At 34.6% G+C, this 72,089-nt stretch overlaps 1 protein-coding gene across 2 annotated transcripts; it reads right to left on the reverse strand.

Annotated features, from left to right (window-relative positions):
- Positions 1-22,395: 22,395 nt before the first annotated feature.
- Positions 22,396-34,281, reverse strand: LOC110864827 (chaperone protein dnaJ 1, mitochondrial). Of its 2 annotated transcripts, none has more exons than XM_022113986.2 (19): positions 34,088-34,281; positions 33,936-34,020; positions 32,190-32,267; positions 32,004-32,095; positions 31,555-31,638; positions 31,418-31,456; positions 31,216-31,329; positions 31,098-31,139; positions 30,935-31,022; positions 30,737-30,801; positions 30,548-30,610; positions 30,397-30,469; positions 29,975-30,063; positions 29,804-29,875; positions 29,647-29,703; positions 28,626-28,674; positions 28,111-28,180; positions 27,942-28,031; positions 22,396-23,058 (listed from the first exon to the last, which is right to left on the reverse strand). In XM_022113986.2, exons 1-19 carry the CDS (start codon positions 34,142-34,144, stop codon positions 23,031-23,033), a joined length of 1,335 nt encoding a protein of 444 aa, XP_021969678.1. In that variant the 5' UTR covers positions 34,145-34,281; the 3' UTR covers positions 22,396-23,030. The 2 variants fall into 2 exon arrangements, with proteins under 2 accessions (XP_021969678.1, XP_021969676.1); XM_022113984.2 differs by having other exon boundaries at positions 22,396-23,022; positions 34,088-34,280.
- Between the last annotated feature and the right edge of the window lie 37,808 nt (positions 34,282-72,089).

Below are 72,089 nucleotides of genomic sequence, written 5' to 3' on the forward strand. Positions count from 1 at the left end.
TAATAACAACAATCTTGATAAAATACAAAGAGTAAAGTACAATTTGTCTCCCTAAGGTTTGGTCCAGGTTGCTTGTCGTCTGACTCCTTGTCTTTCACTTTTTGCCCCATGAGACCCTGACGTGGGTATTTCATTGCCAAATGTCCTCAGACGTTAGCCAAACGTCAGTTAGTTTGACTGTTAAAAACGAGAAAAAGACTATTATACCCTTTTAATTTCAAAATAATACCCTCTTCTACCACACTTTCTCTCTCTCTCTCTCTCTATCTCACACACACATACACACACAAACCAATATCTACAACCATAAATTACAAACAAAAATAAGGGCATGTTTGGCTAAGCTTTTTGAAACAACTTATTGACTTATTAGCTTTTTGGAAAAGTTAGTATGAAGTGACTTATTGACTTATTGCCTTTTTCCCCTCACATACACCCTTATTGCCCAACATCATTTTGGAGCTTATGACTTTGCAAAAATCCAAAAGTCAATAAGTTATTTCAAAAAGCTTAGCCAAACATGCCCTAATAACACATCTAAGGAGTCATCGCTTCGCCGGAATAATACCTTATTAGCTTCGATCTGAACAATCTTCTACGGAATAATTAGTTCCGACATGGTGATCTCAGGTAACGTTGATCACCACTTCGCCAGAATAATACACATCTGAGGAGCCACCGTTTCGCCAGAATAATTAGTTTCGATGAAGTTGACCAACAAAGAATGGTTATGGCTCATAACAACATGTAACCTACTGAGTCAGTTCTTCGACCAGTTGGCGTTTCTCTGGGTCGTATCTGATTAACGGTAGGGATTTATCGGAAGTTGGTTTGACGGTCTCGATTTTGACCTCGATTTTTTCTTATGTGTTGTGTATTTTCTTATGCTTGTGTTTCTTCTTTGTGTGTTCTTCCGGCACGACATCGTTTTCCAGCATTGGAGCGTCGGTTTATGTGTCGATTGTGTCTTTTTTGTGCTTCTTACTCATTGCTTTGGTTGGAAATTGATTGAAGAAGATGGAGGACATGTATATTGCCAAATGAATTATAATTGCATGTAAATTGCAGATCATAAAGTTTTTATTGTTTGGCTGGTCACTGGTGTAGTGTTTTTAATTTTTGAATCTAATGTAATATTTGGGAGTTGCATAGAGAACTACTATACTCTAATGTATATTTTAACGATATTGTTGAATCTGGTTGAGTGCATATTTTAATTGTTGAATCTAATGTATGTTTATGATGATGACAAAAGAATTGTAATATGTATATTTTGATTGTCGAGGAATGTCAAATTTCAACAAAAGAACTGTTGTGCAGGTGGTGGTGCTGATGGAGGTGGTTGGTGGTGAGTGGTAATAATAATGAAATTATAGGGGCGCATAGTGCAACAGAAAAAAATGTTTGGAATATGAGATTACTGTTTTATCCCTGGGCCAGATGGTTAACCCAGCGTTTGACTAACTGTCACACCCCAACCGATGGCGGAATCATCGGGATGTGGCATGATGGGAATAGGTTGCTCGAGAAAATCCATAACGACTAATTGTGACAATATTTAATAAGGTTCAATTTCCCATACAATCAAACAAATATCTCACAAAAACCGAAACGAAATCCAGTAGTTTCTCAAGCAACAAAACAAAACGTAACAAAACTTGCAATTAAGTTTAAGCGGGTTTCTAGAATCCTAAACCATTTCCAGCAGTAATCCATCAACGGTCACATACGTTAAGATAAAAGTCAATACAATAATGTAAAGGTGAGTACACAAATTTAGCATAAGTATAGTAATAAAGCGTTTACGCATAACCAGCATGTAACACGTAAAGGGGCGAATCAAGTAAGCTATCGACAATGATACAAGCTAACCAATATGACTGCGTGGTAGAGTATGCGCGATACGTGTTCACCGCAGTGAGCATGCACGTAAGAAAACCATAACAACCCCTGAATAAACATATGCTGAGTCCAAACTATAGTACTATCGTTGCTAAGGGTGGTAGGGCAAGTCATCACTGTGTAAACATAGCAAACAACCATTCAACTATTCACGTATAACATGCGAGAGCGGTTAGCGTTTTATAAGAGTTTAAGCGTTGTGTGCGTCGTGTTTTGATAGAGAACGAACACCCAAAAGTGCGTTAAGCGAAAAAGGGGTCGAGTATACTCACAGTGCGTGCTTAACAGTTAAACACGGTCTGGAAAGGAGTGGAGGGAGCGCCGGATCAGCCTGCGTACGGGAACAGAAGTGCATAAGTCTTCCAAAGTGCTGAAACGGTTGAATTGAAGTGTCGAGTGGGAAAACAGAACCTTCGTACGAAGGGCCGCTTCGTGCAATTTGCTGGTTTTCGTGTCCAAAATCGAGTGTTCTTCGTGTCTTTCTTCGGGAAATCGAGTGTTCATCCCTCCAGCCTTAAGCTACTGATTAAACTTAGAGCGGGAGAGGTCTTTTGAGCGATTTAGTCACATGCGGGAACATGGGCTGGGTTGTACAAAGGGTGCCTTCGTACAAGCCAGTCCTGCTCGTACAAGCGACTGTTTCAGCGTTTTCATGCATTTGGAACTGTGTTTTTGCCTGAATCGGATGTGTTTTCGAGTCCTTTTCATGCCGGTTTCGACACTGCTTCGTCCCACTATCCAGTGAACGAAACATATGTCGATTTTGGTCCGTTTTAGTGTAAAAATCGAGTTTAAAACACTTGGTGAGTGCGAGGAAAAACTGTTTTTCCCTGGATTAAACACTTGGTGAGTGTGAGATATTCAGATCTCTATCTTGGGAAGCCAAAGCTAAGCCCAATACACTTGTTTACGTGTAAATCCATTGCAAAACCAGAAGTTTTGATGAAAAAGACGAAGGTTTTCATAAAATAGAGAAGTTTTAGATGAAATCGGAGATAAACTCGTGAAAATCATTGTGGAAATCGTTGTGATACTTGTAAAAATAGTGGATCTTACTTGGAATGCAGAGAGAAGGCTAGTAGAGGGTGTTCTTGTGCGATGGCAGCAAGTTGTGAAAGTGAGAGTGAGCTAGGTATTTATAGAGAAAGAGGTTTGGTGCAGGCTGCCTTCGTACGAAGCCGCCTGTTCCGCGTGAGTGATTCCTGTTTTGTGTATCAGATGTTCGTTTGGTGCGTTTGGTTGCGTTAGTTAGTTCGAGTAGTTTAAGTGTTTTAGCGAGGTAATTAAGTGTTGTGTTGCTTTGCGTTTTAGCGTGATAAATCGAGTCGCGCGAGTGAGCGTTTGAGCGTTCTAAGCGAGTATCAAACACATATAACATATTTAACATTTAACACACAAATATTATAAATAAATCCGCGTTTTGAATTCTCTTTGAGTTTGCGTTGTGATGAGCGTTTAAGTAATAAATGTTTAAATGCGATAAACAAGCGATATAAAATGTGTTTAAAAATGTAGTTAACAAAGGAATAATCATCGAATCTCGGAGTACAAGCGTTTACGAATGAATCAACGATAGAATGGGAAACAACCGAAAGTCGAGTTGTTACACTAACGTCTGGCGGCATTTGGCAATGAAACACCCAGGTCAGGGCTTCATCAGACAAAAAATGAAAGATAGGGAGTCAGACGGCAATTTGGACCAAACCACAGAGTGGCAAATCGCACTTTACTCAAATACAAATATTCATGTAATGTAACTTATGTAAGAATTAGTTTATTATATTATAATACCTCACTAACCTTCATCTTTTTTTCGAGCTCACTAATAACTGATTATCATCAATAATGTTTGTAGTATCATACACTTCATCAAAAGTTGCCAAGTTATTATCTCTATCTTGAAAGCAAAACATCTTTCCAATCAACTTGTTTAAATCAACGTTTCATCATCCTGAAAACATTCATTTATAGAATTTCATATGAAGACATAAATAAAAAATGTAATCGTAAAAATATATATAATAACTCCATACGGTGGTTGTGTTCTCATTAAACAATTGCTTTGCAGACTAGAGAATAACTTTCTCAATAAGGCTATAGGGTGTGGGGGGCATGGTTGGGTCATTAATCGTCACGTAGGACCATTAATGGATTGCTACACCACCCCCTTGTCTCATCCACCATGATTCCCATGGATTAAACCATGGCAACCATGAGCCTACTTTCCATATTTAATATTTTCTTTCCTTTTCACAAAAATAAATTAAAGTAAAATAATAGTGGTTTGAGTCATGACCACACCCTTAGGTAGTGGATTTGGATGATGGATTAGAAGTAGGTGACATGGCGCTGATGTGGAGGCTCATGGTGATCATGAGGGTCATGACTACACCCTATAGCCTAAGTTGATTAGCCGAACGATGAAATAATATTAGTAAAACATCACCACTGATGTCTTCCACTTGAATTTTTATTTTGAATCTCGTCAAATTACGTAAAAAAAATGAAAAATATAAAATAGGATAAATTTTTAAAATCGTAGACACGTTATAAACGAATTGATTTATTATATTACCAAAAAAATTGAAAAACAGATACTAATAATGTGGGAATACCTTGGCACCGGATCTACAATGTATTCATCACAATCATTATTAGCACACATAGAATAGACGTTCATGCGTTGGATAATTTTAACCAGGATTTGTACATACAATAAAATCTGTAATAGCCTCCTTTGAACATTTAGGACATTCCATATACTCCAATCAAAGTCCTTAAATATCAACTTCAGAGTACCCATATAATAACCGATTGTGGCTTTAAAGTATGTAAAATAAAAAAACACAATTAATATTTTAAAAAAATTCCATAACAAAATCAAAATGAGTTATGTTTACCTCTATAATTTCTCAAACATCATCAAAGTTTATGAAAAGAGTATGTGTGAGAAAATCATCCATTAGCATCTACAGAGATTAAACATTTTGACTTTAATATATACACAATCTAGGATAATAAGTTCAAAGTAATCAAATAAAATGGTTTTCAAATTTAAGCATATATTCAACCAACAATACCTCTTGAAACTTGAACAGCCCAATTCTCGTTTCTTTGATGTAAAAATAGTAAAATACTATGATGAAGTTCATTATACACATATTAAACTTGCATTTTAGGAAATAGATTAATTAATGTTACTATATTAGGTATCACTCAATCAGAAAAATATATATTGTCATATATTTAAAAAATGACATAAAAAATTTAACATAAAATACATGTGTTTACTTGTAATAGTTAGATCAACAAATTATATTATTTTCTATCAATATAAATTAAATAAGTAGAACATTGGAAGTTTCAAATTTGGGTCTATTCTTTGTAATCTTCACTCAAGGCCACCGGAACATTAAGCAATTTAATTCGTATAGCAGCACAAGAAATACATATACATAATATATAACTAGGTTAAAACTCCGTGTATTACACGGGTTGCATAAATATGATTTTATATAATACATAATAAAAAATTATATTTTTTAAAAACTCGTATATTGCACATGTTAAATAAAATATAATGTCATATGTTAATACAAACAGTCATCAAAATTTATCTTTTAGAAATGAACATTGATATCTTATTTACTTATTATAACATTTTAATTTTTTTATTTTACAAAAATGTATTTTATATAATAAATAATAAAAAATATATATCTTTAAAAAGCTCGTATATTGCACGTGTTTAATAACATATAATGTTATATGTTAACACATACAATCGTCAAGATTTATCTTTTAAAAATGAACTTTATGTAATATTTACTTATTATAACAATTTAGTTTGTTAAATACGTATTCTTAACTATTTTTTTGTTTAAAATTACTATTATTATTATTATTTAATATGATCATAATAAAAATAAACGCTTATATTCTTATCTAATTTTTGTTTAAAATTATTATTATTTAATATGTTTATAATAAAAACAAATGTTTATCCTTATCTATATATTTATTCTTATCTAATATTTTTGTTTAAAATTATTATTATTATTATTATTATTATTTAATATGAGATAAATAGGAAAATAAGGTGAGAAAGTATTGTAGTAGGCTCCTCTTTTGAAGGCGACGTTACCCTCAACCCAGTAGTTTGAGTCAGCAAGGATACAATCCTAAAGGGTCGGATTATTGAAAGATAATTAATTAAGTTAGAGTTAATTACTGTTTTCGTCCCCGTGATTTGTCAAAAATCACTATTTCAATCTATTAGTTTAAAAATTGCGATTTCAGTCCCTGTGGTTTCACTTTCGTAACCATTTCAGTCCACCTCGTAACCATTTCAGTCCTTGTACTTAACAGAATAATGGATTGAAATGGTTATGAACGTGAAACCACAGGGACTGAAATGGTTACGAAAGTAAAACCACAGGGACTGAAATCGCAATTTTTAAACTAATGGACTGAAATAGTTATTTTTGACAAACCACAGGGACGAAAACAGTAATTAACTCATTAAGTTATTAATGCATAATGTGGTAGGCCCCTCTTTTGAAGGCGACGTTACCCTCAGCTAAGTAGTCTGAGTCAGCAGGGATACCGTCCTAAATAGCTGGATTAAAGTTTTAATAGTAGTTTAACTTATGAGGGGATCAAAGAGTTTGGACCCCCGCCATCCAATACCTTTGGGTATTGAAGGAGGTCCTACTAAATTTGACCCAGGTCCCTTGCAGGATCTCTAAACGCTGAACAACGCCAACATACCTCCATATAGACCGTGGAGATATGAATGGTGAAAATCTTTTATTTTATATAGACAGTAAAATAATGCCAAGACACCACGGACAAACGATAAGGAAGAATCACCTTCAACATAATAACTAGTAATTAAAGTCATTAATACAAAACCAATTAAAAAGTGCAAAAGATTAAAAATAAAAAGTATTACACTAAACACTTGTCTTCACCAAGTGATGTAAGAGACTTAGGCAAACATGGCCTTTGATTGTCAAGAACTCTTACGATTAATCTTGGATCCCGAGACGACTCACACACTCTATGATGGACAATGGATGATGGTGGTGGATGATGGTGTTATGGTGGTGGTGGATGGTGGGTGAAGTGTGAGAGAGGTGGTGTGCCAAGGGATGAGTTGAAATGTCTCCAAGCACTCCTATTTATAGGCTGAATAGAAGCTTGGGCACGGCCCCGTGTCCATCCTTGTCTCTCTCCTCATTAATTGTAATTCGCAATTACAATAAATGCGCCTGCAGGAGTCTGACCACGCCCCCGTGTCCACTGGGAACGGCCCTGTGGTGGGCAATAGAAGCTTCTAAAGGTTTGTCTTTTCTGCTGCTTCTTGGACACGGCCCCGTGCTTGCTGAGCACGGGGCGTGTTCAGTCTTCTGTGTCCTTGGTTTTGCTTGGGAAGATGCTGTTGAGGGGTCGGGCATTCCACTTTTGTTCCTTTTCTTGTATTTATGTTAGATTTTGCTGTCTTTTTACTTCTTTTGTTAATTTGAGCTCATTTAATCCTGAAAATACAAAAGGAAGACAAAAACACACTTTTTCCAACATTAGTACTAAAAAAGGGTTAGTTTTATGCCACATTTGATATAATTTATATGTTGTATTTTGCTCATATCAAATACCCCCACACTTGAATCTTTGCTTGTCCTCAAGCAAAACTCTTTATAATGTGGCTTTATTCACTCCCAAATGGAATGGGTAGAAGAGAAGGTTTTTGGGCTTGTCATAGAGTGTCGGGATTTCCAAGATTCTTTATTGAGGTTTTATTTTTATTTATTTACAATCTTATTCGGCATGATTTATTAAGAACATTCTTTAAGATAAATTACTTATTTGGGCATAACATACCTTTTTTAAAATCTCATATATATATATACAAGTTCACATACCTCACGGGAGATCACTCAACACTCGGCCGAAGGTGTATTTTTTAGTGAATCACTCGAGAGCGGCATGGAACTTACTTCTACCATAAGCTTGCCAAGCAATCAATCCTCCTCCTTTTTAACTATATACCTTTGTAAATATCAAGAGGACTTTATGGGTTTTTTGGTTTGGGCTAAAGGTGGGTGGTTGGGTTAGTGGTTAGTAAAAAGGGCGAAAGGCGTAACAAACGTTGGTTTGAAAGACTTTTTATTTTTCCTATTTTTATTTTATTTCGATGGGTTGTTCAAACAAAGATATTTGATAAACTTTGTTTTTTTAGCTTCATCGAAATATATATATTTTTTCTTTTCTTTTTTTTTTTAAGGAAGTCATAAGAGAACCGAACGTTGTTACTAAAAAAAATAAAATAAAAAGGTTTAGGTGGGTAAAAAGGGTTGTTTTGGGTTAAGAAATGAAAAGGTTTAGGCTCAAAGGGGTTAACTAGGGGGATTTTGGGTAGGTGGTAAAAAAAAAGAAAAATAATGGTGTAGAATGAAAAAGGGTTTGTTCTAATGTCTCCATCATTTACTTACTCGGTTTTAAGTTGGTAAGGACCGGGAATATATTGTTGTGGCAAGTTCTAGAGTCGTATGAACCAAGCGGCTATTCACACAAGAAACGAAAAATGAGCATTTAGTGTAAAGATATATATATTTGTATGCTCGTTAAAGGCTCAAAACTCACTTTTGTGGGAAAAGGGTTTTTATGTGATCAAGTATATATAATCGTATTTTAACTAAGTTTGTCATGTCTTTTCATAATTTTCTTATGTTGGTTCTTTTTATCACGACGCTATCGGTTGTAAATTTGTAAAAATATAACCTTATTAAGATTTGAATTCCCAACTTAAATTTAGACAAGTAAAAAAAAAATGAAAATTTTTGGAAAAAAATTGGGGTGATTAGCGGTTCCAATAGAGTTTTTTGTAAGGCTTGTTATTAGGACTTGCAAAATTCAAGGTTTTAGCACCCCCCCCCACACTTAAATTACACATTGTCCTCAATGTGTCCCAAAAATAAGTTTTTAGGTTGATTGAATGTGTAAAATGGTGTTAAAAGCATAATTTTATGTTACTGGCAGTCTGGACACGGCCCCGTGTTCAGGTGCCAGTGACAAAAATTTAAGAAAAGAAACAGAAACCTGGGCACGGGGGTGTGTTCAGTGAACACGTCCCCGTGTCCAGTTACCTGAACTGGGCGATTTGCTGCAGATTGTGCAGCACGGGGCCGTGTTGGGTGGACACGGCCCGTGCTGAGCCTACTGTAATGGGAGATTGTTGTCGGATTGCTCTGTTTTAGTGCTGGGGCTATGTTTCTCGTTTCCCTTGTTATCCTTCACCATCCAGAGTGTGTTTTATTTATTACAACACCATCCAAACCTTAAAACCATCATTTCATTCATAGAGATAATTACACAAGTTCCTAGAAAAGTAAAAAGAAATAAAAGCGAAAAATCTTAACTAGATAGGTCAGGAGGTACATAAAGTTATCATAAAGAGTTCTACTTCTTTGTTGTGAAAATTTCGGGAATAGTTTCCCGATGTAGTAGGACTCTTGGCCGATGGTTTTCTTCCTAGATGTTGTTAAAGCCATTCTTCTATCTCCCTTGGGAGGAAGAAGGCGGCTTCATTTTCCTCAACATCTCGCGGAGGAGGGGGAACACCCACCGGGACTCCTTGCACTATCCCTTGCGGAGGCTCCAGGTGTATGGCGTACCATTCGGCGGGTATGATGACTTCGGGGACCACGTTCCATGCCCTTTGGGTTATTATAGGTACCAAAGGAGGAGAGGCGAGAAGGTTTAACCTCTGGTGCAAGAGGTTTACTTCTCGGAGACACCCTTCCAGTCCCACCGTTAGATGGTTGATACGGTCGACCAATGCTTCTTCCACCCCCGTCATTTCATCAATAGCCTATCTTAGGGCGTAAACATAGTTTACAAGAGAGTCTTCTGCCGTTGATGATCTTCTCCCCTGTCGGTTATTTCTTGATGAAGACGTCCCGCTTGTCCTGCTAGCCATTTATGGGGAAATAGACTGAAAAGAGCTCAATTTTTACGAAACAGTACCTCGGACACGGCCCCGTGCTTGCTGAGCACGGCCCCGTGTCCAGTTGTCTGCAGGTTTTTAGATTAAGGAATCTTGGAGTTTTAAATTATTTTCATGGTTTTTAGTCGAGTTTTTAAGCACAAATAATTTAAAACAAAGTTGCATAACTTGTTTTGAGTAAGATCCCTTGGATAATTGTAACACCTTGAAAATTTATGTCCAATAATATATGTACACGTGTCATAAGCTCTGAACGTGAGAAAGAATACTTTAGAGGGACTAATGTTGACAAACGGGGAAACTATGTAAATATAAGGGTCCAAAGTGTCAACGATGGATAATTATATTTAAAATAGCCCCACAAGATGTTTATACCTTCAAACGAATAAATCATGGATCATACGAAGCTAAATATGAAAGAAAGTGAGGAATTACAAACTACAGGGGCTAAATGTGTCAACATGTGCAAAGTATACCTCTGAGTGACCTTTTGGCAGACCCGATGCTTTGTAACGATAAAATATACTCACTAGAATATGTGGTTAAAATTTCATAAAATTTCGTTATCGTATGAGAAAGTTATGATCAAATTCGTGTACGAGGGGTTAAAAGCGTCAACGTTGAATTCTAAGGCCTTATGAGTGGTTACAAGGTTAGTCAAGGACTTAACCAAGTTAGTAAAAGTCCCAAGGCCCTTAAAAATCAAGTTAAAAGGTGGGAAATGCAATTTAAGGGCTTAAAACCACGTTACAAAGGACCAGGGACCAAAAGTGCAAATTGTAAAACTTGTTTGGCAGGTTCTGCAGCTCCAGGCGACCCGCGTAAAGGTCCCCTATGACCTTACACGGGCCGCGTCAGGGTGCCAGCGACAGAAAATGACCTGCAGCTGCCTGTTAAGGCTGTTAACCGACTTATGGACCTATAAAATGATACCAGGGGCTGTGCAAATTGGTTTTCATGCATTAGGGACAGGTGGGATGATCTTACAACATGTGTAGAGTTGTTTGGCACCATCTTATGCAATTAAAATTGCTATATAAGGAGCATAAGGTTGTGACCAAAATTTGTTCATTCATTGCAAAGTTCACAAGTTCACTCCTGGAGCCTTCTGGACAGCAAGCAACATTCCTTAGCATCCCTAAGCATAATTAGGACTCTTGTAAGTGTCCTTAACCTTTCTAAATTCGTTTGAGCTTAGTTAATTAGCTAAAAGTCAAACCGTCGTAATTAAGGTTTGACCTCGAGATTAGTCAATAATTACTCACTAATATCTCGAATTAAAAATACCTATAAGTAGGTAATTATGTGGGTAACAAACCCTTAAAAGGGTATTTCCAGATTCCCACTCTAACTATATTAATTGTCGAGTCAAAACACATCTTAAAAAGTCAACAGAATGCTTATTTTCAAATTAATGCGTAATTAGCAATGTAGGATACATGCAACCTGTTTGATCATTAAAATAACTTGGTAATTAATGTAAGAACATGTTTCAACATGTTCAACTCGACAAATTTTCAGTATAGGCTCGGTTTGGAACCGAAAGTCGCATAGTTTGACTATTGCTTTGACTATCAGTTCTGACCCGTTTAAGCCAAGTTTAGGATTACCTTAGAGCTTCTTTTGGACCTAATTGCATGTTAGTATAACTCTCTGAGATTATACAACTTGGTTCATTAGATATCCTATTCACATGCATGTTTCCGTTAATCGCTTATATGTTGACCATTATGCCCATTTGACCTTAAAATGTGATTTTTGAAAATGTAAAAGGGTAGACACCTTAGCTACTGATTTATAAACTTGCACCTAAAATTTGAGATCAGTTTGAGGTGTAGATTAAGAGTTATGCTCAATAGCGTAATTTAAAGCTTCTTTAGTAATTAAATAGCGTAAATTACATATAGCCTATCTAAACCCGAATTTTTATACAAAACCTTATACCTACTATTATAAAATAATATTTTGGGATTTTTGAAGATTTTTATTTAATTTTAGGCTGAGCATAACTTAGTGTTCTAAGGTTAATTTGGTTAATGCCGGTTTTGCCCTTTTAAGCCATAAAAGGAGTTTTACAAATCCTTTTGACCCCAAACCTTTTTCTACTGATTCAATATGTTAAATAAATTATTTTGAGCCTTCTGGAATATTAAAAATATCAGCTTTTTGTATAAAACCCGGAAATGGCTCCAAATCGTCTTTTTAAGCGTTTTTAGCACATAAGTATGCACTAGAACCTTGTTAAGCATATGGGGTTAAAACCTACTGATGTACTCAGTAAGATTTTTATATTTTAACAGTAGGCTAATGTTTTAAACTCAGAATGTCAGTTTTGACCCTTTAAGCATATGTGAAATTACCAAAATGCCCCTACGGAGCATAGTATGGTTAAAAGTGATAAATTTCACATATATTTGATACCCTACTGTTATGAATTAATAAAATGAGTATAATTACTGATTTATTCAGATCTGTAACTCAGAATATTTATTAAACTCTTTTACACCCTTTAAAATGACCAAAATGCCCTTATAAGGCATAGTTTGGGTTTAAAACCATTTGGGGCATAATGGAAGGTATCATTCTGATATCACAACATATTTTAGGCATATTAACTTCAGAAACTTGTATTTGACTCTTATGGTTACTCATTACGCACCTTACACGTTCGGACCGGCTTTTGTAACTAGTTTACTCATTTTAGCCGAAACGGGTCAAACCATATCATTTTGGTCTCAAAATCCAGAATGTGATTATGTTACCCATATTAAACAAGCATGCAAGCTCGTTGGGTCAAAACCACATTCTAAAACGGTCTTCGCCTTATCATGCGTTTAAAACCGTAATCCTTATATAAAACTAACCGGTCTAAGCTTAAGACCCGTTAGGATTCTAATAGGTTATTAAAACCTTAATTTCCAGATCTAGGAGCCCAGTAAAACCTACGTGCACTCGCTGTATTTGATTTATACTTTGCTCAGGTAAATACGTTTAACTTATTTTCCCTATACGGGCTTGGGGTACGGTATATAAAATACCACTTGGTCGGGGAATTGACCTTAACCGGTCGGTGGTTAAGTGTTGTCAAATTAACCCGTTTAAAAATGTTGTTTTGTTTGTTTAACGCCTTTGGGGGTTTAACGACCATGTCCCGGATATCCTTGGCGTCATTCAAAGAATGGCCACGACCTTAGCACACGGGTGTAGGCGTACACCCGTAGTGCATTTCAATAAAGTATAATCGTCGGTCGAGAGAAGTCTCGCGGCGGAATTATATTAAGTGGTGTGTCTATTAATCTTTAACCCGGCACGACCGGGGCAACTGAACGCATAACAGACATGTAATTCTTTTACAAGATTATTAAGCAAATAATTATCCCAAGTTATAAAAAGTTTTGTGCCACGGACATTTAAATCAATTTTAAACATTTTCAAAATGAGTCAGTTAATTTGTATTTACCAGTGTAAACTGACGTATTTAAACATTATAAAGAACCAACATGTTTATGCATATATGAGTTGTAACATTGGTTTAGGGTGTTTTTCAAAAAAATTTTGAAATTTTTCTTTTTAACCCTAAAGTTTTAATCTTTGACAATTTAAGTTTAAAGTTTTAATATTTGTTTCCTTTTTAACCCTAAAGTTTTAATATTTGACAATTTAAGTTTAAAGTTTCAATTTTTGGTAATTTAACCCCTTTTTGATTAATTTGATTTTTCATTTCTAATTCAAAAGTTTCCATCTTATACAATTTAACCACTTTGATTAATTTGATTTTTTACTTCTATTCAAAAGTTTCCATCTTTTGCGATTTAACCATTTTGTTTTTTTTTTTTTTTTTTTTACTTATGTGTTGTAATCTTGGCTTTGAGGGTTTTTCAAAGAAAAAATGGTTATGCATATGGTTTTTGTAACCTTGGCTTTGGGTTTTTTTTTTAAATTGATTTTTTACTTTTCACCCAAAAGTATTTCATAAATCACTTTTAACCCAAAACTATTTGTTTTTTTTACTTTAACACAAAACTTTTTAATCTATCCTCACAACTTTTTTTTTATTTTCAACTTTGGTCCTTTATAGTTTTTATTTTCCGCAAAATTTTCGCTTTATGCTTCGTTCTAAATTTTGTGACTTAACACATCGCAACATGCGTCTTTGGTTTAACGTTTTTACGTTTCGTTTTAAATTTTGTGAGTTAACATGACGCAACGTGCGTGTGTGGGTAAACGTTTTTACATCGTCTATTTTTTTCCCGTTTGATAGGTTCAACATAACGTGCGCGTCCTAAATCGACTTAGTTATAACTAAAGAATCCCCGCCGCATTGCGGCGGGTTGTAATTCTAGTTTTCCAAAAAGGCTAAGTGCAGGTACTACGCGTAATAGGCTGGCCACTCCTTAGCATCCGTAGAAGTCTCGCAAGCTTAGGATGCATGAAGTCTGTTGAAATAAAGTTTCCTTTTTGTTTGGATCCGCCTGTGAAACTATTTCGACTATTTTGTGATACTTGGATATTACAATATTATTAAGTTGAAATAAATCTTTCTTTGCTTCCACTGTGCATTTATATATTGTATGTTTGACTATGATGATATCAACTACGTCACGGAACCCCCACCGGGCCCACCGGTCACACGTGGAAATTAGGGGTGTTACAATAATAACCTTACAAACTTTACACTAAAGGTTGGAATCATGGAGTTTCCAAGCTTTAATGGAGGAAATGGTTGAAAAATTGAAAGAGAAGGTAATGAACAAAAGTGGGAAAAGACAAGATGGTTCTTGGAACCTTCTTTTAGAACTTACCTAGGATAGTATGAGTGAAGATCCCAGGAATCTCTGTCTTTGAAGTGGTCAAAATGAGCAGGAATCAGGCTGCATTTAAAGAAAACGACAGCGCGTTGGACACGGCCCCGTGTTGGTTGGACACGGCCCCGTGTGTAGTTAAAATCCTGACACATTTTGTCCGTATTCTGATAAAATCAGAAGAGAATCTTTTAGGTGGAGACGGGGGCGTGCTGACCTGGACACGACCCCGTGTCTGGAAGCTGTCTTATGGTGTTTTTCTATTTACTAAGGAACTTATTTGTATCGGGTGGTTCCTTACTGGTTGGAACAACCCCAAAGTGCCTAAGATACCTTAATTGCTCTAGACTAAGACGAGAACGCAAGAGGTTGTCGGTGAGGGTAATTCCTATGTTTATTTTAGGTGGACAAGTCCAACCCTTTTCCGGGCTCTCGTTAAAGAAGGTATATGCCGAATCGCTCAGGTCTATGTATGCACCGAACGAAGTCGATGGAGAATCCTTCACGGCACAATCGGCACAGGGACGACTATCGTCCATGTCTTTGCTAGAGTTGAAGGTAAGATTGGAAACAACGAGGTTGTTTTCATGCGATCCCAACAATTCTTCTTGGTCATCGTCTTGGGATGAATCAATGAAATCCTTCCTAAGCTCTTTTAACCAATTAAGAATTAGATTTTCTAATTGAATTAACTCGTCAAGGAGCATTTCTCCTAGAATATCCGGTTGGGCGCATTCGAGTGAGAGATAGTGATTATTTTTACTTTCGCCCCTCTTAAGGTTATAGGGAGACGATGGGTCTATGTAGTGGGGCTTATAATTTAGAAAATAACATTCTAATTCTTTATGTCTGCCTCCACATAATTGACACCATGTACCATAAGAGTGCCGAAAGTAAAAAAAATCGTCATCACTCATTTTTTGTGTCAGAATTTACCAACCGTCGGGATCTTACGGTTCTGTTTTCAGCAACTGAATCTTGGGCACGGGGGCGTGTTGAGTGGACACGGCCCCGTGTTCAGCTTACTGTCTGACTTAAAACAGGATTGCCAGTTCCAAAGATTGGGCACGGTGCGTGTTCGGCGGGCACGGCCCGTGCTGAGTTCTGCAGAAGCTGAAAAATTAAGAAAATCTTAAAAATTAAAAAGAAAATAAAAAAAATGATTAGGCCGTTGATTCCTAACTTTCTTAAAATCCTTGTGTCCCCGGCAACGGCGCCAAAAACTTGATGCGCGTAAAGTGTGTTATAATTTGGATGTATATATAAAGCCATTTTTACACTTTTAGCCAAGTTTTAAATTTATAAAACACGATATTTACTAACACTAAACACACATATGGGCAAGTGCACCCATCGTGGACATAGTATAGTGTTGGTAAGATACCGAAGTCGTCCAAGGACACAAGAGCTTTTAGTACCGGTTTATCCTCAACGTCTAATCAAATCAAAATGTTAGAAAAAGATTTTAAACTAAGAAAATAAAACTAACTAAAATGCTGAAAATAAAAATAAAAACAGATAGACAAGATGAATCACTTGGATCCGACTCGTGTGTTAGTGTAACCTTTGATTATTTTCGCACTTGTTTAAGAGATTATCTTAGTTATTGTAGTAGGCCCCTCTTTTGAAGGCGACGTTACCCTCAACCCAGTAGTTTGAGTGAGCAAGGATACAATCCTAAAGGGTCGGATTATTGAAAGATAATTAATTAAGTTATTAATGCATAATGTGGTAGGCCCCTCTTTTGAAGGTGACGTTACCCTCAGCTAAGTAGTCTGAGTCAGCAGGGATACAGTCCTAAATAGCTGGGTTAAAGTTTTAATAGTAGTTTAACTTATGAGGGGATCAAAGAGTTTGGACCCCCGCCATCCAATACCTTTGGGTATTGAAGGAGGTCCTACTAAATTTGACCCAGGTCCCTTGCAGGATCTCTAAACGCTGAACAACGGCAAGACTCTTACCAAACCCTTCCCTTAACCCTCGACCAGGTAGCCAACATACCTCCATATAGACCGTGGAGATATGAATGGTGAAAATCTTTTATTTTATATAGACAGTAAAATAATGCCAAGACACCACGGACAAACGATAAGGAAGAATCACCTTCAACATAAGAAACTAGTAATTAAAGTCATTAATACAAAACCAATTAAAAAGTGCAAAAGATTAAAAATAAAAAGTATTACACTAAACATTTGTCTTCACCAAGTGATGTAAGAGACTTAGGCAAACATGACCTTTGATTGTCAAGAACTTTTACGATCAATCTTGGATCCCGAGACGACTCACACACTCTATGATGGACAATGGATGATGGTGGTGGATGATGGTGTTATGGTGGTGGTGGGTGGTGGGTGAAGTGTGAGAGAGGTGGTGTGCCAAGGGATGAGTTGAAATGTCTTCAAGCACTCCTATTTATAGGCTGAACAGAAGCTCGGGCACGGCCCCGTGCCCGCTGGGCACGTTCCCGTGTCCATCCTTGTCTCTCTCCTCATTAATTGTAATTCGCAATTACAATAAATGCGCCTGCAGGAGTCTGACCACGCCCCCGTGTCCACTGGGCACGGCCCCGTGGTGGGCAATAGAAGCTTCTAAAGGTTTGTCTTTTCTGCTGCTTCTTGGGCACGGCCCCGTGCTCGCTGAGCACGGGGCGTGTTCAGTCTTCTGTGTCCTTGGTTTTGCTTGGGAAGATGTTGTTGAGGGGTCGGGCATTCCACTTTTGTTCCTTTTCTTGTATTTATGTTAGATTTTGCTGTCTTTTTGCTTCTTTTGTTAATTTGAGCTCATTTAATCCTGAAAATACAAAAGGAAGACAAAAACACACTTTTTCCAACATTAGTACTAAAAAGGGGTTAGTTTTATGCCACATTTAATATAATTTATATGTTGCATTTTGCGCATATCAATCATAATAAAAATAAACGCTTATATTCTTATCTAATTTTTGTTTAAAATTATTATTATTTAATATGATTACAATAATAACAAATGTTTATCCTTATCTATATATTTATTCTTATCTAATATTTTTGTTTAAAATTATTATTATTATTATTATTATTATTATTATTATTTAATATGAGATAAATAGGAAAATAAGGTGAGAAAGTATCAGAACGTGACACGTGTCCAAATTTTTTATTTATTTATTAGTATAGAAAGATTTATATATATTTTGGGCCCCTAAGAAGATTGGGCCATGTGCGGTGGCCCACCGTGCACAGGGCCCAGGCCGACCATGTGGAATGGTAAGTATGTTAGTCAACACAACACGTATGTCTCCTATTATGATAATTATGAAACTTGTACAACTGCATGGTTAAATCAATATTATGAGAATCAAATATAATATTATGTGATGAATACGGTTGTTAACATTGCATATTTCTAGTGGCTTAACTTGATCTCCATAAAGTATAAAAGACATCCCTTATGGACCTCAACTCCTCAAGCATGCTCAAGTGAATGAAGATATCTTAAAGGTCCCCTACATGTACAAACATACGTTTTGGCACCTGAAAGAATGGCTTCTTGTCCATGAATGGGTTATTATTATATTTGTCTACGACTACCAAACCGTAGCCTAGTAACATGGCTAAGTCTTGCGGTCCAAATTGTTGTCTCGCCTATGCTTGATTAGGAGTATCAACTCGGACCCCCATGTGGCAAAAACATCAAACGACGACCATGACGTTCTAATAAAAGCCTACATGTTTGGTGTACACCTAACATCTTTCACAAAAACTAACATTTCTCTATGGGCTACAATGTACATGGGGCCATGTACATAATCCTGATAAAATACATTGAAAAGGAAGCACAAAATGACAAATTACTAGAACATCATAATCTATACTATATAATAAAAGAAACCTGTTTTGGGACACTTGTCATTCTCTCATTTAATTGATTAAAATTATTAATAATACTAATAATAATAATATTTAATCTAAATTAATACAAATTTTTATTATTAATAATATTTAATCAAATCTAAAATCCAATCTAATACAAATTTTTATTATCAATAATATTTTTTTATTGTAGCATATTTTTATATGTGTATCGAGATTTTGTTTGATGTGGATTATTTTTTTATTTGAATAAAATAATAAATGAAAAGAAAATCATGCGGTTCTGGTGTGTAACGGCAGACTTATGGATTTATTTATCCTTACTATTAAAACGTTTAACGATTATAAAATTATATGATTTAACGAACATGTCGAGAATAAAAAATTCTAAAACGCGTTGATTACTAATCTATCTACTATAATAAAAGAAACCAAGTTTTGGACACGTGTCAGTCATTAAAGGTATCCTCAAATCTATACTTATCTTATATTAATTAAATAAATAAATAATAAATTAATATTAAATCTTATCGTAGTTTAATAAAATATTATCCTCAAATCTAAATTGTTAATTTAATATATTTTTAAAACAAATAACATCTCTTTCCTACTTATCTTATATTAAATATATAAATAATAAACTAATATTAAATGTTATCCTATTTTATTAAAAAATATTTTTTTATTATTTGGTATACAAAATTATATTTATTCAACTCGTGTAAAACGCGGGGTTTTTAAAAAATATAATTTTTTTTATTATTTACTATAAATATAATTTTTTTATTATTTACTATACAAAGTTACATTTATATAACCCGTGTAATACACGAAGTTTTTAAAGATATAACCTTTTTTATCATTTGATATGTAAAATTAGATTTATTCAACACGTGTAATACACAAGGTTTTTTAAGGATATATATTTTTTATTATTTGGTAGATTTTCAACCCGACTATAGATGAGTTTTTTAAAGATGTGACGTTTTTAGTATTTAGTATACAAAATTACATATATTTAATCTGTGTATAGACATGGTTTTTAAAAATATAACTCTTTTTAGATCTATTCAACACATGTAATATATGGAATTTTTAAGGATGTAATTTTTTATTATTTGGTAGAATTATTCAACCTGGTTATACACGGGTTTTTTTTTAAAGATACGGCGTTTTTAGTATTTAGTATACAAAATTTCATTTATTTAATCTGTGTAATACACATGGTTTACAAAGATATAACTTTTTTTATTATTTGATATATAAAATTACATTTATTTAACCCGTACAATATACGAGGTTCATAAAGATATAACTTTTTATTATTTAGTATATAAAATTACATTTATACAACCCGTGTAATACACGGGGTTCTAACCTAGTGAAATATATACACACATGAATAGGATCAAATACAAATCACATTTTACATGCAAACTGTAAGAACCATTTAAAAAGTGTCATGTGATATCTAAACAATTATAGAGAAATGGTAATATCAATTATATTGAATTCTCTATAATTATGCTAACAAACAATTAATTCTTTATTTGTATCTTTCTTTTGTTTTCAATGTGCTGATATAATTTTTTATAAAGAAAAGTGCTATATCATTTAGATATGTTCTAGAATCAATTATCTTGATTAATTTTCATGTGCTAATATAATTCAAAAGTGCTACTTTTATGTATGTATTGTTTTAGTATGTGCTAATTTAACTTTTTTTAAGTGCTAGTTATTGTTCTCACGGTTTGTAAGATAAATATGGTTTGTACCGGAACCAACCCTCACACACACATAAATACACTAAAAGAATTAAAAATAACACAAATATAAAATTTTTAATTTCATATATATATCAAAGCAAACACACGATTTGACCATAACTCATTGGATACATGGTAATGGTACAAGGGACAAATACAACACTTGAATCACAATTAAATATATCGAGCAAATTGGTAGAAAATCATTGCAACCGCTCGTGGGGCGTGGTGTTCCCCATCGTTCTCGAGTCCATCTCAGCTCTCCTGATCCCCATACTCCTTAGCCTTATGACGGTGTGGACGTGTGGTGGTGTGCATGTGGAGGAGATGGTATGCAACCATACGTAGAGTAACATCCTTTCAAGTAAATGAATTCAGAAAAAAAGAACGAATGATCTGATTTTATTCGATTAATTATATTTGGTTCAGCCTCTAGTGATAATAGTTTTCAAGTCTTACCTGAAGTTAAACCTTTTAAACATCATCAACAATTTAAACCATAAACAAAAAGGAAAACTACAACTTATTGCTTTGAGACAAATGATCTCTATCATTAAAGCAATTTTGGCCTCATCGTTCAAGAGAACAATGTGCTTTGGGTTTGTAGAGAATCACTTCACAAGATAATACGAAGCAAAAGGTAGTGCACAGATGGTTAAACCGATTAAATTTACTGAGATTTCAAAGATTTTAAGTAAGTAAAGAATCATGTCCGGATCCTAACATGATTATTTAGCAAATTGGTATAGTAGATAAAAAGCGTTCACAATGAAATTGGTTTCTCATGACGTAACAACTTCCAAACAGTAGTTATGTTCAAAATATAACTTTTTTTTTTTGAACGGCAAATTTGGATTACTGACAGACTACTGGAGTATCATCGTGCCACCAGCAGAATCACCCGATCATATCCATCTCCACTAGGCAATAATGCCTATACACCAATTCAGGAGGAAACCCAATAAATCTGGAAAAACCCCATTTGTAGGAATCGAACTCATGACCTAATGGTCATAAGTCTTATCACACCCCCAAGATACCACTAGGCTATAATGCCATGGGTATGTTCAAAATATAACTACCAATTGAACATAATGTCTTCTTAAATAGACACATCTATAAATGGTCATGAAACCACTTGGACTCTTTAGTGGAAACCTAAGTTCAAGCCCCACTTAGGTCAACACTTTTGGTGGCCAGCCCACGGAGTTGATCAGGAATTCTAGTCAGGGTCCGAGCATAAACGCGAACATGGGGCAAGGATAACAGTTCGAACCCCACCCTTTGGCTTGGCTTTAGAACCGTAAGTCAATTGCCTCATGTGACGTTGAGGGTGAGGGTGAGGGTGCGCCATGCCAGTTAGCAAGCACGATAAACTCGTTTTTTAATGGTCTCATGATACTACTTCATTGGCAACCACCATTTAAAATATCAAAACCTTTGAACCATCCGTATTTATTAATCACAATTCTCCATCAAACCAATTCTATACATAATTCTCTTTTTTATATATTTTTCCTTAAAACATACCCAAAATAGTATAAATATTTTCTTTTTTTTAAATATTCCCAAACATAACAAGAGCAATGACGCTATCAAAACATTACGATATAACTTAGTAATTTATTATAAAAAAGTTGTTTTTGTTTTTAATAAATACGCATGCCTATGAAGATTTCCAAATAGTATTGATTGCTTAACTCGGTAAATAATAATACTTAATATAATATAAAATTAACATACAAAGCTTATAATTGACGATATACTGCTAATAATAAGATGACTATTAAGTAAAAGAATATGAATAGTGAACTCATTTACCGACAAGTTCTAATATGATTTATAATGGATCTAACAAAACTTTTATGTTTATTAATACTAATAATAAAATAATTAGCATAAGTTTCAAAAACTTACAGAAAATGTGAAAGACTTAATAATATAGGATCTGAATATATCAGACGACGAACACATCATCCTCTAATATTTATTCATAAAATCCACTTATTGCGTACTTTACAAGACTAGAACATGCACCACTATACTATGGAGCTTCACATAAATAATCTTAACAACCAACGCTTCCATAAATTAATGCCGCATTCTTTTGACCAAAGTGTAGTTTACGACTATGCGAACAGTTGCCAGCCATCAACAATCATACTCTATTAATTACAAAAGCGGTTTAAATGGTATAACTTTGTTAATAAGACTAACTATTCGGTGGCTCAAATTCTTGCTCATCACCCAAAATCAACCTCATTAATCCGTCCAAAAACCGTACCAACCAAACTGATGGACGTTATGTTTAATCAAACTAACACCTAAAAGAGAACAAATACAAAATAACCCCACCTCAAAAGTCCGTGGTACCAAATTTTGGGCTACGAACCATTTCCAATGCACAAGGTGCATGTCGGTATGACATTGTTACTTCTTGTTTTCATCGTCTAATTCCAGCAATGAGATCAAACAAAAATGTGATATGAGAAGAGGAAACTCACCATCCCTTTGTGTAGTATGTGTACAAGTCATGATGCAGCAATTTGTGTAAGGAATGCTGCAAATTTATTTTGACCACGCGGAGGATCTAGGTCAAGACTTTGTTGATGAACAGAAGAACCAGCATTAACGTCGATAATTCAAGCATGAATCTGGGGGTTGTAGCGTATTCGGTTAAACGAATCCACCTGTAAGTTCAACCAGTAGAGAGCTGCTGATAAAGCCTGTTTGACCATTTCAGAATGTTCATCACATTCATGATTATGGCTAACTAACCAAAACACAAATGCATACATAAACAAAGTAAAAATACAAGTAAATCACCTTACAATTAAAAACAAGGTTAATTAGAAGAGAAAATCACAAAAATAACCGGATTTGTGTATATTTATACCTCTATTGTCAAAAACGACAAGTAGACAACTTTTGGCTCTGTAAAAGATATTTGGCGCATCTACTTATTTTCAAACATTGTCATAAATGTCCTAAAATGTACAAGAATAGCCCTATTATTTTTTTTTAAATAAAGTAGATACGTGTATCCAAGTATTCATGTAAAAAGTAGACACTGGAAAGCAAATACGCGAGAAAAAGTAGATTCACAAAAACAGTATATAAAAAGTGGGTCAAATATTGTACTTTCGAGGGGAAATTGAGGATATGTGACAATAAAGCTTATATGCAAAAATGAAGTGGACGCATTAAAAGTAGACAAACAAAAGTAAATAGTAAAAAAAAATGGGGGCCAAATATTGTAATTCTGAAAGAAAACTGAGGATACACGAAAAAATAAGTAAAAAAATTTGTTCACGTATTTCGTTGCGGTAGAGGTTAAACTTGTCCACCATGGCTATAGAGATATTAATATACCAATTAAAATGTCTATTTTTCTGATTTCCTCTAATTTGGATAAAATTAAAGGATCTTTCTATGGATCAGTTTTCTACTGGTCCCTAGAAAACTCAGGAAATTTCTAAGACTTGCGAAAACTCCATTTAACCATTACTAAACCCAAAACCTTAAGAATACAAGCTAAACTCTGAAATATATATATATATATATATATACACACACACACACACTTAAATCAATGGTTAGATGGAGTTTCCACAATAAGGAGTTTTTTAAATGATCCTCTATACATATATATAAAATAAAGAAAAATGTTTCCTTTTTGCAACATCCACAAAAGAAAATGAGTTGCGTTCTCTTTTGTCAAGGCTCAGCGCAACCTTCTTGCTTTGCTTCCAATTATACCAACCCTAAACAAGCCTGGAATCAACCTAAAATCTCTATTGTCAAAAGCCCCAATAAAACGTTTGGTGGTGGCCAAGGCGATAAGGATCACGGTTTGTACAATACGCTCGCTTTGTTTCAAGTGCAGGCGATTCAATTAGATGGGCTTTGTCTATATTATTTTTGTTTTTTATTTGGTTTGATTTTTTTTATGATACGAACCCCAGAGCTAGGTCAAGTTGGGTCGGGCCAGACACAGTTAATGCTGGGTGCCAGGATGTGATTAAAAAATTTAGGCGGGTGAGTGATCCAAAAATTCAGTAAGTGGAGAAGTGTGAGCAAAATTGTCAATTAGATTTAGAGTTTATATATCCAAGTCTGGTTTAGATTTAGGTGTCTCTTGACATTATTATTTGTATTGTGATCTGAATTTGGAGACTAGCCCTTCTCGAATCGGGCTGACTACCTTGTTCAATTTCGAGCAGAATTTCAATTTCTATCATACGATGGCAACGACTAACCGGAGTAATCCATCTGATGGGGGCGGTGCCAAGTCTGACCACAACGCTACTTCATTGGCAGCCCTAGTGGCCCGACTTGAGTCTATGGAATTGCTAAAGGAGGAAGTTGCAGCACTCAAATCATACGCTATGTTTCTAAATAAGTCCAGCAATGGTTCCAGAAGACAGTGGGTCTCAAAATCCAGATGAGTATTTGTGTAGCATTAGACAAAACGGACAAGAGTACCAACATGAGCTTACCAAAAGTTCGTCCCGTGCCCCCGCCATGTAGCTCAGTTGGTTAAGGGGGCGTCAGATTTGCACCAAAAGCTAAAGGTCGTCGGTTCGATTCCGATCCTAAGCGCCAATCGCCTTGCCGCTGAGTGAGGCTGATTTACCTCTCACACGTTGGGCCTGGGGCGGCCTGGTGTGGGCCGGTTAGCGTGTCCGGTCATACACGTTTTGCACCAAAAGTTCGTCTCGTGTATCTAACTGGCTAGATAATTGCCTTTTGGGGGTATTTTTGAAAAAGGCTTCAAGGCTGCTGTATGACTCCACAAACCCTGGACCATTTACAACGTGATGGATCTAGCTTACGAGTTCGAGTGGAAGGTATGCCAGACCTGTCCAGGAAAGAACCTTCTCTCGACCTCCGGTATCAAAACCTTTCAAGTTTCAACCTATTTCAATTCTACCACCATAATCTACTAGCCAGCCAAAACCGCCAATTCACTTTCCCAATACTGAGAGAGGCACGTTTTATCCAATGGGAATAAGTATGATGCAAAGCAGGGACCTTCAAAGTATTAGAGGCCGTGGTGGAAACCAAAGGAAAGAAGGAAACGGAGGACGCATAACCCACTATTATCTGTAATGTTATGGTTAAGCTGTTTGTTAACCACAGGCGGATTTAAAGAAGCGCGATGTGTCCATTGATGTTGGTGATATCATCTTTCTCAGCATTCAACCTTATCGCCAGAAAAGTTTGGCAAAACTTGACGGTTCAATTCTCAGCTACCTCTCGGTCTCAGACACACAGAGGTTATCCAATTCTGGAGCTACTTCGTTACTAGGGCAATTGTGCTTTTGAGGAAAATTATGATCCTCTGTAAGAACAGTTTCCCTCGTTTCAACTTGAGGACAAGTCGTTTTTCTGCGCTAGTATTAATACAAACCCAGTTAATGCTATGTGGCAGGAAGTGATTCAAAAATTCCTGAAATGGGGAAGTGGGAGCGAAACTGCCGATTAGATTTAGAGTTTATATATCCAAGTCTTGTTTAGATTTTGGTGTGTTATATATTTGTATTGTGGTCTAAATTTAGAGACTAGGCCCTCTCAAATCGGGCCGACTTTGTTGTTTGTTCTTGTTTGAAATTGAGCAGAAACTACATCATTAATACATGATTCCTTTCTTCTTCATATTACGATACTCAACAGACAGGCAATTCAAAGTTAGTTTTTATGATTTATATCTTCTCAATTGCAGAATATCTTATTGTGTTCTAATATTCATAGTTTCTTTCTTTAATTGCACAATATCTTTCATATTGCTTTTGAACTTTTGGAATTACTTTGAACTTCTTGATTTTGAACTTTTGGTATTACTTTTGTGTTAAAATATTTAGTACTTTTGGTCCTAGCTAGAATTTTTTTTTAAATGATAACTATAATACTTTCTTAATTAAATTTAGAGTAAAATATGATTTTGGCCCCTGTGGTTATATCACTTTTACCCTTTTAGCCCAAAATTTTTTTTTTAACATCTGAGCCCCCAACGTCTTTTTTTTTCTAACCCTTTTGGCCCCTAACACTAACCCCATCCATTAAATGTTAGGGGCCAAAAGAGTTAGAAAAAAAAAAGACGTTAGGGGCCAAAAGTGTTAGAAAAAAAGACGTTGGGGGCTCAGATGTTAAAAATTCTTTTTTGGGCTAAAAGGGTAAAAGTGATATAACCACAGGAGCCAAAATCGTAATTTACTCTTATATTTATGTATTAACTTAAAAACATTCAATACATAATAATTTTTTTTTTTGTTTTTTGCCACCTTGTGCTAGGTGAGGCTTAATCACCTTAAGTGCCCCTATCTCGACTTGGACAACATAGCCTAATATAGACCTGAATAAACCTAAAACATGTCTAAAACCCCTGAAAATTGTATTTTTAAATTTTTTATACTACACGTCTCGTCTAAAAAGGTCCTTACTTTTTAAGCACCTTGCACGGAGGCTAGGCTTGGCAACAAAAACCCATACATGTCATTTTGGGCCCTTTTAAAAAAGAAACAAGTCACAATGGGCAAGAAAATAAGTCAGGATGGGTTTTAAAATATCCACTTAAGTTTATTCATGGGTCAGGATGGGTTTTTTAACCAAAACATAAGCGGGTAACTGGGAGACCCTAAAGCGCATCCCACTTCGACCGGTCTTCTAATTAACACAAAACCTCAAATCAATATTCTACTTAGGATTTGTTCTTCGATTACAGTTAATCACTCACTTAGGGTTCGGTTGATTACAGGATCAGAAACTTCGATTACGGATTGATGGATTATCACCTGATCTGCAAAGCTGATGAGAGAGAAACCGATTGATGAAACAGAAAGAACCGCCACAGTCGGTTTCGCATCAGAAAAAGGAGCCGCCAGCAGCGGCAAAAATTAGTGTTTCCCGTTTCATTTGGGTCTTTTAATTTTGGGTTGTTGGTGGTGAACAATGGTAATGGTGGTGGCGTTGAGGCGGCTGGTGGTGGCTTTGGTGATGGGGCTGGTGGTTGATATTGGTGGTGGTGGTGGTGGTGGCGATTTCAGTTCTTGCTAAGGAAGTTAATGAAAATATGAATTTTGAAGTTTTGTAAATTAAAGAGATCAAATTAGAAACTAAAGGTAAACTAACATGTCGTCATCAATTAATTTTCCCAAAAAAATATAAATGTGTTCGTATACTTATATATAATTAAAACATAAAAATATATGTAAATAGGGGTGGATGAAAATGGGAAAAAAAGGAAGTTAGTAAAGTGACCAAAATACCCGACGCGAACCTGTTTTTAATTTGTAGATTTAAATATTTTACTTTTTTAAATTCTTTGGGTTTTTTAATTATTATTTTTTTTTTTTATATTTTATTATTTTTTTGCCCATCCTGACCCTAACCCATCCTAACCCAAAACCATCCTAAACCCATGACCCAACCCACCCACTTTGCCAGGTCTAACTGAGGCCCATGGCTTACCCTTTGCGCCTTGAGCGCACCTTGCACTTTCGAAAACTATGGTTGTGTTTCATTTAGAGTGAACGATGTAAATTAAGAACACTTTGTATCCAATTTAACTACATCAACAATTTACCTAAAGTTAAAAAGAGGTACTAACCAGTTTCCATCAACTGCCATGTTCTGTGCTTGTTCAATTTCCTCCTTGGCAAACTCTTCCAGTATAGCACGTTGACGATCATTTACTACCCTGCGGTATAAGCAACTCCTTCATTTTTCTGTGTTTAAAATTATATGATCATAAAGTATGCTCGGTGTAAAATGCTTACGTGGGGAAATTAATGCGGAAACGTACATACTGGTCTCCATGATCCACAAAAAAACCTTTCCTTGGCAAGCCTGTCATAGTAACATACCAAGTATGTGTCAAGAAGAAGAAGAAGAAGAAGAATCAACTAAAGGAATAGGTGGCAACTGGCAACTCGACCCATTTACTTGGTTACCCAGTCAATTTGGGTTATGGTTTATCTCTAACCTCAAATGAGCAGAATACAAGTATTAGCTATAAGCAGAATGGGCAGGTAACGACATAAGGTTGAAACTCACCAAAAGTGTAATAAATGATGCTTACGGCCTCCTAAGTCCTAAATCGTTTTAGTTTGAAGCTAGATTATAGTAGTCGTGCTAACACAGTTTTTTTGTTATCGTATTTAGTTCATTAGATAGACATAAAGATTGGAAGAAGAAAAAAAGATTGTGGGCCCAGCCAACCTGGCCGTAAAAACAACCAATTACCAAACCCGATCGTTCTACCTATTTGGCAAAAAAGGAAGAAAATGTGTACCTTTGCCTCTTAGTATTGTTAGTTGTCCATGTTGAACCCCTTTGGGTATCTGTGGAAATATGCATGTAACCAATGCTATCAGGTTGATACTTGATATACATAAACTAATATATTAACGTACGAAACGTACGCATTGAGGGAAAAAGCAAAAAGTGGCGGTGTCATTTTGGTAATTATCAGCAACTTCAAAATTACTGGGAAAAAGCAAAAAGTGTCTCGTAGAGTAATTTTGAGCATCCGTAGAGTAATTTTGGGAAATGTAGGGTAATTATCAAATTACTCTAGTAGAGTAATTTTGACTTCTGTAGAGTAATTTTGGAAAATGTCTTGTAGAGTAATTTTGTTAGCATTTAGTTATGGGGTTTAGCTTTATGGTTTAGTTTTTAGCTTTTAGTTGTGGGGGGGGGGGGGGGGGGGGGGTTAGTGTAATTTTGATAATTACCCTACAATTTTGATAATTACCCTACACGACCAAAATTACTCTACATGAACTTTTACAAAATTACTCTACAGAAACTCAAAATTACTCTACTAGAGTAATTTTGAAGTTGCTGATAATTACCAGAATGCCACCGCCACTTTTTTTGACTTTCTTTCAATTCGTACGTTTATTTTATTTTCACGGGAACTTAACTCTATATTAATTTAAATTTAAATTTAATTTACTCAAATAAATTCTGATAATAGTAAAATTTGTAAAGTTACATCCGGATACAAATACATCATAGCTTTTAAAATACTAAAGGCATAACAAAATTAACAAGAGCCCCGGTTGCTCTCTATGTAATATATTTATAATTTTTATATAATCCTTTTTGACTATATCTTACCTCTTTTTCCAACCGGGAAATATATAAATCTAAAGAGTCTCTAAAAATGTTCTATTAAAGATATACCTAAGACTTCCGGTTCATATATAGATTAAAAAAATAAAATATAAAAAGTGCCCATGACTATTGCAGAGAAAGAGAAAATCAAATAGCAAACAAAAATTAATAGAGTTATATGAAGAGAAACTCACTTTTACTTGTGCCTTTCCATTTAAAGTCGGTACATCAACCTTACCACCAATCAATGCCTGTCAAATTTGAAAATTCTATTAAGAACCTCGCAGGCAAGCAAAGTTATATTAAAAATATTGGTATGATAAACAACAAAACTGGAAACATGCGACTCACTTGAGTAAAGCCGATATTTGAATCTACGTATAGATCTGCACCGTCTCTTTGGAAAACCAGGTCTTCAGCAACCTACATGAGAGGACAAAAAAGGAAAGATGAGCACTGCAAACATACTACACTGAATAAACAATAAAAAAAATTACGAGTTACAGTACATCTAATATTCACCTTTAGTTTTATTACTAAGGTACCAGATTGACCTCGTCTTCCAACTTTGCCAGCTCTTGGAACCGATATTATGTCACCAGAGTCTACGCCTATTTAATGCAGATTAAAAAAAAAGATTAAAAAAATCAACATTTTGACTAAACTAATAAATTAATCTCATTTTTGGGGGGTGGGGGTTGGCAGATTTAGGTTTTTCATAGTGTTGCACATGTGTAATACTATTTTTATCTGCAAAAATATTAATAAAAAATAGGTGTGGTTTTTAAGTTTCTTTTGGGAGTTTTCGAGTTTTCACAATAAAAGGAGTTTTCTCTTGAACCCTCCCCGACAAATCATAATGCCCAATTTTAATTTTAATAAGATTTTATATATAAATCACCCCACAATGATAAAAGTAGCTTAAAAAAACATTTATCATCAACCTGCTGGTATGGGAACTGTGACTTCCTTGACTACCTCAACAATCCCGGAGCCACCACATGACCTACAATATTCCTGCACCGAATAATTACAGAACATTGACGTAATTTCTGTGAGAATACAACAACTTCAATTAACTTTTAGAAAACAAACCTTAATAATATGGCCTGACCCTTTACAAGTGCTGCATCTAGCCAAGAACGGGTGAATAAAAACCTAAAAAAACAAGGTGAGAATTTAAATTATAATAGACTTAGTGACACTTTCTTAAAGATTCTAGGTTAAATCGTTCCAGTGGCTATTAATAAAGCAAAATTTAAAAGAAAAAAAAGGAAGACTCACTGTCCCTGTTCCCTCACAAGTTGGACAACGTTTTGCCTTAGCATTAACAGGGTAACCATGCCCATCTGCATCACAACATAGAAAGTTAAAGATTTACCACGTAAAGGGTAAAACCGTAAAACCATAAAAGATGTCGCATAGAAACTTCTGGAAGAAAAGATGTAAAACTGGTAAATCTGACAAAAATAAAGTACTCACCGCAAGATTCACAAAGAATATTTGAATCAAATGATAGGTGTTTTGTGCAGCCTTGAGCAGCCTCCAAAAAGGAAATTGACAGCTCAACCTAAAAATATTCAAAACAAATAAAATGTTGGAATAGCTTGAAATGTGAATATAGAAATTGGTACATGTTCTTAACCTGAATATCGCTTGTAGCATTATCTGTCTCTTCTTCAAAAATCTGTAAGATATTCAAAACTTATAGTATTATTATTAACAAAAGGTCAGAAATTTGAATAGGAAAACAAATCGAGTACCTCAGAGAATATTTTTTGAAAAGAATCAGAAAACTCAGCACTTCCATTAGCATGTCTAAATCCGCCAGTACCTCTAGAAGAAGAAGTCGTGTTTTCCCGGGATTGCTGCTTCAACTGACATTACAGAAAACATTGTGCCTATAAGTACTTAATAATTAAGTTCAAAACTAACTAGACAAAAACAAACCTAAAATAACATTACCATGTCATACTCAGCTCTTTTTTCGGAATCTTGTAGAACCTATCCACAACGGGGAAAATGTTCAGAATTCAGAAACAAAGTATGTTTATATACATAGGTGTACATAATTGAAATAAAAGACCGAAAAACAACTATACCTCATAAGCCTCTCTTATCTCTTGAAATTTTCTCTTCGCCAAAGGGTTATTTTTATTTGCATCCGGATGATACTTCTTTGCCAGCTGAAGAGCATATAGTGAAAAAGTTTAAGAAATCAGATGCCCAAGAAGTATTTATAAAACTCTGTATCTTGCATTTGAAGGTTACAACAAATAAGTCATACAGAGAACAATAATGCATAACAAAGTGGTAATTAGAAATAGTTTTCCTTGATAGCTGAATTCATTTTCATAAATGTAGCCTGCCAGGAAAGTTTCAAAAATATATGTGAAATTTGATGTTATTAAGAAGCTATGAAAATTGATGCATATCCTTACATTTGCTTAAGAATCTTGTCTCAAACAAACTGAACCTCCAAATTAACAATACAACGACGTATTTACATTTTTTTATAAAAAGATGTGATCTGAATCCAGGAAATACTTACAGCATGAAAAGCCTTTTTGATCTCGTCTTTGCTAGCATTCTGAGGAACACCTAGAAGTTGGTAGTAATCTCCTTCTCTCGAGTTATAATAACCTGGAGAGTTGAAAATTTTGTAGTTCCAGAACACATAAAGCATACCGCTAGAGAAAAAATAATATATATATATATATATATCTTGAGATAAAACCTGTGGCATGGATGCAACGCTTCAAAAGTAGCATTCTGATATTTGCAAAATCTAAAGGCTTTCCAGCGTTGTAAAAATCTGACAAAGAGATCACATAAATATTCAAACCACCATTAAAAGAGGCGTTTGTATTTCATGAGATAAGACCACCCGAACTCGTTCAGATTTGGGCGTTTTGATGCCCAACCACGCCCGGAGCACGCCACCACCTCCGCCCCCGTGGGCGTTTTTTTGGTCCAAATCAGTTGAGGCGTTCTATTTTCCACGCCCTTGCCCCCATTTGTTGGTCCAATCACCCTTCATCTTCCTATTCTTTGTCCAATCAATTTTTTTCATGGTTTTTTTTATTTATTTAATTCTTTACACCCCTATTAACATAATACCCACATCCCCACTACACCCATTTTAGAAAAACGCCCCTTTGCTGACTAGGACGACACGTGGCGGACAACGCCCAAGGGTGGGGCATTATTCAACGACTACGCATGGTCTAACATAATACTTTGAATCACCCTATTTAAGTAGTTAGACCGTCCGTAATCGTTCAAATTTGGGCATTTTGTTGGTTGAGAACGCCGGAGCACGCCCCCGAAGCCGCCCCCTGGGCGTTTTTGAACCAGATTTTGCACACAGTGTTGTTTTTAAAACGCCCAAGCCCCTTTGTGTTGGCCAATTGCTGTTTTAATTGAATATTATTTGTTTTGATAATTAAAAAAAGTAATAATTGGGTATTTATGGGAGTGCCACGTGTCGAACAACGCCTAAGGGTAAGGGTGGGGCATTATCCCACTACGCCCATTTCTTCAAAACGCCCCTTTGCTGACTAGGACGGCACGTGTCGAACAACGCCCAAGGGTTGGGGCTAGGGCTGTAAACGAACCGAACGAACACGAACATGTTCGTTCGTTTAGGAAATTAACATGTTCGCGAACTGTTCACGAACGCATACTGAACATAAGTTTATGTTCGTGTTCGTTCGTTAAGGAAATTAAATTGTTCACGAACAGTTCGAGAACACTGGTCTCGAACACAAACGAACGCAAGCAAATAAAAATGAACGCAAACGAACATTTAACTTGAAAATAAAAAAATGAAAATATTGTTATCATTAAACATTGGATATAAGTAGTTAAATACAACCATCAAATGATAAATCAAAACACAAGAAGTTTACCACACCACCAAACGATGAATAAAGTTTAACTAACTTAGACATAATTATCCCCAAAAATGTCTTAGAACGTCCAAATTTTAGCTAACTTAGAAAAAATAGGGTTTTAAGTTTTCAATATGTTTAGATAAAAGGTTTATTATTTATTATTTTTTAATATAATCAAACGAACATATTACCGAACGTTCACGAACGCAGTTGAACGAACGAGACCTGTGTTCGTGTTCGTTCACTAAGCTAACCGAACAAAATTTTTTGTTCGTGTTTGTTCGGTAAGCTAATCGAACGAACTTCCCGCCGAACGGTTCACGAACTGTTCACTGAACATTCGGTTCGTTTACAACCCTAGTGGGGGCATTATCCCACTACGCCCATTTCTTCAAAACGCCCCTTTGCTGACTAGGACGACACGTGTCGAACAACGCACAAGGGTGGGGCATTATTCACCATAACCACTACGCATGATCTTATAAGCCTAGAATCAGCCTTTTGACGGTCAAAATTAGGGTTTCCAACCATAACTATGCATGCTCCAAAACAGTATAGTAATTTCATATAAATAAATCTTCACATACCTCCTCGACGACTGTGAACAATTGGATGAAAAGCCTTTGAAGCTACACGACGACGACTGCATACTGACGCCAAATGTTGAGGATACTGAAACAGTCAATTAATTAGAATTAGAAAAACCCTAAAAAATCAAAAGGTCAAGTTGATGGTATACCAGAAACTTATGCAAGATGAAGTTTGGCCGATTTCTTAGCCAGCTAAATCCGGCCATTTGAAGAACACAGTTCAAAATTCATACAGACGATGTAATTGTTTGTGTTAAACAAGTTCACAGGACGTCGTCGTTCTGATTTCTTTCTGCTCAAGGTTTGTGTAGTAGTAGTGTTTGTTACATGACCTGATTCAATTTAGGCAAAAAATTAAATTGTAAATAGTATACACAAGGTTTGTGTAGTCTTTGATGTTGAATATTGCGGGCAATTTTGACCTAAAGCCTTCTAAATGAGTCAGTTTGTGTTGTTTTTAAAATTATATGTTTTGGTTTGAGTAAAATTTTTTAACTAAATGGGTCACAATTGGTCACTTGAAATTTCATCTTTTTATTTTCGGGTCAAAGCGGGTCGACATCATTAAAGAAATGTGTCGATGTGGGTTAGTGTCTTAAAGAAACGGGGCAGGTTTCGGATCGAAATGGGTTTCGAGCCGGCACAAGTATCCGCACGAGACGGGTTACGGCACGAAACGAGTTTTTGATCGGAACAGGTTCAATTCAAATTGAGTTTCTGGCCGAGACGGGTTTCGGCACGACACGGGTTTTGGATTGGAATAGGGTCGGTTCGGGTCGGGTTTCGGGCCGACACTGGTTTCTGCACGGGACGGGTTTCGGATCGCAACGGATTCTGGGCCGACACGAGTAGGCCTTTAAACGAACCGAACGAACACGAACATATGCATGTTCGTGTTTGTTCATTTAACTTTAACCGAACATGAACACGAACACAAAGATATAATCGAACATATTTTTTTGTTCGTGTTCGTTAATTAAGAAATCGGGCATGTTCGTGTTCGTTTATGTTCGTTCATTTAAATGCTAAACGAACAGTTCACGAACATAAACAAAAAGAAAATTTAACTGAACATATTTGAATAAACATACGTTAACATGATTGAACAAACAAAAACGAACACAAATGAACATAATTGAACAAATATAGACAAACACAGTTTAACATTAGTGAACACAAACAAGTCTAATATACAGTAGAAACTCGATAAATTAATACTCGATTATTTAATAAACTCTCTAAGATAATATTTTTTGTCGGTCCCGACTCGGGGATAGGGTGCTAAATTAATAATTCGCTAAAATTATAAGATAATCCATTTTTGATAATTTCTTTAGACCCCATATAAAATATAAATTAATAATTCCTTATATATAGCATATTATATGAATGATTTATGAAGGTTTCTTGGAAAATGACTCAATTGTCTTTTGTTTTTTGTTGAAATCAATTTCCCCTTGAATATCGTCTCTAATTTTCCTTAGCATGGTAAGAACTTCTGGTGTTGTTTTCTCATACATTGAACACAAGAAGCATAATAAAGTGGGAGATTGAAGGTTTCTTTCAAATTGGGCCGTTCATTTGATATACATGCATTATATACAATAATTAAGTGGAAGCTTGAAAGGTGTTTGTAAACTAAGTATTCTACTACAAATTAATAAAATATTAATTAATATATAAATTAATAATTATTAATTTATCGATTAAATAATAACTCTTTTAATTAATAAATTTTGGTGGTCCCAAGTGTATTATTTTATAGAGTTTCTACTGTATTACAATTCATCCGAAAACACATCTAAAATAGAGTTAATATATACTAAAATTAAGTAGCTTTTTATATAAATATTAAAATAAGTGATTAGTTACGATCTAAGAAAAATTCTAAAATTTCATTTTTTATTACTAGAAAACTCAACTGATAATTAATTATATTTATATAAGTAGTTAGAAAATCTAATATTTATTTAAATATAATTATTTATGTATTCACTAAAATTTAAACGAACATAAATGAACGTACGAACATAAACGAGTGTCCATGAACATAAATGAACGAACACAATATCTGTTCATGTTCGTTCATTTAATTAAACGAACTTCCCGCCGAACAGTTCATGAACGTTCGGTTCGTTTACAGGCCTAGACACGAGTTTCCGCACGAGATGAGTTTGGGGTCGGGACGGGTTTCGTACCGTTTCGACGCGAACCATTTCGACCCGTACCGTTTCGACGCGAACCGTTTCGACCCGTACCGTTTCGACCCGAACCGTTTCGAATCGGGCTGTTTCGACCTGTACCGTTTTGACCCGTAACGTTTCGACCAGTACCGTTTTGACCCGTAACGTTTCGACTAGTACCGTTTCGACGTGAACCATTTCGACGCGTATCGTTTTGACCCGTACCGTTTTGACCTGTACTCTTTCGACGTGAACCGTTTCGACCCGAGCTTTAGTCCGTCGGATTTCAACATTAAGAGCAAATGTTGTCGCCCTGTTTTTTTTCGACATTAATATAATGGATCTAACAAAACTTTTATCTTTATTAATATTAGAGTAAATTTTCGTTTTCGTCCCTAAGGTTTGTCCTTTTTAACTTGTATAGTCCAAAAATCTAATTTATAACAAATCTAGCCCTGATGTTTGCATTTTTTAACGTTTTTCATCCAACTAGCTAACTTGGTTTTTTTTTTTTTTTAAGTTTGGGCTAATTAACCATAATGTGATGAAATAGAATATAATTCTTATATATAATCTTTTTATATATTTAAAATTGTTTAATGTTTAATATATATGTGAATATATATATGTATGTATATATATTTTTTAAAAATATTATGCTTAAGGTAACGTAGTTGCGCAAGCCGCAACATATATATGTAATTACGCACAATAATAAATAACGACGCATAATAATTACGCACTTGTAAAATATAATTACGTATAAAAATTACGTAGTTTATAAAAAAATTGAGTATGGTATTGCCATGGTTTTTTTTTATTTTAAAAATAATACGTGATTGCAGGCTTTACATTGTCTGTGTTAGCGTGTTGTGTTTTCCGCCATATCATACAAAAATGATTAATGAGCAAATACACAAATTGAAGACACAAATATCATAACAACACATTTGAAAACCATATTTTATTTTCTTGGGATTGTTTTAGGTCATATATAGTATGCTATTTATTATTATTACTAGTAGGGTGCCAGCGCGATGCGGCGGTGGCGACACTTTGCATTGCGGCACTCGTTTCTGGTAGTTTCTTATTCGTATAATATTTATAATAACATTATTGTGGTGGATATATGTCATAAGTGTTACACATATATAAAGTTTTGTTTTTTCTGTAAAAATTAATAATCAAAAGACAAAAATATCGTTTTTTATAAAAAATAATAATCGAAAGACAAAAAATAAAAGATAAGTTGTTATAATTGTAAAGTATGTTTATTTTATTGGTTAAATTATAAAGTATAATTTTATTCTTTAAAGTTCATAACTTTTTTTAAATATCTACATAGTACCCATACAATAAACTTTAAGCTTAAATTTTTCGTTTTTACAAAAAAAATAGTATTTGACTCGTAAGTACGTTTTAGACATTTAACTTAAATTGTAAAAAGTTTTTTACAGATATAAAAAATTTATATTCCTATAAAATTTCAAGAACTGTTAAAAAATAGGATGTTAAGAGTTTATATATTTATTTGACTTTATATCATACTAAGTTCATATTTTGCGTTCCTAACAAATCTTATCTATGTGAGTCAACTTTTAACTTAAAATCCCTAAAAATATGCAACACAATCTACTTTGTATCTAGTCAAGTTGGTATAGAATTATTTTGAAACTGATTAATATTATCTATAACGATATAGTTGAACTTGTAATTCCTAAAAATTTGCAACACAATTTAGTATTTGTCTAGTAAAGATTGTAATTTTTTGGAGTATTTTATTTATATTACTTGTTAAAAAATGTTTATAAAAGAATTATGTTTTTATAAAAACAAAATGTTTTTGTTTATAAATAAAGTAAAAAAAAAACAGTTTTACACATGTAAGATTTCGTTTTTTAATAAAAAATGATAATCAAATGACAAAAAGTAAAAGATAAGTTGTTATAGTTGTAAAGTAAGTTTATTTTATTGATTAAGTGATAAAGTTTATAATTTTATTCTTTAAAGTTCATAACTTTTTTTTAAATACCCACATGGTACTCATCCAATAAACTTAAAGTTTACAATTTTTGTTTTTATAAAAATAAAAAATAGTAGTTGACTCGTAAGTACGTTTTACACCTTTAACTTTAATTGTTAAATTTCGTTTTTATATATATAAAAATTATATTTTTATAAAATTTTAAAAACAGTTGTTATAAAAAATAGAATGTTAAAAGTTTATATCTTTATTAACTTTATATCACAGTAAGTTCAGTTTTTTTAGTTTAGCTTTAAAATTTATTACTTTATTATTTTTTAATTAAGAAATCCAAACTATTAGATTGGTACGTGCGTGACTACACATATTTTTACAATGAAATTACACACGAATTGGTTTTAAATTTATAAAAGTGATTATTACTTTTACATCAAAACACACACGAAAGGGCAAGTGTACCCCGTCATATATGTAGTAAAGTATCGGTAAGAACCAAGTATCGATCCACGAAAATGGGCGGAGAAATAATACTAGACCTTTGCCAATAAATTGTCGGTAAAAACATAATTTGTTTTGGTTTTAATTAAACTAAAGTAAGCATAAATAAATACTTATAAAACATAGTAAATTGTATATAATTAGCCTTGCTTAATACACAACCAAAGCATGTCAACTAAGTCAGTTTTGGCATTAGAAGCATTCGGTCAATTTTCCATTTTGAGACAATTAGTATCCCTTTCGGGAATCCTAACATGACAATCATTCGGAAAGTTAAAACGATAAACACACTTTAACCACCTAAAATTGTTCTTTAACGTGCAATTGATAAATGTCTATGAAAATCTCCTAAAAATAAGTTAGTCATCCGTTAGGAGTTTTCTAACCTCACTTAATCAAGGAAAGCGACATCGATAAACACAATGCAACCACTGAGGCAAGCATAAACTAGATTAAATCACAACCGAGTTCATTTTACAAATCTTACGCATAAATTCACCAAGATAGCAATTTTGGCCGAAACTACTAACTAAGCTAACAAATCATGGCAAGAATTCGTAACAACACCATCTAACCCGTTAGAGTCCTTCCGTGAAGGCAAGCTTTCTTGATTAACAATAATTACATTTTATTAAACCACTAACCCGTTAGAGTATCATGGTGCCCACATTTTAACCAAGTTAAGCTAGTTAACCAAATTAAAAGTTTACTAATACATGATTAAATAAGCTTCATTTTTCAACTATCTTACCTAACCAAGCACCAATCATCCAACACAATTACTTATAATCAAGAAATCAATATCAATAACAAGGTTGCAAACTAATCATCAAAGATAATCATAGGCGTCTTGTAAGCCGTACGGAAAGCCCACAACGCTTCATCAAGCTTATCCGACCAATCCTTGCGGTTTGCACCTACCGACCGCTCAAGGATTCTTTTCAGCCCCCGGTTCGTGACTTCCACCTGCCCGCTTGTCCGTGGATGATAGGGCGTGGATAGACGGTGATGCACACCGTAACGGGACAAAGCTCTCTCGAGCTGAGTATTGCAAAAATGCGTCCCTCTGTCACTGATAAGCGCTTTCCAAGCGCCGAACCGGGCAAATAAGCTTTTCAAAAATCTCACGACCACCCTGGCATCATTGGTGGGTAAGGCTTGTGCCTCCGCCCCCTTCGATACATAGTCAACCGCGACCAGGATGTACTTATTACCTCGTGAGGGGGGAAATGGTCCCATGAAGTCTATCCCCCAGATATCAAAGACTTCACAAACCTGAATCCAGGTCTGAGGCATTTCATCACGTGCCGATATATTTGTCGCCCTCTGGCAAGCATCGCACGCTCTAACCCAACTCTGCGCATCACGAAATATAGTCGGCCAATAAAACCCGGAGTCCAACACTTTCTTGGCGGTAAAGTTGGCTCCATGGTGGCCTCCGGTAGGTCCCTCGTGACAGTGGCGCAGAATATCGGTCGCCTCTTTCCCTGAAACACATCTCCTGATCACCTGATCAGCACCAACCCGAAACAAGTAAGGGTCATCCCAAATGTAGTGCTTGACGTCCGAAAAGAATTTCCTCTTTTGCTGGTGAGTCAACCCTTTAATCAGAATCCCGCAAGCAAGGTAGTTCGCAAGGTCGGCGAACCATGGCGACTCATCGCATATCTCAACACTCATCAAAGACTCGTGTGGGAAGTTGTCATTTATGGAATCCCAACGCGCGTCCACGATGTCTCCATGCTCTAACCGAGATAGATGGTCAGCCGCTACATTCAACGCACCCTTTTTATCTTGAATTTCGATATCGAACTCTTGCAGCAACAAGATCCACCTGATCAGACGTGGCTTAGCGTCCTGTTTGCTGAAGAGATATCGGATGGCAGCGTGATCAGTATATACAACGGTTTTCGAAAGCACCAAGTACGATCTAAATTTGTCAAATGCGAAAACGACCGCCAAGAGCTCTTTTTCTGTCGTGTATAATGCTCCTGAGCGTCGTGAAGAGTTTTGCTCGCATAATAGATCGGGTGAAAGTGCTTTTCTCTCTTTTGGCCAAGAACGGCCCCTATAGCGTAATCACTCGCGTCGCACATAATCTCAAACGGCAAACTCCAGTCCGGTGCAACTAAAATAGGGGCCTCAATCAACTTTTGCTTGAGAAGGTCAAAGGCTCTCAAGCAATCATCTCCGAATATGAACGGAGCGTCTTTCTCCAACAAACGGGTCATGGGTCTGGCGATTTTTGAAAAATCTTTGATGAATCGCCGACAGAACCCGGCATGACCAAGAAAGCTCCGTATAGCTCTAACAGAGGTGGGGGCGGAAGTCGTGAAATGATATCCACTTTGGCTGGATCGACCTCCATACCAGCATGCGAAATCTTATGTCCCAGAACTATGCCCTCCTTCACCATGAAGTGGCATTTCTCCCAGTTCAGGACCAGATTCGTATCCTCACACCTCTTCAACATTTTTCTCAAATTTTCCAAGCAATGATCGAAGGAATCCCCAAATATCGAAAAATCATCCATGAAAACCTCCATGGAATCCTCGATCATGTCATGGAAAATTGCAACCATGCATCTCTGGAACGTCGCTGGTGCATTACATAACCCGAAAGGCATCCGCCGGTAGGCGAATGTGCCGAAGGGGCATGTAAAGGTAGTCTTCTCCTGATCCTCAGGAGCGATAGGAATCTGAAAGTACCCAGAGAATCCGTCTAGGAAACAGTAATACAACTTCCCCGACAGACGTTCCAACATCTGGTCGATGAATGGAAGCGGGAAGTGATCCTTGCGAGTAGCATCATTGAGCTTGCGGTAGTCAATGCAAACTCGCCACCCAGTGACGGTACGGGTAGGAATTAGCTCATTCCTATCATTTGAAACTACAGTCATACCACCTTTCTTAGGTACAACCTGCACCGGACTCACCCACACAGAGTCCGAAATAGGATAAATCATGCCGGCATCCAACAACTTAATCACCTCCTTCTTCACCACGTCCTGCATATTTGGATTTAAACGCCTCTGATGTTGTGCACATGGTTTGTACTCGTCTTCCATCAGAATCTTGTGAGTACAAAAAGAAGGATTGATGCCCTTGATATCCATGATTTTCCATGCAATGGCTCTCTTATGAAGTCTCAGAACCTCGAGAAGCTGATTTTTCTCATCCTTTTCCAATGATGCCGAAATTATGACCGGTAGGCGACGCTCCTCGTCCAGAAATGCATACTCGAGATGTGGTGGGAGTTCTTTCAACTCAAAGGCGTCGGATCTTCAACCGAAGGCTCTGCTTCCTCCTTTTTCACATGGTCAATTTCAAGAAATCTCTCCGGACTCTGGGAACCATCGTCACCAATCTGATAGACTGGCTGCTCGAAATCGTGGCCCTCCTGCGTAATGCCAATCAGGTCCCCACACGACAGACGTGTGTCCGAATCAATCTCGTCAATAGTACCTTGAAAATGAGAGCACACACATGCATCGACAATGTCGACATAGTAAAGCATGTCATCGTGACTTTGCGGATGCTGCATTGATCTTTTAATATCAAATGTCACGTGCTCGTCATTTACTCGGAGCGTGATTTGGCCAGCTGCCACATCAACAATCGTCCTCGCTGTATTGAGGAAAGGACGTCCAAGTATCAAAGGTACCCTTGAATCTTCGTCCATGTCAAGGATAACAAAGTCCACGGGGAAAACAAATTTATCGATTTTTACAAGCATGTTTTCCACAAATCCGCGCGAATACTTTATTGAGCGATCTGCCAACCGAATGCTCATCCTAGTGGGTGACGGCTCACCCAGATCCAGTTTAGTAAAAACCTTATACGGCATAAGGTTAATACTCGCTCCCAAGTCAGCCAATGCATGGCTAACAGACATGTTTCCAATCAAACACGGGAGCGTAAAGCTACCAGGATCTCCCATTTTCGTGGGCAGACGGTTTTGCAGAACGGCGGAACAAGTTTCATTCATCACCACACATGATATATCCTCGAGCTTCTGTTTATTCGAGAGGATATCCTTAAGGAATTTCGCATACTTTGGCATCTGGGCCAAGGCTTCAACAAACGGTATATTGATGTGTAGTTGCTTAAACAACTCAAGGAACTTACCGTATTGTTCTTCATTCTTCTGCTTCTTCAGCCTGCCTGGATAAGGTACTGGAGGAGTGTAATCTTTGACCGGCTCCTGGACTTGTGCTGTACTTGTTGGGCGTAGCCTGGCTCGCACCTCGTCCGGTGTGTCAGTCGGGACCGCTTCAGTGATCGGTGCTGAGTCCGATATGACGGGTCCGGTAGTTTTTCCACTCCTGGTCATGACAGCATTCACATCCCTGTGTCCGCCCGGATTTGGTTCTGTATTACCCGGAAGACCGCCTGGGGGTCTTTTGGACATCATCTGTGCCAGCTGACCAACCTGATTCTCGATATTCTGAATCGAGGCCTTCTGACTCCTCATTTCTCCCTCGTTAGCTAGAAAACGATCTTCGCTTTGTTGGTATCGTTTTTCAGAGCTATAGAGAAGCTGAGCCATCATATCCTCCAACTTGGAACTAGACTAAGGGGCCTGCTGCTGGGAGCTACTCCCAGTGCCCTGATTCTGGTACGAATATGGACGCTGCTGGTAGGGTTGGTTGTACTGCTGGTACTGCTGACCCTGCTGAGGCGCTGGAGCACGCTGAGTGAACCCCAATGGGTTCTAATTTCCTGCGTTCGCTCGCCACCCAAAATTTGGGTGATTTCTCCAACCGGGATTATAGGTGTTGCTGTACGGGTTGTTCTGCGGCCTTACCTGATTACTCACGAAATCTACTTCTTCGTGGCCCTCATATACGACTCCCTGAAAACATGCCCCAGGCTCGTGTGACACTCCGCACTAGTCACATCCCGAGCCAGCATGCGCAATCATCTGGGACCTGTCGAATCTCGATGCAAGAGCCGAGATTTGTGCAGTAATGGCCGTGTAGTCGTCTACAGCATGAACTCCTGCACGAGATGATGATGATGATGATGCCCGACCTCTATCTCCATCCCGACGCGAGCTGGATTTCAACGCAGCTTTTTCGATAATTTCATACGCTTCAGTCGGCGTCTTAGTTCCAAGATCGCCGCCCGCGTTCACGTCTAATCGCTCCTGCGTATTATAGCTGAGCCCCTGATAGAACGTCAAAACCAGTTGTCGCTTGGAGAAGTCGTGATGTGGCACATCAATCAACAAATCCTTGAATCTCTCCCAAGCCGCATGCAACGACTCGCCCTCGTCCTGGCGAAAGGAAACAATCCAGTTACGTAGCTTGTTCGTTTTCTCAGGTGGAAAATATTTCTGCATAAACTGCTCCGCCAACTGATTCCAGGTCCTGATGGACCCGACAGGAAGTGACATAAGCCAAGCTCTAGCTTTGTCACCCAACGAAAACGGAAACAACCTCAACCGAATCGCATCCTCCGAAACACCTGTCATCTAAATGTCGAACAAATAGTAAGAAAAGCAGCGATATGCCTCCCGGGATCCTCATGCTCACGTCCGTCAAACTGTACTGAATTCTGCACCATGTTAATAACACTAGATTTAATTTCAAAATTAGGTGCATCTATAGTGGGCTGAAGGATACTCGGCTCCAGGCCTGCCCTTCCGGGCTGATTCGTTTCATTCAACGGTCGGTCGTCGTCCGCCATGACGACTATCTCCTCGTCCTCTGAGCTTTCGTCTTCAGAGATAATCACCGGCTCGTCGATTGCATTTGCTATGCGTTGTGCAACGACAAGCGACCTTTCGCGCAGCCTCTTACTTCTTCTAAGATTATGCGTTGGTTCGTCAGTCGGCTCAGCAATAGCGGGCGCGGGAGTTGAGGACATCAACCATGGTTTTTTTTTATTTTAAAAATAATACGTGATTGCAGGCTTTACCTTGTCTGTGTTAGCGTGTTGTGTTTTCCGCCTTATCATACAAAAATGATTAATGAGCAAATACACAAATTGAAGACACAAATATCATAACAACACATTTGAAAACCATCTTTTATTTTCTTGGGATTGTTTTAGGTCATATATAGTATGCTATTTATTATTATTACTAGTAGGGTGCCAGCGCGATGCGGCGGTGGCGACACTTTGCATTGCGGCACTCGTTTCTGGTAGTTTCTTATTCGTATAATATTTATAATAACATTATTGTGGTGGATATATGTCATAAGTGTTACACATATATAAAGTTTTGTTTTTTCTGTAAAAATTAATAATCAAAAGACAAAAATATCGTTTTTTATAAAAAATAATAATCGAAAGACAAAAAATAAAAGATAAGTTGTTATAATTGTAAAGTATGTTTATTTTATTGGTTAAATTATAAAGTATAATTTTATTCTTTAAAGTTCATAACTTTTTTTAAATATCTACATAGTACCCATACAATAAACTTTAAGCTTAAATTTTTCGTTTTTACAAAAAAAATAGTATTTGACTCGTAAGTACGTTTTAGACATTTAACTTAAATTGTAAAAAGTTTTTTACAGATATAAAAAATTTATATTCCTATAAAATTTCAAGAACTGTTAAAAAATAGGATGTTAAGAGTTTATATATTTATTTGACTTTATATCATACTAAGTTCATATTTTGCGTTCCTAACAAATCTTATCTATGTGAGTCAACTTTTAACTTATAATCCCTAAAAATATGCAACACAATCTACTTTGTATCTAGTCAAGTTGGTATAGAATTATTTTGAAACTGATTAATATTATCTATAACGATATAGTTGAACTTGTAATTCCTAAAAATTTGCAACACAATTTAGTATTTGTCTAGTAAAGATTGTAATTTTCTGGAGTATTTTATTTATATTACTTGTTAAAAAAATGTTTATAAAAGAATTATGTTTTTATAAAAACAAAATGTTTTTGTTTATAAATAAAGTAAAAAAAAACAGTTTTACACATGTAAGATTTCGTTTTTTAATAAAAAATAATAATCAAATGACAAAAAATAAAAGATAAGTTGTTATAGTTGTAAAGTAAGTTTATTTTATTGATTAAGTGATAAAGTTTATAATTTTATTCTTTAAAGTTCATAACTTTTTTTTTAAATACCCACATGGTACTCATCCAATAAACTTAAAGTTTACAATTTTTGTTTTTATAAAAATAAAAAATAGTAGTTGACTCGTAAGTACGTTTTACACCTTTAACTTTAATTGTTAAATTTCGTTTTTATATATATAAAAAATTATATTTTTATAAAATTTTAAAAACAGTTGTTATAAAAAATAGGATGTTAAAAGTTTATATCTTTATTAACTTTATATCACAGTAAGTTCAGTTTTTTTAGTTTAGCTTTAAAATTTATTACTTTATTATTTTTTAATTAAGAAATACAAACTATTAGATTGGTACGTGCGTGACTACACATATTTTTACAATGAAATTACACACGAATTGGTTTTAAATTTATAAAAGTGATTATTACTTTTACATCAAAACACACACGAAAGGGCAAGTGTACCCCGTCATATATGTAGTAAAGTATCGGTAAGAACCAAGTATCGATCCACGGAAATGGGCGGAGAAATAATACTAGACCTTTGCCACTAAATTATCGGTAAAAACATAATTTGTTTTGGTTTTAATTAAACTAAAGTAAGCATAAATAAATACTTATAAAACATAGTAGATTGTATATAATTAGCCTTGCTTAATACACAACCAAAGCATGTCAACTAAGTCAGTTTTGGCATTAGAAGCATTCGGTCAATTTTCCATTTTGAGACAGTTAGTATCCCTTTCGGGAATCCTAACATGACAATCATTCGGAAAGTTAAAACGATAAACACACTTTAACCACCTAAAATTGTTCTTTAACGTGCAATTGATAAATGTCTATGAAAATCTCCTAAAAATAAGTTAGTCATCCGTTAGGAGTTTTCTAACCTCACTTAATCAAGGAAAGCGACATCGATAAACACAATGCAACCACCGAGGCAAGTATAAACTAGATTAAATCACAACCGAGTTCATTTTACAAATCTTACGCATAAATTCACCAAGATAGCAATTTTGGCCGAAACTACTAACTAAGCTAACAAATCATGGCAAGAATTCGTAACAACACCATCTAACCCGTTAGAGTCCTTCCGTGAAGGCAAGCTTTCTTGATTAACAATAATTACATTTTATTAAACCACTAACCCGTTAGAGTATCATGGTGCCCACATTTTAACCAAGTTAAGCTAGTTAACCAAATTAAAAGTTTACTAATACATGATTAAATAAGCTTCATTTTTCAACTATCTTACCTAACCAAGCACCAATCATCCAACACAATTACTTATAATCAAGAAATCAATATCAATAACAAGGTTGCAAACTAATCATCAAAGATAATCATAGAAAACACTTCCAGATTTCATTACAAACATAGATTAACATACTAATGGTTATAATCAAGCAAGGGATTGTTGTGTTTTTGCCCAAAGGCTTACATTAATACATAATAATCAGTCTAAATGTTTGAAACATAACAAAATTATGGAAAGATTTGAGAAACCAAACCATAAACAAGCATAAGAATGAGAATCTGGATAGTAAATGAGCAAAACCGGGCAATGTGGCTTGAATCTGAGTGAAAGCAGAAGCCTTCGGAGCCTCAAAATCGCCTGCAGAGCTCCAAAATGTCCAGAGTTACTAATAGAATGGTTCTGTTCTGTTTTTATGCTTTTTCGAAGTTGCACGGTCGTTCTTGGTTTGGCACGGCCGTGCACTTTAAGCAATTATTGGTGGTGGTCCACCATACCGCATGACGTCATCAGATCGTTGACCAGATTCGAAATCGCACGACCGTTCTTTGGATGGAATGGTCGTTCAGTTCCGGGTTGTTGTTGCACGCCGAGTCGCACTGACCGTTCATCACCGAGACTCTGTTGGTTCATAGGATACGCACGGTCGTTCTTCATCTGGAACGACCGTTCTTCACCGAGCCGCCTTGTTTTCCTAGAACGCCCAGTCGCACCTCTCGTTCATTGCCGGGTTGATCAACTTTGTCGGAGATGCACGACCGTGCATCAGGTGGAACGGTCGTTCCACAGGCCCAGTTCAGAATCCTTAACAGAATGTCAGCAGCTTTGTCGTTTTGTCCAGAAAGTCCTCGTTTTCGCTATCATCTTGTCTGGTATGTTGTTTTAGGCCTGTAAACAAAAAATGTAGATAATTAAGTATCCGAATGACGGTTTTACGGCCGAAAACGCATAAAATAGGGGTAAAACGGGGGACTAAAATATGTGTAAATTAGCGAATATCATAGATTGATATCGAAGAATAACTTTAATATTTTATAATTTCAGGCTTTCAGCTTTGACTATATCTAACTGCAATATCTATTTATTGCAACTTTAGGATATTGACTTATATAAGTTCAGTTGACTAGTTGACTTGTATGTTTAGGATACTAACTTTATTTTGAACTTTATTAATATGGTCAATAACTGCATTATGTTAACACCAAAAATAAAGTTTAAATATAAAATAAACTTTATTCATACGTATACGTCAAGCATAACAACTGAAAATGAAAAAAAAATCATAAAAACACTTGATATATTTCATATTAGACTGCCTGAAATCTGTTCCGTTTCTGAATTGACACTCGAGGTATTTTTAATCGAGTTTTCAGGTTTGTGCTTGAATTGGCAGTACCTTCTAATTCCTCTTCTTTGTCATTTCCTCATTATCGTCTACATTAATAACCTCACTCCATTTCCATTCGGAAAGTCTCTTGGATCTCTTCATTTGAGTCTCAAACTCCTGATCCTTAAAAAGGATAAAAAATGAATACAAAAGTTTAAAAATATTAAATAAACCTTAAAATTACCTATTCACTAAATTCACGTTGAAGATTAGACTTGTATGGACTAAACATTGCACCATAAGAAATAATATCAACACTTTTATCACCATCATCCTGCAATAAAACACACATATAATAACATAACGAACATGTTAATATGAAAGATATACGAAAAATAATACTTAAAAACCAGCAAAATCAATACCTTAGAAGCCTGTTCGACAACTGGGTTGTTTGAATTGACATGTTCATCATGCAACTGAATCTGAAAAATCAAATAAGTTAACATTCACATAAAAGTAAATAAAAGAAAACAATTATTCACTGCTGCGATATAACATAACTGACCTTAAAATTTTCAATCTCGCATGCTTGGTTTTTCACTACTATTGAATTCAGAACTGGATCCATTTTTTAACTTTGTTTAGCAATATATATAGGGGTGTCCTGCTATGTATTTATAGTGGTAACTATAGAAATGAATTAGAGTTTAATTTTAGATTTGCCACCCCTTTATTTAGGAAGTTTGTTGTGGTTAGTTTTAAGTTTTTATAAGATATATATAGGTATATATGTTAGGCCGTTTTAATAAAATAAAACGTGACACATAATATCTTCATTTTATGTTACAATACTTTTAATTCTTTTTGTTTTTATTTGCATAGATGGAGCTCATCTTTGTATATTAGGCGCATTAGATCACAATTATTAATTACTTGTACATTATTAAAGCATTATCGACTTATACCTTTTAATCCGTGCGTCGATATTGAACAAGACAACTACCGAAACGTCGACATAAATGTGTATGTCATCACGCTATCTTTGGATTTTTTTAAACAGTATTGTTTATAATATATGTAAAGAATACGTAAAAAAATATAAGTTTGTTGTGGAGGGATGAATTGTAACTAATTATCTATAATTTTGTTAAAATCTCAGAGACTTAAATGTAATAAGTTTAGGGGCTAAAAAATAAATAGTGTTTAAAAGACCAAACTACCCTCATTTTAGGGGTCTTTCTATAAATATAGGGGGTCAAAAGTTCTTATTTTTTGGGTATCTTAAAATACCTCTCCCTAATGCATTAAAATATAGTATATATATATATATATATATATATATATATATATATATATATATATATAAAATCTCTGTGTGTGCTTTTCTCAATACATCTCTCTAAAAGATAGATTATTTAAACTTTTTACCACCCCAAAAATTTTAAACAATAAATTAGATTTATATAAATATAATTTTAATTTAAATATATTATAAATTGTAAACATTAAACATTAAAAAATAAATATGTATTGTGTATACATGCAGTTATATACATATTAAACATTTTTAAATATACACAGTATTTTTATATATAAGAATTAACTTCCATTTTAGTCCCTAAGGGCATTCTAGTCAATTAGTTAAAACTTAACATAAAAAAACATGTTAGTCATTTAGATGAAAAACGTTAAGAAATGCAAACCTCTGGGCCGAATTTGTTATAAATTAGATTTTTGGACTACACTAGTTAAAATAGACAAACCTCATGGACGAAAACGGAAATTTACTCTTAATGTTAATAATATAATAATTAGCATAAGTTTCAAAAACTTAGAGAAAATGTGAAAGAGTTAATAATAAGGATCTGTATATATCAGACGACGAACGCAACATCCTCTAATATTTATTCATAAAATCCACTTATTGCATACTTTATAAGACTAGAACATGCACCACTTTAGTGGGAATAAGTGTATGGTGTCACTAGGTCAAATGACCATATAATAGTATATGTTATACATGGATTGGTTCTTGATTATTAGAAACTTTGAGCATACCGAATTTGATGTTAGACAACTTAAAACATAAGAGAGAGAACAAGATGAAGAGCGATATTCAAGCTCACCATTGCTTAATCAAACACAACAATGACCAATGCAAGTTAGTTATATCATTTTTACAATTCTAGTTTTTTTTTTTATGATAAGACCTTGTGAAAGACTATTCACCATGTCTAATCATAACTTTCTTTATATGGGTGGTGGGAGTGGTGTCGCCAAAAGCACCCAACAACCATCGGCGATACGCGACATCATAGCAACCACCACTCTACGGTGTGCGGCAAGTTGGAATCGGCAACATGTGTTTGGCAAGGGAGTTTAACATTTGCCACTCTTGCCACAAGGAGAGAGAGGTGGATCCCTCTCCAAATCCAATCAATAATATTCTATTTAACTTTTTCATTTTAGATTCAATGTAAAAATTAGTTGTGGCATGAAAAGTGTACAAAGTGTGTAGCATTTGCGCAATTTGACAAGTTATGACAGATAAAAGGTAAGCAGTGGAAAAAACTGATGTGGAGGAGAGATGGGTTCTGACATGTTGACATGGGAAATAATCACTTGCCCCACCCTAAACTGATAGATGGATTAACTATAATTAACAAAAACAAATAAATTAAATTGATAGAAGGATTAACTATAAATAAGAAAAACAAAACATATGCTCTTGTTTGAACAACTTCGACAAGTCAATGATGGACCATTCAACATTTTTTTTGAACAGCAAATTATTTCCCCCTAATAATACACCTAACCAGGTTTAAACCTGAGTTTCACCAAACTAGTCTTTAACTACTTACTACTGGGCCACAGCCCAAGTATGGACCATTCAACATTAGCCAATAGGAAAATTGGTATTTAATAAACCAAGCTTTAACGAGTTGGTAAATAATAATCCAACCTACAGAATTGGTATATAATAATCCTACCTATCAATATTTTGGTACTCAATGAACTTCCGTTAATTTTTTTTAACTGAAGTTAGTTTTTATGTTTTATTTATTACACAAACAGTCCCTGTAGTTGTAATTTACTAGTTTTAACTATTTTATGAAACAAAAAAACCAAACGAAAATCCTCCTTTTCCTCGATTTGAGGTTTATAAAATAGTTAAAACTAGTAAATTACAACTACAGGGACTATTTGTGTAATAAATAAAACTTAAAAACTAACTTCAGTTAAAAAAACTAACGAAAGTTTATTGAGTACCAACATGTTGATAGGTAGGATTATTATATACCAATTCTGTAGGTTGGATTATTATTTACCAACTGGTTAAAGCTTGGTTTATTAAATACCAATTTTCCTAGCCAATAAAGATTCTTCTTGTGATTAATATTGTAACTTTGTTTATCCGCTTTTTTTCATTAAATACCAATTTTCATATATTTATTTGCAAGAGATAGTGACAGGAGGCAAAGCATGTTGGGAGTAGACCCATGTTTAAATCTGGACAAAAGGTAATTTAGAAACAGTGTAACCGAGGGTGTATAAGTATTCGCCATTAAGAAAATTAAAAGCAAGAAGATAGTGTGAAAAAAATGTGACTTTTACATAACTAACAGAATACACATTTCTATATATCGTTGAAAACAATACCGATGTACATTATGTTTGGATTATTACCGATGTATATTATGTTTGGATTAATTTCACCAATAAAAAATAGTTACTAAAGCATCAATCTATTATAAAACATAGCTATTCTTGAGTAAACACAAACCCGTAAGAAGATTTAGAAAACAAACATGTTCATAATTTAGAACACCCCATGTAAAAAAAAAAAAAACAAACCCGTAAAAAGATCAAAGTATTTGAAAGGCACTTATGGGAGGAGCTCCCTTCACCCCAATCCAAAAAGATAACAAGAATCTTGGCTCTACGTTCATGCTCACCGAAGGCATGCACACGCAACCATTGGTGCACCTACATGTATTCATGAACGAGCAAACGTGAACCATCAAGTAGTTCTTTCATGATTGGGGTGATGAAGAGCTCCAACCATAAATATTCACCCTAGCACTCAATTCATTTGTAGTTTTCTCAGCCTTTTCCAACTCTAAAATTGGAAATCTTAGAATTTTTGTTGATGAACCATTGATGTAGAAACCAAATGCTTTATATAGGCAACAGAATGCCTCTAAAGATGATCTCAACCATTAGTTTTAAAAGATTTAAAATATTAATTTCAAGATTTCTTTGTTCAAAGCTTATGTCATAAAGAGTCAAAAGGCATAAAGAGTGAAATTAGTGCTAAATAGCATCCATGCTTTCTATTTCTATTTCACACTAATATTTTAATGGAGTATATGTCTTCATAATGTAAATTGAACATAAACATTGCGTGTAATATATATTAGTATAATTTAATTATTAAAATGCCACATTAGTTGTAGTTAAAGCATTCACAATTGAGTCTTCTTCTCCATCTTTATAATTACATTAAAAAACACAACATTTTCTATCTCCTTTTCAATTAAATAATATTTTTTTATAATTTTATTCTTGCGTTTTCTCTCTCATCCACTCACAACCACTTTCAAAAAATATTAAAAAATTATAGAGGTGAACAATATCTCCTCCAAGTTTACTAGTAAACAATAACTTTTTCTTCCTTTTCTCTCTCCTCTACTCACAACCATTTATAACCACTTTAAAATATAAGGTTACATTCATAATAATATAGAGGTGACCCAAGTATGAATGCTCTTAGATATGTGACACTATATATATTATATAGGTTTCATAATAAATACCGCCTATAGACAAGTAATAATATTAATGATGTAATTACGCTATCATATTCTCAATACCATATCATAATACGTAGAAAAAAAATATAATTTTATATAATTTTAGACCAATTTTATAGGTGGCCCAAATATGAGTCGGCGACTCAAAAAATTGAATAAAATAGAAAAACTAATTTACATGGCATGACCTGATCTTGGGAGAATGGGAGCAACCTAGGTTGCAACCAAGTCACGTGTCACATGTTACGCTATTATTATTTTTTTCTTAACTATTAATTTCCCCAATAATTTAACTACTCAAATAACTTCTTACATTTAAAGCCAGAGGTGGAACCAGAGAGGGTCAAGAGGTCCGTTGACCCCCCAAACATAGAAATTTGTAAAATCTTTATATGTACAATCTAAGATTTTTTTATAAAAAAACATGTCTTAGACTCTCTAGTTGTAGCCAGTAGAGAAGAGAGTCTTATGATGACTCCCTGACAAAGAAGTTCTGGTTCCGCCACTGTTTAAAGCGAAAAAAAACTAAATATAAAGTTTTCTTTGTTGTGAACATCACATACAAATTTTATTAAAAAAAAGAGTTGGTTAAGAAACGTATTTTATGATATGAAATAAATAAATAAATATTGATCATATAATGAATGTTATTTTTTTTTCTTATTTTCTAATATTTAAAATGAATAAAGTACATGTTTCAGACTAAAAATATATTTTAATATTTTTAATTAAATAAAAATTATTCATAAGTTATATATATTTAATAAAAGTTGGTTTGGATTGCTGATAGGTGTAAAAGGCCGGATACGGTTAAGGGTTATGTAGTTGAAAACAATGTTTTAAAAACCGGTAAATACCAGCCGGTTATACCGGTATTACCGTTTTCAGATGTAAATCCGGTACGAAACACCCCGGTAAATAAGTGAAACGGCATAAGGTTTGTACCGGCGGTAAAAACCGGTATACCGGTTTAAAACGTAATACCGGTACCGGCCCAGGGTTATTTTAGTTTGGGTTGTTACTTATTTTATTATATATATTACTTATCTTACGTAATTTTTATATATTATGATTATTCATAACTAAAAGTTTTTATTTAATATTGTATGAAATGAAAATAATTGATGTATTCAACACTCAAATGGCTTAAACATATCGTACACTTTCATTTAAAAGAGCTTGTTGGAAAATTAAATGATTTTTTATTATCTTTTGGATTATTTTTTATTATGGATTTACTTTTGGATCATTTTTTAATATCTAATCATGCATTTTTTTATTAACTTTTGAGTTGATGTTGTAATTTATGAAATTATAGAGTTAGCTACTCAACCCGGTTGAACCGCTCGGTACAACCTGGTTCAACCGGTTGAACCATTTTTTATCCTAATCCGGTTTGATTTAAAAATCGGTTTTTAAAACATTGGTTGAAAATGAGATAATTTTTTTTAAAGATTGAGTTGTGAATGTTGGTATCTTAAGGGGTTGCTTGGTTGAATTCCCTAGAATTGAAATTGGAATTTGAAGACTTTCCAATTTCCATCCAAAATCTTGTTTGGTTATTATTGGATAGAATTGGAATTAGAAAGTTTTCATTTGATTGATGGAGTTCACTTTCCTTCTATCTACCTGAAAGAATTTTCAACATTCCAACAAAATGTTTGAAAAGCTAGAAACACGATGATATTTTCAAACAAAGACGAAGGAACGGCTAAAATGAAGGAAGAAATTAGATCTTTAAGCTACTTATGGATTAAAAATAGATCCTCGTTAAACTTGTGTTGGAAAGATTGGTGTTGTTTTTCAGTGTAATGTGGTTTTGTTGTTGTTCGGTTCTAGTGTCTTGCTACAGTCGGTTTTTTTAATGAAAGTTGCCGTTCCCACAAAAAAAAAAAAAAAAAAAAAAAAACCAGAAAAGCCCTCACCTTTTATTGAGTTATCTCATCTGATTGTCTCCAACAAAAAACAATAATCAATATTGTTGTTTACCGAAAGCATCGATATACCAACATCAAGCAGAATTGTTGTTTATCGAACTTACAATTAATAAAAACTAGAAGTTATACTCGCGCTAAACGGCGGGATAACGTTTTTTAAAGTTACGCTTTACGACTGGTTGTTTATAAAATTTAAACGTAGAAAAAACGCACTCAACAACTATATATTTGAAAAGCGTAAAGATGTATGTTGCTGTAAAAGTGTATGTATAGAGTACCCAAAAACAAATTCATAGGAAGTCGTTTATCATTTAATTTGACCCGACTGGTTTCCGGAAAAAAAAAAATTACGTCAAAACGTAAACAAACTGAAAACGTACATAAAAATAAGCACGGAAAAGTATTATATTTGATTTGACATATTTTCGAACAAAATTTACACGAAACATAAACCAACTTGAATTTATACCGACACGTACATAAATATAAGGAAGTAAGAAATAGAGGTTTTTTTTAAGTTAAAGAATGGTACGGTGCGTTGTGGCGGTGTCGAAATGCAAAGTGGCTCAGATTTATAACGTCTAATGAAAATGTATTAAATTTGACCCTACTCCTTTCCGAACAAAATTTACATCAAAACGTAGACCAACTGGAAATTTAATGTATCTAACCCGACTCATTTCCGGAGAAAAAAAAATTTACGTCAAAACGTAACTTGAATTTATACCACATGTAACTAAAGCTAAACACATAAAACTCGATTACAAAAGTATTTAGAAAATTAAAGGGTTGTAAGTGTCAATGTTGAAAGTTGAGAAAACAGAAAAAAATTATGTTGAAATGTAAATCAACTTAAGTTTATATTGACACGTAAATAAAAATAAAGATGTTAAACTCGATTACAAAGTATTTAGAAAGGTAAGGAGTTGTAATGGTTAATTCTGAAAATTGAAGGTAAAAATTTATTAAAATAAAAAATGTTCACCACACTTACAATTGTATATATGTATAATATAATAGGTAGAGGATCCTGTAAAAAGTGCTCAAAGTGTGAGAAGTGTATTATAACACTATATATAATATTATATAACACCAGATAAACACCGTATAACAATATGTAACACCATATAATACATATAACACTATGTAACACTATATATCATTATATAATAAATATAACACTATAGTTTGTCTTATAACATGTCTATGATAGATGTATAGTGTTACATTTGTTATATAATGATATATAGTGTTACATAGTGTTATATGGTATTATATGGTGTTACATATTGTTATACGGTGTTTATATGGTGTTATATAGTATTATATATAGTGTTATAATACACTTCTCACACTTTAGGCCCTTTTACACTAACCTTACCCTAATACAATATAATTATTATTTATCAAACAAAAGAAAACAAGCGAACAACATATTAACTGTTGCAACCAATCTTAGGTGGTGTTTGTTTTTTCAGATGTAAAAGGTATGCAGTCTGCGGACCACATCTGCAAACGTCTGCACGAGAAGAGGTGGACCAAATGTCTGCAAAGTGTAATAAAAAAAGTGTTTGATTATCTCAGCTCTTTCTAAAACACCATATCTGCAAACAGAGCATTTCTCTTAACTTCATCTACCACCACCATCTCCCACCTCCCCCACCACCACTTCAGCCTTCACCGACAACCTACCACCGTCACCCACAAGCAGCATGGCCACCCTCTTCCCCTTTCAAAAACCCACTGCAAAATTACTTTCATACTACCACCCTCTTCCCTTTTCAAAAACCCACTGCAAATGTTTCGATAATCTAATCTTACTTACGGCCTTCCGATGCAATGTTGTCGTTTCAGAATTTAATACTATCTATAACATAATCTTTTGCAATATCCACTGGTTCAACAACTCAGGGTTTTCTTCACCCTTATCGAGAATTCCGACGGTCACTTTTGCGATCATCTGTCACTTAAAGCAAATAAGGTTTACTCTCCTCTGTCCTTGTTAACAATTACTAGTAGATTATTGATATATGTTAAAAAAAGTTTGATCGTATTTTTGTTTTACTTTATTATTTCTGTGATCCTACTAAAATTTGTAGTGGGTTTTTGAAAATTTACAGTGGGTTTAGATATGTAGTTTTGGAGTTAAGATCGATTTCGGGTTGGATGCATCCATGGCTGGAGAGAGGGTTGGAAGAGGTGGGAAGACAATGGACCATGTTTGCGTGGGGAAGAGGACGCGCAGAGGTTTGAAGACATTTTTTAATGAAATGTCTTCTAAAAAACAAACAGTCTGGAGAGCTAAACGTCTGTGCGTTGTCTACGCCGCGCAGACATAAGAGGTTTTTCTAGAAAAACAAACACCCCTTAGAGTTGCCATCTCATATGAGAAACCAAGGTAATTAATGGAGAATATGTGGGTGTTTGGGTTAGCTTATTTTGGAGCAACTTATAACTTATTGACTTATTATATACTATCTTAAAACAAAAGGTCGGTGGCTGTCACATCACAGCCACCGCCTTTACTTTTGTATATATACATTATTAGAGCTAAGGTAAATCAAATTCAAGCTTAGTCTGGTGGTTGCTTTGTCTCAAGTTGAAGGAGTGGTCACGAGTTCGAATCTTCCTTCTCTTCTTCTTAAATGGATTTAACATTTTTTTTTTCCAGTTTATTTCCCTTGGATTTTAAATTTTTTAACTGCAGTTTAAATTTCCTTTTTCCCAGTTACAGTTTTTTTCCCTTTTAAAATGTAGTTTAAATTTCCTTTTCCTTAATTTGACACCTACACCTTCTATTCTTTAAGTAATTTAAACATTTAGTTTTGATTTTGGTAATTGATAACTTTGACCCGTCAATCTTTCTTCTTAATAACTTGACCTCTCATTTTATTTGAATTGTTTTTACGACTTTACATCGTAGCGTGTCACACGTTAATATGTTTTTTTATCTATGCCTAACCATATTAATATCTAAATAACTTTTACAATTTTACATGGTTGTCTAAGTTACCATCACAGCTTTACACTGCAACGATGGAGAAATTCTCTCTTTTTTTTTATCTATATCAAATGACGTTAATATCACAAACATAGCGTGTGTAACAATGTAAAAACGCGTAACTTCACGTGCGGGCATTACACGTTAATGTCATCATCATACATTGTAACCGCAATATTTATATGGGTTACACTGAGGTAGATCAGATACACCGAAACACGTGTTTTTCTATGATTAACACACCACATAACGTACCACCAACTATAAACAACTAAGGTGCCGCAGCCGTAACACGCGACGTATCGCAGTTTTAGCGTACATGTCGGTTTAAATTCGTCTTCCAATGGAAACGACTAACGTTTGACATAAACTTTTTCCTAAAATGAGTATACTCAAATATAATGTGTTTTTATCCTTATTTTGTGACCGAAAGTGAGTCGAGTCAAATATAATAGTTTTCCATTCAACGATGACGTAATATTTTTCAAGTTGGATCAAACATACGATATAAATTCGAGTTACTTTAACTTTCGACGCCGCCGTAACGCGCGGCGGGTATCAGTCCTAGTAAAAGTTAATAAGTTGTTTTTATAGTGTTTGGTTTAACTTATTTAAGTTGTTTTTGTGTGTGAAAAAATTGTTTTTTAAAAGTTAAAAATTCTAACTTATAACTTATGACTTATCTATACATATAATAAAGTAAACCAATAGTGGACACGTGTCATTCATTGGAACTATCTATTTTTTTTTGTTTTCCCGCCTCTTTTCCCTCCTTAATTATCTCCTATTTAATTATAAATACATATTTTTATATAATTAAATATATCCATTATCTCCTCCTTAATTATCTCCTACTTAATTATACCTCCTTATCTCCTACTTAATTATAAATACATATTTTTATATAATTAAATATATCCATTATCTCCTCCTTAATTATCTCCTACTTAATTATAAATACTTATTTTTATAATTAAAAATATTCATTATATAGATATTAATAAATGATAAGACTAAAATTCAAAGATATATAAAAATAATCTATTCACTTCACATAAAATTATCTTTAAATTATATAAAGAGTTAATTACATACTTTGTGCAAACCACAGGGACTAACTATGTAATTAACTCTTATATAAATAAAATATTAATACATGTGATTTTCAGTATTCTCCATCGACTTTTTTTAACGAGTTAATTATATAGTTAGTCCCTGTGGTTTGTACAAAATAATAGACTTAGGTACTAATAGTTTAAAATCACCTTCTAGGGTATTAACTTTTCATTTTATAACATTTGGACTAACTATGTAATTTTTTTTAACCCTCTCAACCTCACTTATTTACATGACATATATTATTCCTACATACTTTTGTATGTTCTTTTAGCTAAGAAACATCTGAATAATCTATCTATATAATTAATACAAATGGATCGTTTTGTCAATCAATATATTGATTAATATAACGGGTTATTTATTAATAATAATTTCAATGATTATTGCTCTATAATTATTTTATTTCTTTTTTTTGCTTGTCTCTTATATATCTAATATTTTTTATAAAAAAATAAATAAAGTAAAATGTTATAACTTATGTAATTCACAAGCATCTAATTTAACTTAATAATAAATAAAAAACAAAGTAAAATGTTACATCAAAGTTCATTTTTTTTCTAAAAACATATATTGATAATTGTGTGTATTAGTTGATTACATTATTCGTATTTAAGTCATGTAATACACGTGGTTATTCAATCTTGCAATGTACGGTTTTTAAAGATGTAACTTTTTTATTACTTAGTATATAATATTATATTTATTCAGCCCGTGTAATACACGGGGTTCTAACCTAGTATAAGTTAATAAATTGTTTTTGAGAAGGAATCCCAAATATATCATATGAGAACCTTCACTTCATTGTGTAATCTAGACTTTAGGAGGGGTAGGTGAGCTATTTTTATAAAGGGCAATTTAGTAACTTCAATTTTTAAACTTTCTAATTTATAAACGATTGGTCTTTAAAGGATTCCATTCCAATTTCAATTCTAATTTCAATTTTAATTCCAATTCTAATTCTAATTCAGTTTTCAATTCTTTCAAGAGATATGCTGTGAACCAAACATTCCTAAGAGTTTAAATAATTACAATTTTAAATGACAGTAATTTTTAAACACTCATAATTTTTTCATTTATGTAATACAAATACTGTTAATCTATATATGTAATAGTTTTGTTTAGATTCATCAACTAAGTGTATAAAGCTAGAGCTAAAACTAGCATAGTAAAGGAGCTTTAATTTTAATTTAGATTTAAGTTTGATTCTACTTGATCTTTTAACGAACTAATCTTGAAGAGCTTATAAAAGTTATGACAAGAAGGTATGATGTTTTTTTGTTTTTTTATAGTTTTTATAAGATATTATAAGTTATATATCTACGTGTCTTATGGTAGTAATTTTGTATTATTGTAATTATTATCATTGTAGAATGATTACGTTACCAAACTTTGTTATTTTACTTAATAATTTTTTAACCTAGTGATAACTTATGTCATCAAAATGCATTTTTAGTGATGCCATATAATTGGTAAACTAATTTATAAACAAATTAGTCATTGGTCATGAGAGCATCGATTCATACTTTCATTTGCTTTATGGAATTATAATGTTGGTTATACAAAAGAAATATTGAATTAAAAGTATTCTCAAAAGTCCAATTACAATTTGGTTTTGTGAATTAAAAGTAAGGTAACTTTAGTTTTAAATTTAAACTAATATATCTAGGTAATAATTTATACTTTTGCCATACCAATGGAATTAAAAGTTGAAATTTAAAGAAAAAAAACCAATTGAGGAAATTATTAAGGAATGGTTAAAAAATTAGTGAGAAAAAAAAATGAATTTTTACCAAGTCTGAATTTACTGTTATTTATGTAGCTACTATAAAAAATGGACTTGCGATCTTTATAACGACAACTTCGTAATGAGTTTAGAAGAATTTAAAATCAAACTACGATAAATGTGATATTGATGTTCAACACAATGTGTTTTTATTGAAATGGCTATAAGAATTTAGGCAATTGTATTTTACTCCAACCACTCTACGCACACTTTAAGGGATAATGAAATTTAAATTCAATCAAAACCGTATGGCTTAGGCAACTGCATTTTGCTCCAGCTTGCAATTTTTCGAAACCTATTTCTCCACTTTGAAAATAGTTAAAGTTCTATTGATCAAGAGTAAAATAACAAGTGACTTTTGACTAATATGAACAGTTAAGGAACTTCTATCCATTTGACCTTTTTTAGACATTCCCTCTTAGCTATTTTTGTTGTGTTTGAACTATTTAAAATAAATGTGAGATAGACGCATTCATATATAAACATATCGAAATTTATGTCTATATGTTGAAGCTAAAAATTGCATGGTTTTGCATATGATTTTTTTGTTTTTTAGTTTCTAGCAAATACTTTTTAGTTCGAGTTCTAAAGAATAAGTTCATAATCAAGAAACAAAATAGCACGCATTCATAAAATAACTTGTAAATCATCTTGAAATGGTGATTGATGATCCATGTAACTTCATTCCTAATACGTACGCATTGACGAAGCTTTCAAGGGACCAGGGAGTGCCCCCTCCCACTCCCCACACCCAACTTTTTGCTCAATAGTGTAAATTTACGTAAAATATCCATTGAAAAGTGTATATACGTATTGAGTCCCCCTTTGTTCAAGCTCCGCCACTATGCGTACGACTCAAACTTATAAAACTATACCTCTACTATGCACCACTAGTCGCCCCATTCCCTTTATAAGAAAAATAAGTAAACTTTGGAAACTCCCTCATCTTGTTACTCTATTACACACAACTTTAAAAGACTTGAAATTATAGGGTTTGTTTAACAAACTAATCAACATTCTCAAAGTCTACATGATTTGTTAGTGATTATAGTGTCATAAATATCATTATAGCATAGTCAGATTTACTTAAACCAAATGAGTAATTAAAATGAACATTTATACGAAATGGGAGGTATGCAATATACACTCTAACATGACTATTATGATTTTGAGCACCATGAAACCTTAATGGTTCTTAGGAGCGAAGTCCTTAGACCATGTGAGTTCTAAGGGATCATCGTCCTGATTGGGTCCAAGGGTTGAGCCCCTAACAGTGTAGCACCAGCCGGTTAGCGTGGAAAAAATTAAGATCAGTGACAAGTAATCATCAGTAGTAGCACATGACTATCAATAGCAAATGGCCATCAAGGGCAAAAAAATAATTTGTGATTAAAAGTTGTCAATGCCCAATGGTAACTACTGACCAGTGACATGTATCTACTAAAAGTTCCCACTAATGTAATTGCCTAGGGTTATGCTCCAACGCTTTCACGAAGAGTTGCAATGATTTACCCAACTATTATAATGGTTCGACCTCTACATAAATGAATTCATAACACACAATAATAATCAATTCATTTTCATATAAGAGACCTTCTCATTCTTTGCATAACGTTTTATGTCTTATCTAATTATTAGTTTTGTATAACTTGATAATGAAACGTCCATGTTTTCATAAAGTTATCCAAATTGATTGAACTACGAAACCTACATGCTTTTCCAAGTTTTTTATTCTCTAAATGTCTTCTCATTCTCAATATTAATTTGAGGTGGTTTTCGTACATGATTAACCCCAACCATTTCATTATTAATAGGTAATGACGTTTGGTCCTTGAAGAAAACTGAATTCTTGCTTAGTGACTTAGTGTCATCCCCATTGTTAATATCCTTCACCTGTTTATTTTTACGTCCATATTTGAATCAGGAACAGGTTCTACTACTATTGGATGGCAACTGGACCAATAACATTGAGTGGGCCTGGAATCTTGGGGGCATCCTCGCTAGCTCCTAATTTGGTCACGATCTCTCTCTATGATACATATAATAAATATTATACTCAACGTTTGAATGAATATTTTCAAATTAAGGGTGGTACCTTAGAAGATATATTATTTCGTGTCAAGTGTCAACGCAAATAACTTGTAAAGACCAATAACACACATAACATCCATGTGAATAGCTAGCGACTTTCCATTACTTAACCTTACATCATGCACTTACATATGGTTATCCCGTCCAGACATTGTTTATAATGATACGTATTTCTAACATGGAGAATCATTTTTAACTTATACTCTTCCTAAATCGTAGAGTGATATGGTTACCCTGTCCAAACATGGTTTATAATGACACGTATTTCTAACATGGAGAATCATTTCTAACTTATACTCTTCCTAAATCGTAGAGTGATATGATTACCCTGTCCAAACATGGTTTATAATGATACATATTTCTAACATAGACAATAATTTCTAATTTAAAGTCTTTCTAAAAGATATTTTTGATAATTTACTTAAATTTGTCCATTTTAAAAATAGTTTTGAAATTTAAAAAATAGTTTTGAAAGCTATTTAACAGTAAGAAAAATTAAATGTACTAATAGTTAACTTTTAATATGTATATTTTTTCAACGGCTAAGAATCTCACTTGTAAATCCACCCTGTTTGGGATTATGTCCAAGGTCAACTCCTCGACCGCTATGAGACCGTGCCCTTATGATGCACGGGAACCCGATGGAATCCGTAAATCCTCGCCCCCGTCAGGTTCGAACCCAGGATTAAAGCCCCGATTTGTCCCTTCACACAGATGTCCCTCGAAAATGGCACAATTGGGAATTGAACCTGTACCTCTACTAGGAAGGACATACCTTTTAACCACTGAACCAACATCTGAGGACAACTTTTAATAAGTATTAATAAGTGGTTTTAAAAGTGTTCCAATTAGGTCACTAAGTTTCAAAAGTGTTCAAATCAGGTCACTCAGCATTCCTTTTTTCATTAAAATTTATGGTTTTTTCATCCATTTCATCGGGGTAACTTTGTATAATAGTAACAAAGTTATAAAAGTGTTCCACTTAGGTCACTTAAGTTTCAAAAATGTTCCAATCAGGTTACTTAAGTTTCAAAAATGTTCCAATCAGGTCACTCAACATTCCATTTTCATTAAAATTAAAGGTTTTTTCATCTGTTTCATAGGTAAACATGGTAATCTGGATTTTTGTTTTTTCTCTCTTTTATTTGATGTTAACGTCGAGTGATGACGTGGATTGTAACTTGTTTTATTTAATGTAATTAAAGTGCTTTTATTTTTAATAAATATAATTTCATATATTAAGATAATTCGACCCCAACATCTTATGCTCCATTTCTTTCTTGACACATTGAAAAAAAAGGACATGGCTCGATTTTAATGTCAAGTCATCTAATTGGGACAAAAAAAACGATAAAAGTGACATAATTATAACACTTTTAAAATGTGGTTACTATTATACGACATTTTCTCTTTTCGTTTCAAAAAGTTTAAAATTATATCATTAACTATTATACATTATAATATAATTTATTTGAAATTTGAAACTTTACCCTCATCATATTTTCCATTCAAATATTTTATTAGAGTTAAATGGCCGGATAGTCTTTGTGGTTTGCCCCTTTTTCATCTTTAGTTCTTAACTTTCTAAAATTACAGTTATAGTCCCCAACTTTTCAATTTTCATTCCCGCCTAACATCAGTTAGTTTTCTAAGTTAAGAGGGTGTGAAATGGCAAAAATACCATTTCCTTAAAAAGGGCAAACCGCAGGGACTATCCGATCATTTAATAAAAAAAATAATAATAAACATCTAATTAATAAGTCAAATTTCATGTGGGCCCCACAACCTACCCCACCCTCACCATACCCCTTATCAACTTCTTCTTCTTCTTATCGACATCCATCACCCATCTGCAAATCAAATTAAACCAACCCCCACCACCTTCATACAACTCTATAGGTTGTTCCAGATGGGAGACGTAGTATCCGGGAAGAATTTGATACCCGATAACTTTCTGGGCGGGTCGGTGGACCTCGCAACGCAAATTGGGATGCTATGGGACCTTATTAAGGCGCCATTGATTGTCTCGTTGTTGCAATTTGCTGTGTATGTCTGTTTGGCGATGGCAGTGATGTTGTTTGTTGAACGGTTGTGTATGGGGATTGTTATTATCCTTGTGAAGCTGTTTCGGAATAAGCCTGAGAAGAGGTATAATTAGGAGCCTATTCGGGATGATTTAGAGGTCGGAAACTCTGCTTTTCCGTTGGTGTTGATTTAGATCCCTATGTTTAGTGAGAAAGAGGTTTGTCACTTTGTCGATTATGTTAAAACATAAGTACTGGATTTTGTATGACTATAGGTGCATAATTTGGGAATGGTGGTGATGGTTCGGAATGGTGGTGACGCCATTGTTGCAGGTGAAGGTGGGAGGTCATTGTTGTAAGGTGAAGGTGGGAGGTCATTGTTGTAAGCTTGCTGGTGGTGATGAATTGAAGAAGATGATAGGAGAGTAGGGTGAGGGTGGGTTAATTGTGGGGCCCATTTGAAATTTGACTTGTTAATTAGAATTTTATTTTTTTTATTTAGTAAATGGCCGGATAGTCCCTGTGGTTTGCCCTTTTTAAGGAAAAGGTATGTTTGTCATTTCTTCTTTTTTTTGGGTAAAGGGTTACCCCGGTGAATCTATTATAAACAACCGCAAATAAGAACAAGTAGTGAGATGAGTTCCACACTAGTTCATATACAGGACATGCCCCATATATGTAAGCCAACAAATATAAAAGTATATATGACATCACATCAACCTAGCCTACTATACATCATGAAAAGATATCTAGCAGACAAAACAATACATAACCAAACTCTTCATCCTCCATCATCAAAAACTGAGAAAACTAACTGATGTTAGGCACAAGGACTATCCGGGAACAAAAAATAAAAAGTTAGAGAAAACCCCTGTAATTTTAAAAAATTAAGGGCTAAATGCGGAAAAAAAGGGCAAACCACATAGAATATCATTGCATTTAACTCATTTTATTATCTTAAATGATTAGAGAACCGGGGGCGGTGCATGATATAATCACGAAAAGCAACTATAACGCGTGATACGGAAACAATTCCCACTGCCACCTAAAAGTCCAACGCATTATAGCACCACGGATTCAATTTTCGTTATTTTCTTCACGCGTTATTGTTTTGTTTTGTGAGGGTAATTGTTGGTTGGGGGGAAATTGTTGGTTGTGGTGGTGAGTGATGACTATTGCCACCAAAAAAGTTGTGAGTGATGAAAAAATGATTGATGACATGACGAAACATGATTGGATATTGTGAATGATAGAATTCTATCACTGGTGACCACCCCTCCACTTGTAGAGTTTATAGAGTCGGTTAAGTTCCAAACAAGGGTATACGTATAAATAGGTCATCTTCTCTTCATCAACATAACAGCATTCCATACAACACAAAGAGGTTTAAATTTCAAGAAACTAGGGTTACAGGAATACAGATTCTAGGTTACGATTCGAAACCAAATTTGTTAGGTAATTCAATTCTCCCAGTATCTCTTCAATACGTCGCGTACGTTTGCATGCGAAATTGATTTTGATTTCATTCGTAATGTTAGTTGAAATCTAGTTTGCGTTCGTATTATTAGGGTTTATATTCGAACGGTTATTAACTTGTTATTTGTTCAGAGCAATAATAATAATAATAATAATAATAATAATAATAATAATAATAATAATAATAATAATAATAATAATAATAATAATAATAATAATAATAACTACTACGATATGGAAGATTTGAAGCATAAAATTAGCAAGAAATATAACAAGAAAGAAGAATTTGTAATAAAGGATGAAGAATTGATGATATGTGGCTTATGAGTTCAGGGGGTTGTCTTGTAATATTCAATAGTTAAGGGGTATAACTGTAAGAAGAATAGTAGTTAGAAGTTAGTTAATTCTGTTAGTAGTTAAATACAGTTGTAATCAGTTGTAATAGCTATGAATGGATTGAGCTAATTCTCTGTGTCTTCTTCTTCTCCTTTCTCTATTTCCATCTTTCGATTCCACCACGTATCATTGGTATCAGAGCGGTTCGAACCTCTCGGACGCTCTTCCGATAACCAATTCCGGCGATAACAATCATCTACGACGGCAATTCTGTAATCCATTGATTCAAATCGTTTCACAATCATAAGGAATTGATCATTTGTTCGATCAATTCTATCCGTATTCTTTCTATTCTTGAATTGATCATCGTTTCGGTCAATTCTGTTCAATTCAGCTGGAATTAATCAATTGATTGATTGATTCTTCTTCATTCAAGTTCCATTGTTGACTGTCTGATTAGAACCATGACTAACACAAGAAGTCAAACTGAGTTGGAAAAGACATTAAAGGATCATACAACTTCTCTTTTGAGATTCGATGCATTTGTAGAGAAGGCTGAGAAGAATTTTAATGAAATTCATCAATTCTTAGAAAAAATAGCCAACAATCAATCTAATCATGGAAGAGATTCAGGACCAACAGAGGGTCAATTGGGGGAAGGTTTAGTCACTAATTACGCTACAAGGAATGATAGGCTGTATAGGTTGGGAAAAATAGAATTCCCAAAATTTGATGGCAATGAGGTGGAGGATTGGATTTGTAGATGTGATCATTTTTTCGATGTTGATGAAACACCAGCCAACTTTAAAGTGAGATATGCGGCCATCAATCTTGAAGGCAAAGCTATGAAGTGGCATGCAAATTTCATCAAGAACCTAACAAAGCCCATTTCTGAGGTGAGTTGGTCTGAATATACTAGCCATCTTGTTGATAGATTCTCTGTGAATCAATATAATGATGCTATGGGTGACTTAGCCTCTACTGTACAAATGGGATCATTGGAGGAATTTTGTGATAAATTTGATGAAAAGTTATTGAGGGTAACAATTTGTGAAGAATATGCAGTCAGCATATTCTTGAACAATTTGAAACCTGAAATTTCTGGGCCAGTGAGGTTGTTTGAACCTAAGAACATGAAAGAAGCTTATAAGTACTCTAAGAAGCAGGATATGGCAAACAAGATCAGTGCAGCCAAACCAAGAACTTACCAAAATCCTACTCCTATTTCCTCCTTTAAATCAACTAATACCAATATCAAACCACCTGTGAACACCCAACACTTACCTTTATTACCTTCACCTCCATTGAATCAAAGGCTTAATAATGGCAAAAACAGATTGAGTTTACCAACAAAAGAAATGAATGAGAAAAGGTTAAGAGGTGAATGTTTTTGGTGTCCAGAGAAGTTCACTTCCACTCACAAATGTCCTAGGAAGCAATTGTATGTTCTTGAGATTGGTGATCAAGAGAGTGATGAGGAAATAGAGTTACAAAATGAAGAGACCCTAATTGACACTACTGTTGATGACCCTCTTATTTCCATTCATGCACTAACTGGGGTACCCTCTTTTTCTACTATGCAAGTGGTTGGCAACATTGGAACTAAAACCTTGAGAATCCTCACTGATTCGGGTTCTACTCACAACTTCCTGGATGAAAAGTTGGCCATGAAGCTGCAGTGCCAATTAGAAGACATCTCACCTATGAAGGTTGGGGTAGCTAATGGAATTCCATTAATGTGCAAAAAGATATGCCGAAATTTTGAATGGCAGATGCAGGGACTGTGGTTTAAAGCAGATGTTCTAGTTATATCATTGGCAACATATGATATGGTACTGGGGGTGCAATGGCTCCTGCCACTTGGAGATATTGTTTGGAATTTCAGGGATCTTACTATGCAATTTAAGGTGGGAAATAAATCTTATCAATTAAAGGGGAGCCACAACAACAAATTGTCATTATGTTCAATGGAAATTATGAATCAGTGGCTGGCAAATGATGAAAGCTATGTTCAAGGTCAGGTATACAGTCTGAAAATGGAAACTCATGATAGACAGTTTCAGCATGAAACGTTGGTATCTAATCCTGTAAGTCCTGCAGTCTTTGATAGTCTTTTGAAAGAATTTGATGATATATTTCAAACACCTACTAGTCTGCCACCTCATAGGGCTTTTGATCATAGAATTGTTTTGAAAGATGAATCAATAACCATCAATCAAAAGCCTTATAGATACCAGTTAGCCCAGAAAGATATTATCGAAAAAATGACTAAGGAACTGATAGACACTGGGGTGATTAGGAACAGTGTTAGTCCTTTTGCAGCTCCTGTAGTCTTGGTTAAGAAAAAGGATGGTAGCTGGAGGATGTGCATAGATTACAGAAAATTAAATGATGCAACCATCAAGAATGGCTTCCCTATTCCTTTGATAGAGGATTTGATGGATGAATTAGGAGGATCCACTGTGTTCTCTAAACTGGATTTGAGATCAGGGTATCATCAAATCAGGATGTACCCTGATGACATTCCAAAAACAGCCTTTAGAACCCATGAAGGGCACTTTGAGTTCATGGTAATGCCATTTGGCCTGACCAATGCCCCAGCAACATTTCAAGCCCTCATGAATCATACATTCAAGCCATTATTGAGGAAATCAGTTCTAGTTTTCTTTGATGACATATTAGTATATAGCAAATCAGTGGAAGAGCACATGGGTCACTTAAGGGAAGTTTTGCAGATTTTGAGGGCCAATAAATTGTATGCAAAGTTGTCTAAATGTTCTTTTGGTGGGAGGGCTGTTGAATATTTGGGACATATTATCAGCAAAGAGGGAATTGCTACTGACCCAAAGAAGATTGAGGCTATTCAAGCTTGGCCTGTTCCTAGCAATATCAAACAATTGAGGGGTTTCTTGGGCTTATCAGGCTATTATAGAAGATTTATCAGATCTTATGGAATTCTGGCTAAACCATTGACAACTCTTTTAAAGAAAAATAGTTTTATATGGACAGAAGATGCAACCACTGCTTTCAAGGCCCTAAAACAAGCCTTGTGTTCCCCTCCTGTGTTAGCTCTTCCTGATTTTTCTAAACCTTTTGTCTTAGAGACAGATGCCTCTGCATTAGGTTTTGGGGCTGTATTGATGCAAGATGGCCACCCTCTTGCCTTTATTAGCAGGGCCTTATCACCAAAACAGCAGTCTTATTCAGTGTATGAGAAGGAACTCTTGGCCATCATTTTTGCAGTCAAGCATTGGCAGCATTATTTGTCTAATGGTCACTTTATAATCAAAACAGATCAGAAGAGTCTTAAGCATCTATTGGAACAGAAGTTGACCACTCCATTACAACATGTATGGCTTTCAAAACTTATGGGGTTTGACTATGAAATCCTATACAAGAAAGGGGTGGAGAATAAGGTGGCTGATGCACTTTCAAGAGTTCAAGGCCCCACACTGTGCATGATTTCTTTATCTACCCTGGATGATACCTTATTTCAAAGGATTGTCCAATCTTGGGAGGATGATACTCAGATTCAACACAAATTGCAGAAGTTGCTTAAAGGGGAACAAGTTCCAAAGTATCACTGGAATGGCACTGTTTTAACCAAGAATTCTAAGATTGTGGTAGGTAAAAATGAAGCCTTACAGACATACATTGTGAATTTGTGCCACAATTCAGCAATGGGGGGGCATTCAGGGGTCCATGCAACTGTTCAAAGAATCCAATCTATGTTTACATGGAAAGGGCTTCATAAACAAGTTAGACAGTTGATTAGGTGCTGTGATGTATGCCAAAGAACAAAGCATGAAAATGTTGCTTCACCTGGCTTATTACAGCCACTGCCTATTCCCAGGTATGTCTTTTCAGACATTTCCATGGATTTTGTGGGAGGATTTCCAAAGATCCAAGGGAAAGATTCTATCTTGGTGGTAATAGATAGATTGACGAAATATGGGCATTTTATTCCATTGGGCCATCCTTATTCAGCTGAGACAGTGGCTCAACTGTTCTTAGACCATGTGTTCAAACTTCATGGTTGGCCACAGACAATTGTTTCGGATAGAGACCCTGTGTTCCTTAGCCAATTTTGGAAAGAGTTCACTAAATTACAGGGAATACAATTGTCAATGTCCTCTGCCTACCACCCTCAGTCTGATGGCCAAACTGAGGTAGTGAACAGATGTATTGAGGCCTATTTGAGAAGTATGACACTGGCCACAAGTTCTAACTGGTTGAAGTGGTTATCATTGGCTGAATGGTGGTATAATTCGAATTACCATACTAGTTTGAAAATGACACCTTTTCAAGCTTTGTATGGTTATCCCCCACCTATCTTTATACCCTATGTTCCTAAAGATTGTTCTATCGCAACAGTGGATCAAGTGCTTACTGAAAGGGAGCAGATGATTAAACAGTTAAGGCATTCGTTATTAGCAGCTCAAAATAGAATGAAACAATTGGCAGACAAACACAGGACAGAAAGAGAGTTTAACACAGGCGATTATGTTTTCTTAAAACTACATCCTTACAGGCAACACTCAGCTAGACAGACTAAACATTCTAAATTGAGCCCTAAATACTATGGCCCCTTTATGATAGTAGAGAAAGTGGGCAAGGTTGCTTATCGGTTGGACTTACCAGCAGAATCACAGATCCATCCTACATTCCATGTGTCTTTGCTCAAGTTGGCTCGGGGAGACCCTTCAAAGATCATACCTTTACCAACACAGCCTCGGTTCCGTTATTATCCAGCTGCAGTAATTGAGAAAAAGATAATGAAAAAGCGAAATCGAGTCGGAGTACAAGTTTTGATTAAATGGGAAGGGTTACCGTTAACAGAAGCTTCATGGGAGGATCTTGAGGAGATGCAATTGAGGTTCCCGGAATTTGAATTTTAATTTTGGGGCAAAATTTGTTAAAGGGGAAAGTATTGATATGTGGCTTATGAGTTCAGGGGGTTGTCTTGTAATATTCAATAGTTAAGGGGTATAACTGTAAGAAGAATAGTAGTTAGAAGTTAGTTAATTCTGTTAGTAGTTAAATACAGTTGTAATCAGTTGTAATAGCTATGAATGGATTGAGCTAATTCTCTGTGTCTTCTTCTTCTCCTTTCTCTATTTCCATCTTTCGATTCCACCACGTATCAATTGAAGAATAGGCACCGTGACAATGAGCGTTATGGTGACAGAGATAGAGATAGATATAGAGATAATCATAGAGATAGAGGTAAATATAAGGATAGAGAGAAGCACAAAGAGAAGCATAGGGAGG

The sequence above is a fragment of the Helianthus annuus genome, chromosome 6 (assembly GCF_002127325.2).
Source record: "Helianthus annuus cultivar XRQ/B chromosome 6, HanXRQr2.0-SUNRISE, whole genome shotgun sequence".
NCBI lineage: Eukaryota > Viridiplantae > Streptophyta > Magnoliopsida > Asterales > Asteraceae > Helianthus > Helianthus annuus.

Coding starts and splice junctions, on each gene's coding strand:
- LOC110864827 (XM_022113984.2), bottom strand. CDS start 34,144: ATGGCCGGATTTAGCTGGCTAAGAAATCGGCCAAACTTCATCTTGCAT. Junction 28,675..29,646: donor ATGGAAAGGCACAAGTAAAA/GTGAGTTTCTCT, acceptor ATATTTCCACAG/ATACCCAAAGGGGTTCAACA. Junction 28,032..28,110: donor TTCCGCATTAATTTCCCCAC/GTAAGCATTTTA, acceptor CTTATACCGCAG/GGTAGTAAATGATCGTCAAC.